Source organism: Leptodactylus fuscus, chromosome 8 (genome assembly GCF_031893055.1).
Source record: "Leptodactylus fuscus isolate aLepFus1 chromosome 8, aLepFus1.hap2, whole genome shotgun sequence".
Classification (NCBI taxonomy): domain Eukaryota; kingdom Metazoa; phylum Chordata; class Amphibia; order Anura; family Leptodactylidae; genus Leptodactylus; species Leptodactylus fuscus.
Window position 1 is genome coordinate 88,951,453 of NC_134272.1, and position 60,948 is coordinate 89,012,400.

Genomic DNA, 60,948 nt, shown 5'->3' on the forward strand with positions numbered 1-60,948 from the left:
AACTACTATAATACTACCTCCTATGTACAAGAATATAACTACTATAATACTACTCCTATGTACAAGAATATAACTACTATAATACTACCTCCTATGTACAAGAATATAACTACTATAATACTACCTCCTATGTACAAGAATATAACTACTATAATACTGCTCCTATGTACAAGACTATAACTACTATAATACTACTCCTATGTACAAGAATATAACTACTATAATACTACTCCTATGTACAAGAATATAACTACTATAATACTACTCCTATGTACAAGAATATAACTACTATAATACTACTCCTATGTACAAGAATATAACTACTATAATACTACTCCTATGTACAAGAATATAACTACTATAATATTCCCAATTGTTTAGCCATTTTGGATGTATTTTGGTCTCTTGGGTGATGGTATCAGGTCAGTTATGTGACCTCTGTGATATAGACGTTCCGGTATATATAATACACAGTAGTATTTGCCCATAGACCTCTGTATAACCTCATGCTCGGCCTGCTGGGGATTATGATGATTATTGCAGTGTCCTCCCTGGTTGGGGCTCCGCTGGGGTAGTGCGGTAGTTTTGATACTTCTGTGTTCAGCCGGACATGGTGAGTGTTTCAGCGTTTATATGAAGTCGTTTCCAAAGGGCCAATAGAAGTGGTTTTAGTGACTGGTGATAGATGTAGCAGAGCTGTCTTTGTCTCTCAGGTAGAGCTGGTTTTGCTGGGAGTTGTGGTTCTCCTACACAAAGCACCGCAGGCTACAAATCCTTGTCATTGTTCACTGACTAATCTGCTGATGATTCTCTTTTTTCAGCCTCTCCTGAGAAACCCCAATGAGTCCACGTGGCAGGGATTCTGGAAGAAGGTCCGTCTCCTGGTACCGTACATGTGGCCTCGAGGGAATGTTCTGCTGCAGCTTCTAGTTCTCCTCTGTATGGGACTGATGGGCATCGAACGAGCCATCAATGTCTTTGTTCCCATATACTATAAAACTATAGGTGAGGCTGATGAGGGATCTCTGCTTTACTCCTTAGTAACACATTTTAACCCTTTAACTTTTACTCTTTTAAGACTTTTTTTTTTTTTTCGTATTTGCCATCTCCAGCTTCGAAAAATCTTCAGTTTTTCTGTTGACTATACTTTTATTTATTTATTTATTTATTTTTAATACATTTTCTTTACTTTTTTATTGCCCCACAAGGGGATTATAACACTGGTTCAAACTAGCGTTCGGCACTCTGTATTAGGTTTCCGTCTTCTGCCGACAGAAGACAGAAACCTGTCATGCCGAGTCCGGCCGTGAGCACCGGTGAGCATTTTGAGCTCTCCGCGGCGAAACCGTTTTTTTAAATCCAGACACAGAGTACTGGATGACCGATCTCCTGTACAATATACTGCCATATGTCTATATTGTAGTATATAGTACATTATTGACTGTGTATTAGGCCAAGTCCTATTAGTTATCTGTACATGGCTGCTTGATGCCTGTTTAATGGCAATTCTTTGCCACCCCTCAATCTCACCTAGTGGGAGACAATGGGTTGAAAGAAAGGGCACCCCCGCCTTTATAATTCTGACTTCATTATGTAATTCTGTTCATTTTATCTCTTTAAACAGTGGACCAGCTGACGGAGGGGTCTACCTGGCACGCCCTGGCGCTCACTGTCTGCGTGTATGTTCTACTCAAGCTACTTCAAGGTGGAGGGGCAGGTAATGTCTGATACCTCTGGTCTGCTATACAGGTTCTACTTGCATAGGTACAGTTATATACAAGGGGGTTGGAGTAGCAATTATTGTTCTTAAGGAGGGTCCTGCACTTGTAGTATAAGTTCCCAGAGACAACTGAGTGGTGCCATAAAGTTTAAAGTACAGAACAACAGTAATACATTGTAACAGCCATACTGTCATGTATAATTGTAGAGAAGCTGATGAGATGCACGTACATTGAAACAGCTGTCCTTGGCTGAGAGACTGTATCTCGTACAATCCCAATATCATTGCAAACAAAGGCCTCTGAGAAGGTCGGCATGATGTTAAAGGGAGCGCCCTCTATAGGTTTGTTTGACTGAGACTCTGTCTTCCTTATTACATCATGGAAGATAGACTTGCACATTCTCAGTCAGCGCCCTCTATTGGTGTGCACACTTGAGGCACTGACATCCTAATTACATCATGGAAGTCAGATTTGTATATTCTTCCCATGTAGAGAAACAGTGATACATTGTAAAAGTTATACTATGAAGTACAATTGTAGAGAAGCTGATACATTGTAACAGCCACACTGTCATGTATAATTGTAGAGAAGCTGATACATTGTAACAGCCACACTGTCATGTATAATTGTAGAGAAGCTGATACATTGTAACAGCCACACTGTCATGTATAATTGTAGAGAAGCAGTGATACATTGTAACAGTTACACAGTCTTGTGATTACATGAAGCACATTAGCCAAACGCAGATCAATGTCAGGATCTTTGCCTCCCATATAAGCCATGTTTAACCCCTCGCCTTGTCCTAGGAGGGGTCCGCTCAGCTATTGTAGTTTTATCAGAGTCTGGGGTCTGGAGAACTTCCAAGCTGAACACCAAAGTAAAGATAATGTCTTGTTAGCATTTATTTACATCATTTATTATTTCTTAGGAAACCAGACATTACCCCAAATGAATTAGGACTCCGATCCCTAAACCTGATCAAACCCCTCAGCAGATTCCTAACCTCATTCAGACCCCAGATGCAGTTCCTAAAATGAATTCCGACCTCAAACTAGGCCTAAAATGAATTCTGACCTCAGACCAGATCCTAAAATGAATTCAGCTCATAGACTATACCCTAATCAGACCCCTAAAATGTTTTCACACACCCAGGACCTCGGTTGCATTGGGTAGACCTAAGATCTTTTTTACAACCCACTAGCTATGTAACTATGTCCAGACAACAATAAGAGGTATACACTTACCCATCCAGGGTCCTCTTCACTGATATGCTTTGGGGTAGATCCTGCCCTGCGTCGATGCATCCAGGATGGCAGGTCTGAGGATTCTTGCAGATCTGGGGCCCCGGACAGTTGGAATCTCTGGTCCACTCTGGATCCATGGTCCTTACCCCTGCTATAATCCTCCCCCACCTCTGCTGCAGCGCCTGGTGCACCCTTCACATACCTGTGTCTAAAGATTCCCATGTCCTTCTTTTTTTATTTTTCTAAACTTTCCTTCCACCCTCTTTTTTTTTTAAGGTGCGACTGGCTTTGTCAGTAACTTGCGCACCTTCCTATGGATCCGAGTGCAGCAGTTTACAAACCGCGAGGTGCAGATCCGCCTGTTCGCCCACCTGCACGCCCTCTCTCTGCGCTGGCATCTTGGCCGTAAGACAGGGGAAGTGCTACGCAGTGTAGACAGAGGAACCAGCAGCATCAACAGTCTCTTGAGGTGAGGACTTTGGGAGACTGGTGCATGGTGCCATAGGTCAGGGTGCTGGAGCCCGTATATGTGACCGGTGTGTTTGTCTCTTACAGTTACATTGTATTCAGTATCCTTCCAACCATCGCGGATATTATCATCGGCATCATCTATTTCACATCTTCCTTCAACGCCTGGTTTGGACTGATCATCTTCATCTGTATGACTTTATACCTGAGTAAGCATTTGGAGAGAGAAAAATTTTACAAAATGGGGTCCCTGAGTCAGAAATCTTATACAATAAGGTTAGAAATCTTCAAGGGGTTGACCCTGAGCGTCTTGGATTCCAAAACCTTAGGCTATAAGGGCTTAGAATCCCAGTTCCAGAAATCTTAGGCAGTAGCGGCCAAGAATCTTAGAATCCTATATCTTAGGGGATAGAGTTTGAGACTCTTAGGCCTAGGAGTCTTAGGTAGGAGGGTCTTGGCGTTTGAGGTTCTTACTCTTCTCATTCTTGGTTTTCAGCCCTGACCATCATCATCACTGAATGGAGGACTAAATACCGCCGGGACATGAACACCCGGGACAACGAGGCCAAATCTCGGGCTGTGGATTCATTGCTGAACTTTGAAACGGTGAGTCCTCTCTGCTGCGCCATCTGATTCTTTTACGGCTCTTCCCATTGAGAACACGTTCACATTGGTTAATCTGGGTGTGCATGTGAATGGTAGGTCGGGAGGAATAGCTATGGCCGTCTTTAGAATCGCTTCACGTTGTTACCTATTGTCTTCTTTGCCAGGTGAAGTATTACAATGCCGAGTCTTACGAAGTGAGCCGATTCAACGATGCCATAGTGAAGTATCAGGTAAGACCGAGCCCTTATTCCTTATACAGTAACATGTAAGGCAGTGTTCACATTCACTCCACAACGGTCCTGTTATTCTCTCCCTGGCAGGTGTCAGAGTGGAAGGTGAATGCTACGCTGGCCTTCCTAAACCAGACCCAGAACCTGATCATCGGGCTCGGGCTCCTGGCCGGCTCTCTGCTCTGCGCCTACTTTGTCACAGAGAACAAGTTCAAAGTAAGTGGACGTCCGATTTATCAGATTTGTCCGAGTTCTGGTTGATTCTGTACAGATGGGTTTTGCTGACATCTCCATCTTGGATTTACAGGTCGGGGACTATGTCTTGTTTGGGACCTACATTATCCAGCTCTATACTCCTCTTAACTGGTTCGGCACCTACTACAGGTAAGAGGGGTGACAAGTGTGAGAACTTACCATAGGGGACTGAGCTGCAGTATAAAGCATGGGGGAAGGGACTGAGCTGCAGTGTAAAGCATGGGGGAAGGGACTGAGCTGCAGTGTAAAGCATGGGGGAAGGGACTGAGCTGCAGTGTAAAGCATGGGGGAAGGGACTGAGCTGCAGTGTAAAGCATGGGGGAAGGGACTGAGCTGCAGTGTAAAGCATGGGGGAAGGGACTGAGCTGCAGTGTAAAGCATGGGGGAAGGGACTGAGCTGCAGGGTAAAGCATGGGGAAGGGACTGAGCTGCAGGGTAAAGCATGGGGGAAGAGACTGAGCTGCAGGGTAAAGCATGGGGGAAGGGACTGGGCTGCAGTGTAAAGCATGGGGGAAAGGACTGAGCTGCAGTATAAAGCATGGGGGAAAAGAACTGAGCTGCAGGGTAAAGCATGGGGGAAGGGACTGAGCTGCAGTGTAAAGCATGGGGGAAGGGACTAAGCTGCAGTATAAAACATAGGGGAAGGGACTGAGCTGCAGTGTAAAGCATGTAGGAACGGACTGGGCTGCCGTCTGAGCCTCTGATGAGACAGGAGATGAAGTCACTTTAATTGAACATGAGCTTTACCTAAGTTATTGAATTCTGCATTTCGTATATTTCAATAGGATGATTCAGAATTCCTTCATTGACATGGAAAACATGTTTGAACTCTTCAGTGAAGACCAGGAGGTGAGCGCAGCGACCAGCAAGACCAGAATCACTCTGCTGTCTATATAACGTGTAGCTGGATTTTCTTGTCCCTCTGGTTTTGGTCACATCTGTGTTATAGTTTGCATTGACCCCTTAAAGGGAGTGTGTTGTCAGACCCCAGCCCTGCAGATAGATAGGTTACTGTCACCAGAACCAGCATATCACCCCAGCCCTGCAGATAGATAGGTTACTGTCACCAGAACCAGCATATCACCCCAGCCCTGCAGATAGATAGGTTACTGTCACCAGTACCAGCATATCACCCCAGCCCTGCAGATAGATAGGTTACTGTCACCAGTACCAGCATATCACCCCAGCCCTGCAGATAGATAGGTTACTGTCACCAGAACAGTATATCACCCCAGCCCTGCAGATAGATAGGTTAGTGTCACCAGAACCAGTATATCACCCCAGCCCTGCAGATAGATAGGTTAGTGTCACCAGACCCAGCATATCACCCCAGCCCTGCAGATAGATAGGTTACTGTCACCAGAACCAGCATATCACCCCAGCCCTGCAGATAGATAGGTTAGTGTCACCAGAACCAGCATATCACCCCAGCCCTGCAGATAGATAGGTTACTGTCACCAGACCAGTATATCACCCCAGCACTGCAGATAGATAGGTTAGTGTCACCAGTACCAGCATATCACCCCAGTCCTGCAGATAGATAGGTTACTGTCACCAGACCCAGCATATCACCCCAGTCCTGCAGATAGATAGGTTACTGTCACCAGTACCAGCATATCACCCCAGCCCTGCAGATAGATAGGTTACTGTCACCAGACCCAGCATATCACCCCAGTCCTGCAGATAGATAGGTTACTGTCACCAGAACCAGCATATCACCCCAGCCCTGCAGATAGATAGGTTAGTGTCACCAGTACCAGCATATCACCCCAGCCCTGCAGATAGATAGGTTACTGTCACCAGACCCAGCATATCACCCCAGTCCTGCAGATAGATAGGTTACTGTCACCAGAACCAGCATATCACCCCAGCCCTGCAGATAGATAGGTTAGTGTCACCAGTACCAGCATATCACCCCAGCCCTGCAGATAGATAGGTTACTGTCACCAGACCCAGCATATCACCCCAGTCCTGCAGATAGATAGGTTACTGTCACCAGAACCAGCATATCACCCCAGCCCTGCAGATAGATAGGTTACTGTCACCAGAACCAGCATATCACCCCAGCCCTGCAGATAGATAGGTTACTGTCACCAGAACCAGCATATCACCCCAGCTCTGCAGATAGATAGGTTACTGTCACCAGAACCAGCATATCACCCCAGCCTTGCAGATAGATAGGTTACTGTCACCAGAACCAGCATATCACCCCAGCCCTGCAGATAGATAGGTTACTGTCACCAGAACCAGCATATCACCCCAGCCCTGCAGATAGATAGGTTACTGTCACCAGAACCAGCATATCACCCCAGCCCTGCAGATAGATAGGTTACTGTCACCAGACCCAGCATATCACCCCAGCCCTGCAGATAGATAGGTTACTGTCACCAGAACCAGCATATCACCCCAGCCCTGCAGATAGATAGGTTACTGTCACCAGAACCAGCATATCACCCCAGCCCTGCAGATAGATAGGTTACTGTCACCAGACCCAGCATATCACCCCAGCCCTGCAGATAGATAGGTTAGTGTCACCAGAACCAGCATATCACCCCAGCCCTGCAGATAGATAGGTTACTGTCACCAGAACCACCATATCACCCCAGTCCTGCAGATAGATAGGTTACTGTCACCAGAACCAGCATATCACCCCAGCCCTGCAGATAGATAGGTTACTGTCACCAAAACCAGCATATCACCCCAGCCCTACAGATAGATAGGTTACTGTCACCAGAACCAGCATATCACCCCAGTCCTGCAGATAGATAGGTTACTGTCACCAAAACCAGCATATCACCCCAGCCCTACAGATAGATAGGTTACTGTCACCAGAACCAGCATATCACCCCAGCCCTACAGATAGATAGGTTAGTATCATCTCAGCCCTGCAGATAGATAGGTTATGGTCACCAAAACCAGAATATCACCTGATCCTCGAGATTGGTCACTAATCTCAGATCTGTGAGGTCCAACAACTCTCAACAGCTGATACACAGAGAATAGAGTAGGAAGCAGACAGCACCATTCTCTGTGTAGTGGCTAAGAAGTGTCACTGCAGATCTCCTCCCATTTAAGTGATTGAGAACCGATGTGCAGTACCAAGTCTGACCACTACACAGAGAACAGCACTGTCTGCTTCCTGCTCCATTTTCTGTGTATCAGCTGATGAGAACAGATGATCAGTGCAGCCTCCAGGTGTTAGACCCCGACAGATCTGATATTAGTGACTTCTCTTTAGGATATGTAACTTTTCTTAATAAGTTCAATGTGTAATTCCGTACACAGTGAGCGCCCCCTAGTGGTAGCTGTGGGAAAACAGACTTTCACTGTTTTACTCTTTGTCTGTGCAGGGGATTTAGAGCTTCTGTTTTGGTGTTTGATCAACACACAGAATTTTGTTACCTATTTACATCAGATTGGAAACCGAATGTTTTTTCCTCTTCCTGATCATCTTCCTCTGTTTGCAGGTGAAGGATTTGGTGAATGCCCCCGCGCTGAGATTCCGCTCTGGAAAGATTGAGTTTGAGAATGTGCATTTCAGCTACACAGACGGGTACGAGGGTCATTTGGCCGCAGGTCTCTTGTATCTGCAGTTAATATACAGTAGAGTTCCTGGAATCTGTAAATCTCTGTATAGTGGAAACTGCTTTCCGATCCTGGACAATCCTATTGCTTATTCTCAGGACAGTCGATAAGAGTCTGATCTCTTGGGGTACAACCGCTGGGCCCAGCACTGATCAGAAGAACTGGGGACTGAAAGTCAGGACTGTAATCTCCAGGATCCTCTTCAGCCCCATGGAAGTGAATGCAGTGCCGATAGCCCAATCCCCGATCACTCTTGAACTGTAGGACTGGGTGGTCGCACCCCCAGCGATCAGACACTTAAAGGGGTGGTGCCATAAAATGCACATCCCTAATCCAAACTACAATGTAGAAGTGTCCTTAATGGCACAACCCCTTTAAGTCTGGATTGGGAAACTAATAATGACAGTCTGCTGTGTCCGAAGCAAGGTCTTGATGGACAGCCATAGCCTGTGACCCGCCAGCATGTGTTATTGGCTTGCTTCTTATCTCTTTATTATATCAAGTGTTCATCAGCTTAGGGGGCGCTATTGCATCCAGATTATGCCTTAAGCATTTCTTACAAATGAATCAGTTCTAGGGATTGATTTTCCTCTAAATCACACCGTAAAGCAAAATTTACAGGAGCAAATGAAGAGGCGTTCTCCTGAAATAGCGCCACTCAGTGGCAAGCTTCTGAAATGACAGCATTCAAATAAATGAGGCTGAGCTGCAGTACCACTAGCAGCCCGAGCAGAAGGGTGGTGCTGTGTCTAATGCAAAAGTGGACCCTTATAATCTCAAGCAAGCTCAAACTGTACATGTAAGGACATCGGCACACAAATACGTGCAGGTGCCAGATCCGTGGTAAAATGGCACATGGATGATATTTGTGTGCCACCTGTGCCCCCACGCAAACCTTCGTTTGGTAAATGGATAGGAATAGGAGCTGTCCTGAGTTTTGACCCATATACAGACCCATAATAATATACTGCGTGTATATGAGGCCATAGAACATAATGGGTCAGTGTGCTGTGAACGTGTGTGTGTGCACAGGGGCTTAATGCAGAATAATCCAGAGACTCCGTTCCGATTGTCCATCTGACGCACTTACCGCACTTCCTTCTATAATATTGTATCATTATTACATGGTCTCCTTTTCTTTCTTGAAGGAGGGAGATTCTCCGCGATATCTCGTTCACTGTGATGCCGGGGCAGACGGTCGCACTGGTGAGTTGTAGACTTTTCCCTGAGGGTCTATTTTATTGCATGGGTCTGGATAGCAATAGTCATGTACACAAACCATCCTGATCCTGTTTTCCGTATGTCGGACATGATAAGTATGTGAAACCATTGTCGCTCAGATTAACATAATGACCAGCATTCCTACACTGTAGAACTGAAACAGCGACACCCTCGTCTTTGTGGCTGTATTTGGTATTGCAGCTTTGCTCTGTGTCTGTCACACCAGACATGGCCATACATGCTTGGACTGGTGTGCTTTCTTCTCAGGGTGATACCCCCATCTATGGAAGGACCATCCTAAGGTTATGCCCTCAGTATAAAATCCCAGAAGATCCGTTTAATTTTAATGTCCCCTCTACTACTGTCTGTAAGGGGGCGTTCACACTAGCGTCGGTGTCCGATGCTAATGTCCGTGCAAAATCTTGCGTGGGCATTAGCATTGGACACTAGCTGTGTCTGTTACATTTTGCATTGATTTAAATGTGACACCATGCATTGTCCTTTATTGTCCAAGCCTGTCCTCAAGTGTCCGTTCACAAAGATGTCCGATACATGTAGGGTTTCTTGTAGTCTGCAATCATGGAAACACACAGGTCTACTTAGCTCTACAATCTCCCAGTGTGTAGATTGTGAGCCCTATATGGGACAGTGTCTGTCCATGTCTGTAAAGCGCTGCGGAATATGATGGCGCTATATAAGTAAGCATAGTAATAATACACACAACGGAAGGAGATTTTTAATCAAGGTAATTTACAAACTTGCTTTTATTTTGTGTGCAATAGAGAAAAACATTGTAACAATGCAGGAAAATACTGAGAACTATGTATTAAAAAAATGTGAAGATTGGCGCTTAACCCTCACATGTTGTATCGCTAGGTGGGACCTTCTGGCTCTGGAAAAAGCACCATCATACGACTGCTTTTCCGTTTCTATGATGTCAGAGGTGGCAGCGTCCGAATAGACGGGCAAGACATCTCCACAGTGAGTCTATCAGTCTGTACTTGTATCTATCTATCTATCTATCTATCTATCTATCTATCTATCTATCTATCTATCTCCTATCTATCTATCTATCTATCATCTATCTATCTATCTATCTATCTATCTATCTATCTATCTATCATCTCCTATCTATCTATCTATCTATCTATCTATCTATCTATCTATCTATCCATCTCCTATCTATCTATCTATCTATCTATCTATCTCCTATCTATCTATCTATCTATCTATCTATCTATCTATCTATCCATCTCCTATCTATCTATCTATCTATCTATCTATCTATCCATCTCCTATCTATCTATCTATCTATCTATCTATCTATCTATCTATCTATCTATCCATCTCCTATCTATCTATCTATCTATCTATCTATCTATCTATCTATCTATCCATCTCCTATCTATCTATCTATCTATCTATCTATCTATCTCCTATCTATCTATCTATCTATCTATCTATCTATCTATCTATCCATCTCCTATCTATCTATCTATCTATCTATCTATCTATCTATCTATCTATCCATCTCCTATCTATCTATCTATCTATCTATCTATCTATCTATCCATCTATCTATCTATCTATCTATCTATCTATCTATCTATCTATGTCCTATCTATCTATCTATCTATCTATCTATGTCCTATCTATCTATCTATCTATCTATCTATCTATCCATCTCCTATCTATCTATCTATCTATCTATCTATCTATCTCCTATCTATCTATCTATCTATCTATCTATCTATCTATCTATCTATCTCCTATCTATCTATCTATCTATCTATCTCCTATCTATCTATCTATCTATCTATCTATCTATCTATCTATCTCCTATCTATCTATCTATCTATCTATCTATCTATCTATCTATCCATCTCCTATCTATCTATCTATCTATCTATCTATCCATCTCCTATCTATCTATCTATCTATCTATCTATCTATCTATCTATCTCCTATCTATCTATCTATCTATCTATCTATCCATCTCCTATCTATCTATCTATCTATCTATCTATCTATCTCCTATCTATCTATCTATCTATCTATCTATCTATCTATCTATCTATGTCCTATCTATCTATCTATCTATCTATCTATCTATCTATCTATCTCCTATCTATCTGTCTCCTATCTATCTATCTATCTATCTCCTATCTATCTATCTATCTATCTATCTATCTATCTATCTATCTATCTATCTATCTATCTATCTCCTATCTATCTGTCTCCTATCTATCTATCTATCTCCTATCTATCTATCTATCTATCTATCTATCTATCTATCTATCTATCTATCTATCTGTCTCCTATCTATCTATCTGTCTCCTATCTATCTATCTATCTATCTATCTCATATCTATATGTCTATTTATCTCATATGTACCTATTAGGTCTTGCAGGCATCCCTGCGCTCCCATATTGGTGTAGTACCCCAGGACACTGTATTATTTAATGACACGATACGTAACAACATCCGCTACGGTCGAGTCACTGCTACAGATGAGGAGGTGGAGCAGGCAGCGATGGCGGCTGATATCCACGAGCGGATCCTTACTTTCCGTGATGGTGAGTTGTTGATTATAGAAAATACTCAGCGGACAGTAATATCATAAAATGGTCATAAACAATTTAATGGGGAGATGAGCGGCTCACAGACTTCTTAAGTTACTTATCTCCTGTCCAATATCTATTTCCTTTGTGGAGGAGTTGTTCCCAGGACAACACGGCAATCTCCCAGATTCTCTATAAAATGAGAAGAGAACAAGGAGGAGATAAGCATCTTAGAAGTATGGGAGCCGCTTATCACACCATTACAGGTTGAAATGATAAATTTATTCGGGAGTGGGGTCTTCTTGCTGTCCAGCCATTCAGACCAGATATTATACCAGTGTGCTGTATATTGTCTCTAGCTGGGCTGTATATTGTATCTGTGGGCTGTATATTGTATCTGGCTGGGCTGTATATTGTATCTGTGGGCTGTATATTGTATCTGTGGGCTGTATATTGTATCTAGCTGGGCTGTATATTGTATCTGTGGGCTGTATACTGTATCTAGCTGGGCTGTATATTGTATCTGCGTGCTGTATATTGTATCTGGCTGGGCTGCATATTATATCTGTGGGCTGTATATTGTATCTAGCTGGGCTGTATATTGTATCTGTGTGCTGTATATTGTCTCTAGCTGGGCTGTATATTGTCTCTAGCTGGGCTGTATATTGTATCTGTGGGCTGTATATTGTATCTGCGTGCTGTATATTGTATCTGGCTGGGCTGTATATTGTATCTGTGGGCTGTATATTGTATCTGTGTGCTGTATATTGTATCTGGCTGGGTTGTATATTGTATCTGCGGGCTGTATATTGTATCTGTGGGCTCTATACTGTAGCTGGGCTGTATATTGTATCTCTGGGCTTTACATTGCATCTGGATTGGCTGTATATTGTAACTATGAGATGTATATTGTATCTGTGGGCTTTATATTGCATCTAGATGGGCTGTATATTGTAACTACGAGATGTATATTGTATCTCTGGGCTTTATATTGCATCTAGATGGGCTGTATATTGTATCTCTTGGCTATATATTGTATCTGTGGGCTGTATATTGTATCTGTGGGCTGCATATTGTATTTAGATGGGCTATATCTTGTATCTGTGGGCTGTATATTGTAACTATGAGATGTATATTGTATCTCTGGGCTTTATATTGCATCTAGATGGGCTGTATATTGTATCTCTTGGCTATATATTGTATCTGTGGGCTGTATATTGTATCTGTGGGCTGCATTTTGTATTTAGATGGGCTATATCTTGTATCTGTGGGCTGTATATTGTAACTATGAGATGTATATTGTATCTCTGGGCTTTATATTGCATCTAGATGGGCTGTATATTGTATCTGTGGGCTGTATATTGTATCTCTGGGCTGTATATTGTATCTGTGGGCTGTATATTGTATCTCTGGGCTGTATATTGTATCTGTGGGCTGTATATTGTATCTGTGGGCTGTATATTGTATCTGTGGGCTGTATATTGTATCTGTGGGCTGTATCTAGTTATATACCTGCTATCATCATACGCACTACCAAATCTTTCCACATTTGCAGGTTATGAAACACAAGTCGGGGAACGAGGTCTAAAACTGAGCGGTGGAGAAAAGCAGCGAGTTGCCATTGCACGTACCATACTAAAGGCGCCACAGATCGTCCTGCTAGATGAGGTAACCCTAAATGGATTAGACCACGTCTGCGGTTTTGAGGAATTGTTTGCGGAGCGATTCCCTGATACACTCTTATTCTGGGAATCGCTTCCTTTACTAGCGGGTATTGGGGGCCTCTTGTTGGTAACCACTCCAATAATGACGTCATACTCTGGAATTGCTATTTATGCGATTCTCTACAAACTATAGGTTACTGTCAGGCGGCGTTTCCATGAAGTTTTTCATCTACATTTGGCCTATAGAATATATACTGGACACTGATTTCTCTGTCTTCTCTTCCTAGGCCACCTCCGCCCTGGACACAGAAACGGAGAGGAATATCCAAGCTTCTTTAGCCAAGGTCTGCGCAAACCGCACCACGATTGTGGTCGCCCATAGGTAAGGGGGCGTCCGTTTTTCCATTCTAAATGCAGAATTCCTGCTCCTTTAAAAAAATAATAATAATCCAGAGAGTATTAAAATTTTGATATTTCTAATTTTTCTAATCTGGATTGCAGACTCTCCACCGTCATCAGCGCAGACCAGATCCTTGTCCTGAAGGAAGGGCAGATCGTGGAAAGAGGAAGGTGAGTGCGCTCAGTCATGTCATCAGGGCAGAAATAAAAAATATGAGGCAACTTTGCAACTCGTCTTGAATAGGAATCTCCTACCGTTTTGAGTATACAGCTTCTGTGCAGATCTATGTGCCTTCATGGTTACGGGCTACAAACAAACCCTGTATGTGGTTTTCATCCTTTCAGCTGCTACCTATGAATTGCTTAACGCCAGACTACACACAAGATTTGTTTGTAGTCTGTTATGGCAATTTATAGCTTTATGTACAAAACGCTGGGTGGTTTTTTTATTTTTTGTTTTTTCAAGACTATTTACAAAGTTTCTTTGGGGTATATTAGATACATTGGAGCAGAAAAACATAGTTGCAAAAGTCTACACACCCCTCTCAGACGGCAACCCTCATGCCAGGAATTCCCTTGGTGTATACATAGGCTTCTACTATATTTGGCTTCCCGTCTAGCAACGTGCATGGTGGATACAGTACTTTACTGTATAGAAAAGACCCCCACCAAGCCTGAGAATTGGGTTCCATGTTCCCCCTCCTGATGGAACAGGGATTGCCGCAGCTAGCTAAGCACTCCCATAGGAATGAATGGGGCGGCAGGGCGCACACTCGGCATGGGATTCCATCAGAACAAGGGATATCGGATTCCATTCTCTGAATTGCTGTGGACACGTTATCGATAGGGGGTAACTTCTAAACTTGGTACAACTCCTTTAAATTTTTAATGATGACTGTCCACAATTTCTAAAAATTTCAATACACTGGTTGGTGTCTGGAGGAAACCAGAGCTTCATTGTCCGTCTCCTTCCTTTCTAGGCATGACGAGTTGCTCGCCAAGGGAGGCGTCTATGCAGGAATGTGGCAGAAACAGCAGAGCGGCAACGAGTCGTCGTCTGACTCCGAGTCTGAGAGAAAAGACCGTGCATCCGAAAAACTACAGCAGCCAAAACCAGCGCTGAGGAAACCTCACTGACCGCAGAGCAGGGACGTCCGTGCCCCCCGGGCAGGGCTGCAGCCATGGACAGCGCCGGCGGCTGCTCCTGAATAGTTCTCCCTCCTCAGCATTCTAGGCGGATTAAATCCTGCAATGACCTAATGGTCTGCAATAAGGGGAGGGGGCACAACATGGCCCCCCAGGAACAAAGCTTCCACAAGCACAATGTCAATGGGGGATTTTCCCAAATTAATTTTTGCTGTGCCATGTGTGAAGGGACACGCAACCTAAAGTCTATTTTCTGTATGTTACACAGTTGAATGTGATCTATTGTCCGCTGTTATCAGCCACTTGAGGCTGGCGGTAATGTCCTTCATGGGATAACTGACAGGCACTGTGGAAACCTCCCGGCCGCCATAATCACTACTAGATCTGCCGTTCTGACAACCTCCAGACACGTCTGCATCCTTGTGCCAGCTGCTCGTCTTATAATGCTCCATATAAGCTCTTTCTATCAGTGATTCGTATTCACACTTACACCCAAATCCTAAATGTTAAAGGGGTTGTCCAGGAATTAGAGGAAGCTCAGGGCCTGCCGGGTTGTTGTAAAACAAAAAAAAAGTGTCATCCTCGTTTATCCCTGGGCACTGTTGTAGAGTCCCGGTCCCCATTCCCTCCCATCCTCACCTATCCCTCAGCACTCTGTTGTACAGTTCCAGGCTCTTTTCTCTCCTATTCTCACTTATCTTTGGCACTCAGTTGCACAGTCCCGGTCCCCATTCCCTCCCATCCTCACCCATCCCTGCCGCTCTGTTGTACAGTCCCGGTCCCCATTCCCTCCCATCCTCGCCCATCCCTGCCGCTCTGTTGTACAGTCCCGGTCCCCATTTCCTCCCATCCTCACCTATCCCTGCCGCTCTGTTGTACAGTCCCGGTCCCCATTCCCTCCCATCCTCACCTATCCCTGCCGCTCTGTTGTACAGTCCCGGTCCCCATTCCCTCCCATCCTCACCCATCCCTGCCGCTCTGTTGTACAGTCCCGGTCCCCATTCCCTCCCATCCTCACCCATCCCTGCCGCTCTGTTGTACAGTCCCGGTCCCCATTCCCTCCCATCCTCACCCATCCCTGCCACATTGTTGTACAGTCCCGGTCCCCATCCCCTCCCATCCTCGCCTATCCCTGACGCTCTGTTGTACAGTCCTGGTCCCCATTCCCTCCCATCCTCGCCCATCCCTGCCGCTCTGTTGTACAGTCCCGGTCCCCATTCCCTCCCATCTTCACCTATCCCTTCCGCTCTGTTGTAGAGTCCCGGTCCCCATTGCCTCCTATGCCAGGACTTGCGGGGCCAGTAGCAGAGAGATTGACATGACCACTTAGACCAATCAGCAGCCTCAGCAGAAGGAACCGGTGACATATCTGAGTGACATCACCGTTCCCCTTCCAGTGATTGGGCTCGGCAGGCATGTGACTCTCCATGACCAGTCCAATGAGTGCCAGCTTTGGGGTATGAGGGACCACAACTCTACAACAGAGTGCCAGGGACAGGCGACGGTTACCTTTTGTTTTATTTTTTTACTTTTACACCCTCCCCCGCCACCCCTGAGGTTTTCTATTATTCTTGGACAACCCCTTTAAGGTATCTTCACACTGAGGAATTTGGAGCTGATTCTAAGGGCAGATTCCACCTCAAAATCTGTTCCACATTCCAGCCTATGATTGTTTTCCATGGGAGTGACTGATGCTGCTTTTTTCAGGATGCTAAAAAAAAAACAAAAAAAAACATCCTGGTTGATTTTGCCATGTGTGAACAGCCCCTTTAAGTTTTCACTGAGTGTAAGTTAATGTCTTCTAGGACGGCTCTCCAAACCTTACCCTGCAGCAGCGACCCTTGTAAAGTTGCCAGGGATTGGCTTTAATAGCACCGTCATGTGATCGGTGAGGGTCTGACCTCTGGAACCCCCCATTGATCCTGAGAATGAAGGGTCCCTAGGGCTGCATTTACCTGTTTACCTGCACGGTGGAGCCTGGCCTGCTGGAATCATTAAAGGGGTTGTCCAGGACCTGAAGGGAATTGATACTGATATCCCATCAGGTTTTTTGTATTTGCTCTGCTCCTATTTCCGGGGCCATCGCTGCAGTATACAGACCAGAAGCTGCAGTGTTCCTTCCTGCTGTAGATCCAATATGGCATTTGGTGGCCGAAGCAGCTGATCTGGACGGGTTGCAGGTGTCGGACCCTGACCGATCTGATACTGATGACCTGTCCTGTCTTTCTGGTCCTGGACATCCCCTTTAAGGGACTGTGCTCAAACTCTTTTAGCCGGTGACGCTACTGTACAGGGGTTGCCGCCTATGGCTCTTTAATCCTCAGGATCGCTTATCACCCGTATAATCCTGCTCAGATTGGCCACATAAGGACGGGATAAGCGGCGATCAGATCTCCCTTATCACATAAATATATTTACAACATGTCGCTTTCTCATTTCCCTTAACACAGGGGTAGGATAGGGAACCTTTGGCTCTCCAGCTGCTGTGAAACTACAACTCCCAGCATGCTCCTTTCACTTCCATGGGCGTTCCAAGAACAGCAAAGCAAGTATGCATGCTGGGAGTTGTAGTTCTGCAACTACCCCTGCCATAAGGTTGCAGAGACGTTTGTATCACTAATTAACTCTTCAAACACTGCTTTGGTACATTGCAGCCAATATACGGGGCCGCTCTGCGCCTACCTACGATACCTCGTACACACTGGTGATGTGTGTGTGTATATAGAGTAACCTCAGGTTTAGGGTTCATTATAACCCCGCCTCCGCTTTTTAGTTAATATTTTGTATAATTAAACGGGTCTTTTGATTACTCAGCGGAGGGGGGTAGATTGGTATTTATTCTACAGCGCCATCCGTGGGCCGAATAAAGTATTGTATGATGAGAAAAATAAAAATCTGAAACTTAAAGGGGTTTTCCGAGGTTTTTTATTTTATACATGGTCAAAAAATGTGGTGAAATGAATTTTTCTAATTGAGACGACATAAAAAAAAAAAAAAATTCCTCTCCTTTTGCATAATTGTGTGTCCTGATCATGGGCCGTTCATTGTGCACTTGACTTTAGTTGCAATGGATGTGAGAGTTTGATCATTGTGGGTCCTGCTCGGGCTGTGTTCACACAGTGGGTATTTGCTTCAAAATCAGAAAACCGCATGTATTTTTTTTTAAAAAAAGCACCATATGAACGCAGCCTTACTAGGAAGTGTATTGTGGGACTGTATTGTATGATTGTGCTTTGCAGACAGTCTCAGTCATTATATGTATGTGCTCGACTGTTGTCCAACGTCAGGGACCGTTAAGACCTGTGATTGGGCATCAGTGTCACGTAACGATATGACGCATTGGATAGGACAAGTTTCGCAAGGTCATGTGACCTAGGTGACGGCTGAGGCCCGATCACAGATTTCAGCAGTCCCTGACATTAGGCAGAAGCCCCAAAGAGAACAGGGAGCCACCCAGGAGAGCAGAGTAATGCCGAGGCCACATGCTGCGGAACTCACCCAAAAAACGCAACGGAAACAGAGTTTTTCTCTGCAATTTTTCTTTGCTTATTAAACCTATAGAGAAATGGCAAGCAATTTTTTTTTCCCCTCGCTGTGTGGATGGCATTAGCCGTGATCTCGTTCACTTTGTGGGTCCTGTAAATTGCAGCGTTTTTTCCTGCTGGGTATCCATAACATGGAGCCTTAGGCTGAGTTCAGATGGAGTTTTTTGGTCCAGAATTAGACACGGAGGCAAGAAAATGGTAGCCGCGACTGGATGCCGGTGCACTGCACTCCGGATCAGGCCCAAATGAATGTGCCTAGTCGGGAGGGAGTATCTTCAGGCAGATTCTGCGGCTACTTCAGTTTGCGGCACGACATTCCCTCCTGACTAGACCCATTCATTTGGGCCTAATCCGGAGCGGAGTGCCGCGACTCTATGCACTGCACCGGCATCCAGTCACGGCTTTCAGTTTTTTGGACAGGATTCTCACGCCGCCTCAAAATCTGCTCCATAAAACACCCGTGTGATCCCGGCTTTAGGGTTATGTTCACACAGTGTATTTTACACTGTGAAATTGCTTCAGGAATTACAAAAATTCTTTCTGCGGTTTTTGATGTTGTGATCTGTATGGACCTGGAAACTTTACACCATCGTGACACTTGCATCATAACAATGACACGTCCCATGTAACCGCCGTCCGCATCATGTCGTCGTCGCCGCACTCTGTGAGCCCCTCTTACATCACCCAAGGGGCTGGAAAATAAAATGGCGCAGCGGAGCCCCCGACAGGTAAGGAAAGTACGAGCTCTTTATTATATCCCAATTATTATACTCCGGGGGCTGAAGAATAACAATTTGTAGGCGGCGCAATCTGAAAATCTTGGAAAATTTTTGGGAAAACTCGTAACAAACTCCAGACGCTGTGTTGGAGCCCTGGAGGGGTGATGAAGGGTGCGTATTCGTGTGTATTCATTTTACAACCCCCCTCGGACCTCCGATTATTATACTCGCACCCCCGCACTATAATAAAATAGATTTTAGTTCAGTCTGAACCGAAACTTGTGATAAATATTGGGAATATGAATCTTGCAGTAAATATATATATATATATTTCCACCCTATGTCCACTTTATCAGACAGGTTACCATTCAGGGGTGTGGGAGAGCTGGGCTACCCCAGACAGAGCTGTGACAGTGTGATCATCCAGCTTTTCCAGGCACAGATGACATATAACAATGCTCTAGTCTCTCCCTAGGTTACTATAGCCCAGGCTTCGCAGTGTTTGTCCCAACAGTGATGACGTCATGTGAGCGAGGCGGGGCTTCTCGATCCTCCCTGTAAATACATGACGTCATCGCCGCTCGCCCCGCCCTTTCCTCAGGTCCCGGAAGCTCCGCAGCAGGCGCGGCCTAGATCGGGCGATAACCGTGAGGAGGACGCGGGCGGCGGAGAGGCCTCACAGCGGCTCACACACCGGCCTAGCCTAACTCTGACGCCGTCATGGAGCGCAGGATGTCCGGCCGCATGTGCGGTCATCACCCCCGGGAGGAGGGCGGCCGTAGCGGCTTCCAGCTGCCGTCACACGACTTCATGGAGTTCCCGGTCAGTCTCCGGTCTTGTCTTCAGTCAAATAAAGTTTTTGTTGTTGTTTATGGTTTTGGGAAAGCTGGGTGCTGGCCAGTATGGCCCCCGGCGCCTGGAAGGCTGGAAAGTGTTATAGCTAATCAGGTCTGCCTTTCAGGGGTGTGGAAAAGCTGGGTGCCCGCCAATATGGCTGCTCTCCTGGGCCTGTGGTTATAGATAAGCAGGTCTGACTTTCAGGGGTGTGGAAAAGCTGGGTGCCCGCCAATATGGCCGCTCTCCTGGGCCTGTGGTTATAGATAAGCAGGTCTGACTTTCAGGGGTGTGGAAGAGCTGGGTGCCCGCTAATATGGCCGCTGTCCTGGCTTGGTATAGTCAGCGCTGAATGTCCATAGTTCTGTGGTTATAGATAAGCAGGTCTGACTTTCAGGACCGTGGAAAAGCTGGGTGACGACCAATATGGCCTCTGTGGCGGGGTTGCCTTATCCTATACTTACAGGAGACAAATCTGCGTAATTCTGTGGTGCTGGAGGAATGTAGTATGTTGCCTATCAGAGTTGTGGGAAAGCTGGGTGACCACTGCCCTGGGGTTGTCGCATATCCTGCAGCTCTTAAGCAACAAGTCTCCCTAATTCTGTGTTGATAGAGGACAGAAATATGTCATCGCTAGGCAGATCTGCCTTTCAGGACTGTTGGAAAGCTGGGTGGCACTCCTTATGGCTGCTCACCTGGAATCTTTCACATCTGTTTTAAGATTTATTTTTTTTCTGGTTGCGACACTTACATCTCCCTTTCAGGGTTGAGGGAAAGCTGAGTTATATCCTCTATGACCGCTGTCCCTTGTGTCATTGTTTCCTAGGGTTCTGCCCAGCCCTTTAGTGATATAGGAATGTTCATAATGAAGCAGATCAGTCTTTCAGGGCTGTGGGAAAGCTGGGTGACCCTCAGTAGGGCCCTGGGGTTATCATGTGTGTCCTAGTTTTTAGTGACAAATCTGTAATTAGAGGATTTTATTATTAGGTAGACTTGTTCAGGGCTGCTGGAAAGTTGAGTTGCCGCTGGCCTGTGATTGTTTCATCTCTTGACACCCTCAAGAACAAATCTATTCAGGTCTGCAGTAATAGAGGAGATTCTACTGAAAGATAGTCAGATTTTACTTTCAGGGTTGTGGGAAAGCTGAGTGGTAACCCCAGGGCAGCAGCCAAATTGCTTATCACGTATCTTACCAATTCATGTAATGATAGAGAACTATACTGCTTAATAACTAGGCAGATCTCAGGGTTGTTGGAAAGCTGAGTGAAGACCCCGTTGCTCGCTTTAATGGTGGCTGCATCTGGGAAACATTGGCAACGACCTTTACGCCCGCTGTTATAGCTCTTGACTTTCCCAGACCCCTGAATGGTAAACCTGCCTACTATTAGAGCAGAAGGGAAATTTGAAGGCATGACACTGGGACTGTGCAGGCTCCTGGGAAAGCTGAGTGACTTGGTGTGAGAAGTTACCATCTTGGTTTTGATTTAAGAGATCTAATATTGTCCATATTGCTTGGAATCCATCTTTCTCAGGCTCGGATACCAGGCTTGGTTGGGAGATCTTAAAGGGGTCTTCAGAGACATTGGACTGAACTGTTATTGGGTCACGTGACATCACATGGCCTTCAAACAGCTAGTCCAGGGGGGTCTTGGGTTTGGGCCCCCAGGGATGTTCAAGTGATGGCCAACGCTAACGTCAGGTCATCAATGAAAAGTTCCCCCGAAAGCCCCTTTAACCCTTTCCCACCGGGACTTCCAGACCCCATAACTCTTATTTCTCCGCTCTGAGCCATATGAGGTCTTAATGTCAAATATTTCTTCATGATACAGCCATTAATAATTCTATATAATGTACTGGAAGCTGGAAACAATTCAGAATGGGGGGAGTAGTTTTGAATAGCACGCTCCCATAGGAATGAATGGGAGTGGGCGGTGCGCAGGGGGTTAAGCGGCAGGACACTGGCGCCGGCTGCGTCCATTCATTCCTATGGGAGCGTGCTTTCGGCTAGTATTCGCTCATCTCCGCTCCTTACGTCTTTGCTTCCTATTGAGGTGTATTGTCGTTACCTCCGCTTTCTGGCGCGCTCATTCTGAGTAATGACATTTTTCTTTTACAGTTTTTACCCGGACACCCCCAGCTGAGTGAGCGGGTGCGGAAGCGCCTGTATTATGGTTGGGAGGCGGAGTGCCCCATGGAGAACCTGTCCAGTCCAGTGGCCGGTGAGTGCAGCTCTTCTGCCTATACTGTGGATTTCAGGGGCTGAACCATTTGTCAACTCCATGACGACAGACTACAAGCAAGCCCTGGGTAGTCTGACCCTGCAGTCACCTTTTATTTTTGTGTCCCCTCTTAGATATCGCTGTGGAGCTGCTGCAGAAAGCCGCGCCCAGCCCCATCCGTCGCCTGCAGAAGAAATATGCAGCTCACGTGTCCAGGTGAGTGCAGGGGCTGCGTATAGCCAGATGGACATTACAATCCGTATATACGCAATAAAAGGAGACGAGAGCCCGGCCGGTGCTTACAATCTAGAGAACAGCCTGTACTGAGCCGCTCCCTGGTGTTAAAGGGATTCTACCATAAAACCTTTTTTTTTTTTTGTGGATAAGACGTTGAAATAGTCTTTAGAAAGTCTATTCGTCTCTTACCTCTAGACGTGGTCTCCGCTGCGCCGTTCCTTAGAAATACCGTTTTTTACCGGTATACAAATGAGTTCTCTTGCAGCGATGGGGGCGGGTCCAGCGCTCAAATAGCAATGGGGGCGTCCCCACCGCTGCCAGAGAATTGTCTCCGGCGCCGCCTCCTTCTTCATCCACCGCTTCAATGTCTTCTTCCAGCGCGGGCTCGTAACCTAGCAGAGCAGACTACGCAGGCGCACAGGCCACGGAAAAATATCCACTAACAATACTGTGCAAGCAGCCATTTTCCTGTGGCCTGTGCGCCTGCGCAGTCTGCTCTGCCCAAGGCCTAGAAGTTACGAGCCTGCGCTGGAAAAAGACATTGAAGATGACGCTGCGGACGAAGAAGGAACGGCGCAGTGGAGACCACGTCTGAAGGTAAGAGACGAATATCCTTTCTAAAGGCTATTCCGACGTCTTATCCACAAAAAAAGAGGTTATAATGGTAGATTCCCTTTAAACTACAAATCCCAGCATGCCTTAGTTTGTGTCCTGAAGACACTAATCAGAAATGTTCTCTAATAAAATTGTCCTGAGTGCAGGTGGAGAAGGTTGTGTTGTCGCATCAGGTGAGGACGTAACCCCAGATCACCAGTGAGCAAGAGATGAAGCAACCAGAAAAGCATTGTGTGCAGCAGTGTGCCCGGGGTGTTACATAATGTCTTCTATATGCTCCTCTATATACTGGCGCTGACTCACTAATAATTTATGTCGCCCCGTGACTCCCACAAATCATCATGACTTCAGCGCTCACTTGCACACACCGACAAGGCTCCTATCTCCTGTTCTGTTGATAGGGGGTGAGATTTTGCTGTGCTCATGTACGCCTATATATATATGCCCCGAAATCGTGTCCTTTACACTAAAGGGGTTTGGACTTCTCTTTCTCTGACTGTAGCTTGTAGCACAGATCTGTGACTTGCTGACGGCTGTGTCTGTCTTTAGGGAGGCCTGCATCTCCCCCTGCTCCATGATGCTGGCCTTGGTTTACATAGAGAGACTGCGGCACCGGAACCCCGAATACCTGCAGCAGATCTCGTCCTCCGATCTCTTCCTGATATCCATGGTAAGTGATAAGAGATTCAGTCGTGTGACTTCTCCTCCAGGTTACACTAGTCTCCGCTCTGCACTCCTGGGGCAGGTGATCTGTACATGTGACCTGGCGTGTGACACATCCGTGACGTGACTGAGTCATACAGGTTGGCAAATATTTCTCCTCGTTGATTCATTCTTTGTTTTTTTACATAACATTCTTGTGTCTAAAACAGTCTCCAACATGGCTGATAAAGTGAAGGGGAAGCCATTGCCAAAACTCCCAACACCCTGTCGACTTGCAGCTCCTCCACTAATGTAAGAGAATTGTGTTGCATTGTGACCCCTGATGGTGCTGCAACCACAACAAAAAATTGCAGCTGCAAAACCCTTGAAGCAACAATGCAACTCTATTCTCTTACCTTAGTGAAGGAGCTGCAGGACACGCTAAGCTTTGATCGCAAAATGAGTCGCAGCTAAGGTCATTGCTTATTATACAGCGTGCAACAGTGATGCTGCGGGAAGGAGTGACCTGAGCATCATTTCTTACTATGATGCAGGAAAGCCAGGTCTCCGGACCATGTTTGGACCAGGACTTGGCCCATGTTCCCCAGTGTGTAAAGAGGGGGTTCAGATAACTTATTTATAGCTAGTGCATAAAGTTTTTCTTCTTGTTGCACCCTAGATGGTGGCCAGTAAGTACCTATATGATGAGGGCGAGGAGGAGGAAGTGTTCAATGATGAGTGGGGAGCAGCCGGAAAACTGGATGTCCAGACGGTGAATAATTTGGAGATGAATTTCCTCCGAGCGATTGTGAGTCCATTGTGTTTTTGTTGTTTCATTTGCATTTGAAGTGTTCTGTACGAGACCGTAGCACCCGCCTTAAAGGGGACCTGATAAAATGTTACCTGCCCGGACCATCACAAATGTATACTGCGGACTATGAACCTGGTCGTACATCAGTCTGCAGTAACCTCCAAGGCTCCCCCTGGTGGTGGCTGCAGGCAGCTGGAACACTGTGACAATAAAGATTTCAATCAGTTTTTCTCTATTTTTTTTTCTTCCATACAGGACTGGAGTTTGTACACTCACCCGAGGGAGTTCTTTGAGGTGCTGCAATGGTTGGAAGGACGGTGAGTCGTGATCACATATATGTACTATGAATGATGAAACATATGAAAGGGGTTTTGACTGTTTTCTAATTGATGACTGGTGTATCTAGAAGGGGTGCTGAAGTAGCAGCTGCCACTGGACCTGGAGGGGGGCCCCAAAGGTCCCTCTACTCTTAAAATAAACCACTATTCTAAATGGCATGAGATAGATAGGGGCCCCTTCAGACTTTGCATTGTGGCTCAGGAGCTTCATGTTACATCTCTGGATCGTTGAACTATCCTTAAGATAGGACATCGCTGAAAGATCACAGGGGCCCAACACCTGGGACCTCTGCAGATCAGCTTCACTCCAGCACAGCTCTCTACATTTGTACAGCGGTTGTGCTTGGTGTCTCAGATCAAACCCTGTGATCGGTATCCTATCTCTTGGCCTCCAAACAGCTGATTTGCTGGGGCCTGTGGGGTCAGATCCTCATGGACCTGTCCTAAGGAAACCTGTAAAACCTCTCTTTAATACCTTGGTTCAGAGCTCTGTACATGTCCAGTACATTACCAAACCCCTAATTCTTGAGCGAGCTCTTCTTCCTTTTCACTGCTCACCAGGCCCAGCTCTGTACATTGCATAATGGCCATACTTGGTATTGCATCTCTGTCCCATTTACTTGAATAAGACTGAGCTGCACCAAATATCATGTGACTGACAGATATAAAGTAGTAGTTCCAGGAGTTGGCCCCCCAAAATTGATACGATATTGATGACCTATTCTGAGGGTCAGTCATCAATGCAAACGTCCTGGAACACCCCTTACAATACAAATTCTCTTCTTCCCTCAGAGTGGCCGGGCAGCAGGGCATGAAGCGCGGCTGGTTCACCTACACAGACCTGACGGTGCTGCTGGAGCAGGAGCTGTGGCAGAAAGCCTTCAGTGATTTCTGCCAGCAAGTAACCAAGGTAAGGAAAACTTCTGCAACCGATCTGTCTTCATGATTTGCAGTGCTCTGCATTTGTATCTTACACCTGCTGATTGTTCTCTTGTGCAGCTGGCCTGTCTCCTAGGTCTTGTGTACCTCACTGGTGTTGCGACCTTCTTTGCCTCCGTCACTGTACTCCACAAGGCTACCGGTGAGATTAACGGCACTACGCCTCTCCCCTCTGTCATGGAGCCAACTTCAGATACTTCCACGCCTCTCTTCGTTCCGGTTTCACCAGTGGAGGTCACCGGCGCCAAGCCGACCTTTCCTCCATGCTCCCTGGAAGAAGAGTCTGTGGAGAGGCGATCAAGTGTTACGGCGACAGCATTGTATCTATGGGGCTCGGTGCTGACTGCACTTACTTACAGTGATCCAGGAGGGGCTGCACATGAGGAACCACAACCACCTGACCAATACTGTCCTTATTGCTCTAAACCAAAATTGTCCTCCTGGCCTAAGACCTCCCATCAGAAGAACGCCACCCGCTGCCGTATCACTCAACCAGTCGTACGTGCCTTTTCTGGACTCCACCACTACAGCTTCCATGATGCGCTGCTTTGCTCCAACTGCCCGGACTCCGGCGTCCTCTCTCCAGGTGGCTCCACTAACACGGACTTGTCCAGGAATTTAGAGCTAAAGACCTATTTCTGCGGAGACAGCAGCCTTGACAGGTTAAAAACCCTGATTGTTCCAGGTTAGCCAATAGGCAAGGTGGTGCAGGCTCACCCTTCCGCCTCACCTCCCCCTTAGTCAGGCCTGTGCTCAATTTTTAGGACTTCCTTTGAGATTAGAACTTACTATATACAAATTTCAATAGCTTTTATTTTACTAGGATATTGCTAATATTGGTGTTTACGTGACGCTTCTCCTAGAACATAGGACTAGAGGTAATAAAGGGGTTTAGACAGGGCTCGTGGGATGTCTTCTATGCCAGGTCTCCTTCGCAGTCTTGTGCTGAGATGGGAAACCTAAGGAGACTTGATTATTCACTTAAAGGCTTTGTCCAGCCCCAAATTGCTTTTTCACACTGATGCTTTATCTACAGGATAGGTCCTCAATATATGATCTGTAGGGTCTGACGTCTGGACCCCGCATTGATCAGCGGTTTCAGCTTGGATGTGAGAGCGTTGTGCAGCTTCCAGTCCACTCTATAGTGGTCGTTCCAGGGAATTGCAGCTTCTTTCCTGCACGCGCTCCCCATCCACAAGCCACTTCTGGTTGATCCATGTGGGCTTCTGTCTTATCATATGGATAGGTCATCAGTTTGTCAAATCGAATTGGGTCTGACAATCCCTTTTAAGTTGCACCTCCTGATTCTACACAAGTCATTGCACAGTGAAATAGGAACAACCTTCTTTACATACAGAGGCTGAAAGCTTGTACAGACCTAATATTTTTCACGGGGTTTGTTAGAATAGTATAGTCAAGCGTCCTGTTACAATGTATCAGAATGGAGTCTAAACTAATTGATCCTAACCTCTACTGCACTGATACATTGTAACGTCTCTTTGGACAGAGCCCTGGTTTATGCCATTGATAGGCGTGGTTCTAGGCTGGATGCATCAGTGCCAGACTCTTGGTTGTGAGAAGATGGAGTTTGAGGCAGGTTTTTAGTTTCTGGCTGTGCACATGACTTATCGTTCTGACAGCAAGCAGAGATCTTAAATTAAATTGGAATTGAAATACAGTCTATTGGAAATCTGCAAAGCTTCCAGAAAACCTTTGAGTGTATTCAGGTGGTGCGCGCTTACCACAAATTGCAGTTTTGCAACTTAGTAGTAGACTGTACCGTACAGGGGTGAAGAACCCGTAGTCTTCAGGCTGTCCATAGAAGACCTGCCCATGGCAACAAAAAAATGCACAGCTGAAATTGTCTGGTTTTTGCAACCTCAGTTCCTGGACAGCAAGGTTGAAGTTCACTGTTAAACACACAGCAGTGATTGACATCAGTCTATCCCCAGCATTAGGCTACACGCACACCACTGAGCTATCTGTGGTTTTTCCAGCTAGCACACTGACCCATTCATACGTCCGTGTGTTATCACAGTATGTATGGAGGGCTATGAGCCTTGGGATGAGTCTATTCCTGTTCGTTTTGCAGTCAAGACCCATTCACTGAAGGCGCCAATGGACTGTGGTGTGCCTGTAGCCTTAGTGTCTTTCCAACGCGTGCAGCCAAATACTTGATTGCGACGATGTATAGATTTGCACTACCATGTAAGTAGACCCTAAGGCTTCAGTCAGATGGGCATAATGGAGGCAACAATCCTGTCCCTACCACGATGCTGCTAGTTCAGGTCATTAGGCCCTTACGTGGGCTGGAATCTGCAGTCCTGTACAGTCTCCTCCATGGCCTGGCCACCTGCATAGGCCCAAATCAGAGGCAACAACTTTGTCCCATCGAGTTGCCTTACAATAGCAGCGGAAGAAGAATCCAGAGTTGCAGTGCACTCACCTTAAAACTTCCAATACAACCTGCCCCATTGAGTTACAGGGTGCTCTTCCTTCCTTTATGTGTAGCTTTTGGGACACTTTGGATGTTGCATGTCCTATGTTAGTGTCTCTGTCCTGGATAATAAGGTCTCTGTTGTTAGATAAGAGAATCTATAAATGCAGAAGATAATGGAAAGGATGAGGGAAAAGACAAAAGCACTGAGATATCAGTCTGTAGCACCGGTCCAGTAATGGTGCAGGCGGGTCAGTACCAAGAAGGTGACTGTAAGTTCCCAGGTAATTGTATTGTCACAGCACGTGAAAGCTGCAATGGACGTATTCGTTCTAAGAAGGTGAAGTTGCACCACGTGCGTTGGATAAACTGAACCAAACTTCATTGAAGAGTGTCAGTCCAGCTGGGCTAGAGATGCATAGTGACTTTGGCTGTAGCCGTTGCCCAAAGAAAGATCGCAACTCTTTGGCTAATGTAAGTGAATGGTGTCTTAGGGTGCATTCACACTGAGTAAACGCTAGCTTATTTTGTAGAGTAAAATTACACTTGTAAATTTTGCTATCCCATTGACTTCAATGACATTTTACAGGCGTATTTTTACAGGCGTATTTTTTACAGGCGTATTTTTACACTTGTAAAAAAATATCATTGAAGTCAATGGGATAGCAAAATTTACAAGTGTAATTTTACTCTACAAAATAAGCTAGCGTTTACTCAGTGTGAATGCACCCTTACTTCGACTAGTCACAAATAAAAGTATCAGCACTCGATCTTTGTGTCACGTTGCAACATCATTCACTTACTTTCGTGAAGGTTAATCACATCATTGCAGCCCTAGATGTAAGCTCGCGCTTAAAGGGAACCTATCCGGGCATTATGGGATACTGAACTGCCCACGGGTCCTTAGAGAATGGAAATTTAGTGTCCTAAATAGTGCTGACATTTGAAGAGTACGTGTTCTCTAACATTGGCGGTGTTATATACCGCTGGGCAGCGGACTGTGCTGAACTGAGCAAAGAGAGCGATCAGGGCGAGGAGTTCCTCAGTGTCCTAAATGGCCGTGACAGGTTCCCTCCAAGACCCGAGATGGAACTTCAGTGGGTTCTAAATTATATCCAAAAACGGGTGCCCTGGTGAACCTCATTGACCTCACCCCATGGCTGTAGTTCCAGGATATCCCTCGCTATATGCTGCACTTATCACTTTTAATTTTGTAATGTTGGATATTAGACATTGTTTGATTGCTTTAGTCTGTTTATTTTATTACTTTACAAACATTATTTGCATGAGATGAAACTTACAACGTTCACATTAGTAACAACCTGCAAGGACTTGGTTCTTGTAACAGTACAAAAAAAAAATTCCAGTTATTTTTGTTCTGCACAAAATCTCAGATTTCATATTACACAATAAAAGCAGAACTTGTTCTCACAAAATGTCCTGTTATTATTTCACTAAAGATTTATTACAGCGCAGACTGCGAGAGAGAGGATCGGGATATGAAATACTATAATACTGCCCCTATGTATAAGAATATAACTACTATAATACTGCTCCTATGTACAAGAATATAACTACTATAATACTACTCCTATGTACAAGAATATAACTACTATAATACTACACCTATGTACAATAATATAACTACTATAATACTACCTCCTATGTACAAGAATATAACTACTATAATATTGCTCCTATGTACAAGAATATAGCTACTATAATACTGCTCCTATGTACAAGAATATAACTACTATAATATTGCTCCTATGTACAAGAATATAGCTACTATAATACTACTCCTATGTACAAGAATATAACTACTATAATACTACTCCTATGTACAAGAATATAACTACTATAATACTACTCCTATGTACAAGAATATAACTACTATAATACTACTCCTATGTACAAGAATATAACTACTATAATACTACTCCTATGTACAAGAATATAACTACTATAATACTACTCCTATGTACAAGAATATAACTACTATAATACTGCTCCTATGTACGAGAATATAACTACTATAATACTGCTCCTATGTACAAGAATATAATTACTATAATACTACTCCTATGTACAAGAATATAACTACTATAATACTACTATGTACAAGAATATAATTACTATAATACTGCTCCTATATACAAGAATATAACTACTATAATACTACCTCCTATGTACAAGAATATAACTACTATAATACTGCTCCTATGTACAAGAATATAACTACTATAATACTGCTCCTATGTACAAGAATATAACTACTATACAGGTAGTCCTCGACTTACGACGTTGATCCGTTCTTGCGCGGCGTCGTAAACCGAATTTCGACGTAAGTCGGAACCTACCATACCGACGCCGCGTTCAGGCCTCCTCTTTCTCCGATGTTCCGTCCTCCTCCGGCGCTCGCAAGCTGATAATGGCCTGGGCGCATGCGCAGTAGCCGTAATAGAAGCATCATGATACTGCGCATGTGCCCTGGCCATTATCAGCTTGCGAGCGCCGGAGGAGGACGGAACATCGGAGAAAGAGGAGGCCTGAATGCCCGCCCGCCCACCCTGCACCGTACGGTAAGTTTCACATTCTGTTTCAGGGTTTTATTTTACAAGCTCACTTGTAACAGCAAGCTGCCAGCATTGATTTTCCGCAGGCTAGTCCTTGCTAGCTGGGAGTGCTGGCAGTTTTCTGTTACAAGGGAGCTGTCGTAACCGCGAAACGTCGTAACCCGGGACCGTCGGAACCCGAGGACTACCTGTAATACTACTCCTATGTACAAGAATATAACTACTATAATACTACCTCTTATGTACAAGAATATAACTACTATAATACTGATCCTATGTACAAGAATATAACTACTATAATACTACATCCTATGTACAAGAATATAACTACTATAATACTACCTCCTATGTACAAGAATATAACTACTATAATACTGATCCTATGTACAAGAATATAACTACTATAATACTACTCCTATGTACAAGAATATAACTACTATAATACTACTCCTATGTACAAGACTATAACTACTATAATACTGCTCCTATGTACAAGACTATAACTACTATAATACTGCTCCTATGTACAAGAGTATAACTACTACAATACTACTCCTATGTACAAGAATATAACTACTATAATACTACTCCTATGTACAAGAATATAACTACTATAATACTACTCCTATGTACAAGAATATAACTACTATAATACTACCTCCTATGTACAAGACTATAACTACTATAATACTGCTCCTATGTACAAGACTATAACTACTATAATACTACTCCTATATACAAGAATATAACTACTATAATACTACCTCCTATGTACAAGAATATAACTACTATAATACTACCTCCTATGTACAAGAATATAACTACTATAATACTGCTCCTATGTACAGGAATATAACTACTATAATACTGCTCCTATGTACAAGAATATAACTACTATAATACTGCTCCTATGTACAAGAATATAACTACTATAATACTACCTCCTATGTACAAGAATATAACTACTATAATACTACTCCTATGTACAAGAATATAACTACTAGAATACTGCTCCTATGTACAAGAATATAACTACTAGAATACTGCTCCTATGTACAAGAATATAACTACTATAATACTACCTCCTATGTACAAGAATATAACTACTATAATACTACTCCTATGTACAAGAATATAACTACTATAATACTACCTCCTATGTACAAGAATATAACTACTATAATACTACTCCTATGTACAAGAATATAACTACTATAATACTGCTCCTATGTACAAGAATATAACTACTATAATACTGCTCCTATGTACAAGAATATAACTACTAGAATACTGCTCCTATGTACAAGAATATAACTACTATAATACTACCTCCTATGTGCAAGAATATACTACTATAATACTACTCCTATGTACAAGAATATAACTACTATAATACTGCTCCTATGTACAAGTATATAACTACTATAATACTACCTCCTATGTACAAGAATATACTACTATAATACTACTCCTATGTACAAGAATATAACTACTATAATACTACCTCCTATGTACAAGAATATAACTACTATAATACTGCTCCTATGTACAGGAATATAACTACTATAATACTGCTCCTATGTACAAGAATATAACTACTATAATACTACCTCCTATGTACAAGAATATAACTACTATAATACTACTCCTATGTACAAGAATATAACTACTATAATACTGCTCCTATGTACAAGAATATAACTACTATAATACTACCTCCTATGTGCAAGAATATACTACTATAATACTACTCCTATGTACAAGAATATAACTACTATAATACTGCTCCTATGTACAAGTATATAACTACTATAATACTACCTCCTATGTACAAGAATATACTACTATAATACTACTCCTATGTACAAGAATATAACTACTATAATACTACCTCCTATGTACAAGAATATAACTACTAGAATACTGCTCCTATGTACAAGAATATAACTACTATAATACTGCTCCTATGTACAAGAATATAACTACTATAATACTACTCCTATGTACAAGAATATAACTACTAGAATACTACCTCTTATGTACAAGAATATAACTACTAGAATACTACCTCCTATGTACAAGAATATAACTACTATAATACTACCTCCTATGTACAAGAATATAACTACTAGAATACTGCTCCTATGTACAAGAATATAACTACTATAATACTACTCCTATGTACAAGAATATAACTACTATAATACTACTCCTATGTACAAGAATATAACTACTATAATACTACTCCTATGTACAAGAATATAACTACTATAATACTGCTCCTATGTACAAGAATATAACTACTATAATACTACTCCTATGTACAAGAATATAACTACTATAATACTACTCCTATGTACAAGAATATAACTACTATAATACTGCTCCTATGTACAAGAATATAACTACTATAATACTACTCCTATGTACAAGAATATAACTACTAGAATACTACCTCTTATGTACAAGAATATAACTACTATAATACTACTCCTATGTACAAGAATATAACTACTATAATACTACTCCTATGTACAAGAATATAACTACTAGAATACTACCTCTTATGTACAAGAATATAACTACTAGAATACTGCTCCTATGTACAAGAATATAACTACTATAAGGGTCAGTTCACATGTGAACCGTCCGCGCGGGTTTTGACACAGAGAGAGACGCGGCGAGCCGCGTCTCTCTCTGGTCAAAACCCGCCTGCCGCGACCATCGCGGCTTTTCCCTCCTATGTTGGCTCAAATGAACGAGCTGATATAGTAGGGTGCTGCCGCCTGAAGATAGGACATGTTGCCTCTTTTCTCCGCTAGTAGCGGCCTGCCGCTAGCGGAAAAAAGAAGCCCGGCGGTCTGCATAGACCACCATTATAAAGGGGTGGATTTTGAAGCAAAATCCGCCCCTTTGGCCACATGTGAATTAGCCCTAATACTGCAATTCCTACTATATGGAAAACTGCACATGGCGTCTCCCAGCATGAGGACGGACTCCGAAGTTGTTCTTAATAAAACTTAGCTTTTATTATTTTTTAGCATACAGCTGGTTACAATGACATTAGTGGCGGTGGGGTCGGTAGACCAAGGCCTACGCGGTTCGGAGCATTGGCTCCTTATTCATGGCATACAAACCATCTACATGCACACCAATATAAAGGATAAAAACACTGCCCGACCCTCCCGACTGACAGGAAGGTCAGTAAGTTAATGATATGCATACAGGTGGGAAGACACCGAAACCATAAGTCAGCGTATTCAGAATTGCTGCAACATAAATAAATGAATATACACAGTAATCCGAACATGATATCAGAGCAAAATATGAAATATGTATTAAATGCCTATCTCCAGTATTTGAATTATTGATTTAATGAAATCCATAGATAAATAAATAATGTCTACTAAAAACATTTATGAAACCACTGCACAATTATAAAGGCTGACATCCTATGTCTATACATGTAACATCAATATGACAAAGGCTTGCTGGGAAAACGGGGGTGAGGATATAAAACATTCCGGTGCAATCCATATAATAACGCTTAGGGCACTAGTTTCCCTTAACAAAGATGGCGTTTGTGGGAATGCACGCATGCGTGCTGGATACATATCTTTCAGTATGATGAGTGCGCATGCGTACCAATGTGCTTTATACTGAAAGATATGTATCCAGAACGCATGCGTGCATTCCCACAAACGCCATCTAATACATATAATTTCATATTTTGCTCTGACATATCATGTTCGGATTACTTTGTATATTCATTATTTATGTTGCAGCGATTCTGAATACGCTGACTTATGGTTTCGGTGTCTTCCCACCTGTATGCATATCATTAATGACCTTCCTGTCAGTCGGGAGGGGTCGGGCAGTGTTTTTATCCTTTATATTGGTGCGCATGTAGATGGTTTGTATGCCATGAATAAGGAGCCAATGCTCCGAAACGCGTAGGCCTTGGTCTTCCGACCCCACCGTCACTAATGTCATTGTAACCAGCTGTATGCTAAAAAATAATAAACGCAAAGTTGTTTTTTTTAAGAACAACCTCGGAGTGTGTCCTCGTGCTGGGAGACGCCATGTGCAGTTCTCCATTGAGGACAAGTTATCTACGGAAATAACATTGTTGCATCAGCGATTCCTGGGCGCCGCTCACCGTTTCTAGATTGCAGGGCATGTAGTGTTATTTGTCTCATGTTGGATTGCAAGCACTGCTTTCATATATTTGGGGCTGTTTGTCCTTGTTTTGTATTGTGGATACTTCCTACTATAGCAGCACCTGATGGTTACATTGTATCCCCCACCCCCATATATATACATATACACCACTACGGCCCTGACTGGGCTCCTGGACGTGTCCTCCATGTGGCGGGCTCTGCCGTCGGCTTCAGCCCTCACATATGCTGTGTTATTATGGAGTAACAACATGGCCGCCAACAGTACAATCTACAGGAAACGCCCCCTGCTGGTGAGTGCACTAAGATGGCCTCCAGCCTGCGCCGCATAATGGACACGCCCGCCCCATGTCACATGACCCAGCTCGGATTCTATTGGTTAGAAAGCGGCTGGGACCGGAAGTGACGCGGCGCGCTTTCTCAGCTTAGCTGCGTGGTTGCTAGGAGAAGGGAGGCCGCCAAGCCCGGGAGCGGCGGACGTTGTGTGAGGCCGGGCGGCGCGGGGACTCGGTGTCCTGTGGAGTGGGTGAGTAGTAGACGGGAGGTGACCGGAGATATGGAGGGGGTTGTGTGTTTAGGGTTTCTGAGGGGTCACTGATTAATAATGGCGGCAATGGCCCCTGTGTATAGCGCCCCCTTTCTGTACTCAGTTGCTGTATCCTATCCAAGCTGTGTAGTGTTGTTTGAGTCAGGCTGGGACTTGTAGTACCTCAGTGTTGTGTGGTATAGATGCCGCACTATTGGGGGTGACGGCCTGCTGGGTTCTATCTTCATTATGGGCATATTAATATGCTGGGACTTGTAGTACCTGAGCGGGTGACATGCTTGGTGAGAGCGGCTAATGCCATGTGGGCTCAGGTGGACTACAACTCCCAGCATGTGCTTTGGTCACATGTCCTAAATCTGCCCCAGTCTATATTTAGGCACAGGCTGCAGTACCGCGCGGTATCCTGCAGGGGTCAGCAACTTTAGTCACACCAGCTGCTGTAAGACTACAACTCCCAGCATGGCTGATGGAAGGGAATGGAGCATGCTGGGGGTTGTAGTGTCACAGCTGCAGTACTGCGTGGTATCCTGCAGGGGTCAGCACTTAGGTGCACCAGCTGCTGTAAGACTACAACTCCCAGCATGGGCAATGGCTGATGGAAGGGAATGCAGCATGCTGGGGGTTGTAGTGTCACAGCTGCAGTACTGCGCACTATCCTGCAGGGGTCAGCACTTAGGTGCACCAGCTGCTGTAAGACTACAACTCCCAGCATGGGCAATGGCTGATGGAAGGGAATGGAGCATGCTGGGGGTTGTAGTGTCACAGCTGCAGTACTGCGCACTATCCTGCAGGGGTCAGCACTTAGGTGCACCAGCTGCTGTAAGACTACAACTCCCAGCATGGGCAATGGCTGATGGAAGGGAATGCAGCATGCTGGGGGTTGTAGTGTCACAGCTGCAGTACTGCGTGGTATCCTGCAGGGGTCAGCACTTAGGTGCACCAGCTGCTGTAAGACTACAACTCCCAGCATGGCTGATGGAAGGGAATGGAGCATGCTGGGGGTTGTAGTGTCACAGCTGCAGTACTGCGTGGTATCCTGCAGGGGTCAGCACTTAGGTGCACCAGCTGCTGTAAGAATACAACTCCCAGCATGGGCAATGGCTGATGGAAGGGAATGGAGCATGCTGGGGGTTGTAGTGTCACAGCTGCAGTACTGCGCACTATCCTGCAGGGGTCAGCACTTAGGTGCACCAGCTGCTGTAAGACTACAACTCCCAGCATGGGCAATGGCTGATGGAAGGGAATGGAGCATGCTGGGGGTTGTAGTGTCACAGCTGCAGTACTGCGCACTATCCTGCAGGGGTCAGCACTTAGGTGCACCAGCTGCTGTAAGACTACAACTCCCAGCATGGGCAATGGCTGATGGAAGGGAATGCAGCATGCTGGGGGTTGTAGTGTCACAGCTGCAGTACTGCGTGGTATCCTGCAGGGGTCAGCACTTAGGTGCACCAGCTGCTGTAAGACTACAACTCCCAGCATGGCTGATGGAAGGGAATGGAGCATGCTGGGGGTTGTAGTGTCACAGCTGCAGTACTGCGTGGTATCCTGCAGGGGTCAGCACTTAGGTGCACCAGCTGCTGTAAGACTACAACTCCCAACATGGGCAATGGCTGATGGAAGGGAATGGAGCATGCTGGGGGTTGTAGTGTCACAGCTGCAGTACTGCGCACTATCCTGCAGGGGTCAGCACTTAGGTGCACCAGCTGCTGTAAGACTACAACTCCCAACATGGGCAATGGCTGATGGAAGGGAATGGAGCATGCTGGGGGTTGTAGTGTCACAGCTGCAGTACTGCGTGGTATCCTGCAGGGGTCAGCACTTAGGTGCACCAGCTGCTGTAAGACTACAACTCCCAACATGGGCAATGGCTGATGGAAGGGAATGCAGCATGCTGGGGGTTGTAGTGTCCTCTGCAATCATTAGAAAGGCTGATGGTTTCTGTAGGGGAATCATTAATACCATTCAGGACTCTGGGAAAGCAGAGTGGTTCCTGCGGTATCCTCAGAGCTCACAAGTCCTAGGTTTATGTTGCTCTTATGTTGTATGTAGTGAGTGTGTTCTCTCAATATACATCAAGAGCGTTCTAGCAGAATGTGAACAAGGTGCGAGAGGTGTCGTCATAACTGCGGACACTCCAGCTTTTGAGTGTACATGGTGTATACAGCAGCGAGTATATCCCTGAGTGCCGTCCTGTGCTCCATACACTGCCGGTCCTCTGTTAGCTCTGGGCGAGCCATGGCTTAGGTGAATAAACCTTTGTGGTGATAGAACTGTGTTCCTTTGTTCAGGGTCATGTTATAAGGTGGCGCTCTGCTCTGCGTGTTCTGCCCACCTGATACCCAGTGCAAACACAGAACACAGACATGTTATTAGCCGGTCGTCAGGAACACAGAAGGCGGCTGTTACCGGAGACGACTTCTATCCACAGTGATCACAATGCAAGATTATCCCAAGGCTTGCCTGGAGATCGCAGATAGAAAATAATGTCCTGCCCAGTCATAGGTGTTCACTGTGGATATATGGACGGGTGTGAAGTTCTTATTTACAGTGATATTCCATTAGCCAAGACTGGGCGTCACTCAGGATCAGCACACAATAAATAATGTAATCTACAGTGCTGGCCAAAAGTATCGCCCCCCTGCAGTCCTGTCAGATAATCCTCGCTGTCCCCCAGATAATGATTACAAGCACAAACTCTTTGGTAATATCTTCAGTTATTTTTCTTGCAATGAAAAAACACAAAAGAGAATGGAAAAAAAAGTCAAATCATTGATCATTTTACACAAAACTCCAAAAATGGGCCGGACAGAAGTATTGGCGCCCTCAGCCTAATACTTGGTAGCACAAGTGGATGTTAGTCGAGGTTCTTTATCCACCATCCGCACAATCTTGCGGTGAGATCTCTGGTCAATGTTTCTTTTGCGTCCACATCTAGGGAGGTTAGCCACAGTGCCATGGGCTTTACACTTCTTGATGACACTGCGCACGGTAGACACAGGAACATTCAGGGCTTTGGAGATGGACTTGTAGCCTTGAGATTGCTCAGGCTTCCTCACAATTTTGCTTCTCAAGTCCTCAGACAGTTCTTTGGTTTTCTTTCTTTTCTCCATGCTCAATGTGGTCACACAAGGACACAGGACAGAGGTGGAGTCAACTTTAATCCATTTCAACTGGCTGCAAGTGTGATTTAGTTATTGCCACCACCTGTTAGGTGCCTCAGGTAAGTAACAGGTGCTGATAATTACACAAATTAGAGAAGCATCACATGATTATCAAACAGAGCCAATACTTTTGTCCACCACCTTTTTTTATGTTTGTTTGGAATTATATCCAATTTGACTTTTTGACAATTCTTTTTGTGGTTTTTCATTGAAGACAAATTAAATGAAGATAATAATACGAGAGTTTGTGATTGCAATCATTGTCTGGAAGAACATGAGTAGAGTTGAGCAAGTACTGTTCGGATCAGCCGATCCGAACAGCACGCACGCATTGAAATCAATGCACGCAGCCGACACGCGGCGGGTTAAGCTGCCGTCAAACCGGAAGCACCAGGTGCTTCCATTCATTTCAATGCGTGCGTGCTGTTCGGATCGGCTGATCCGATCAGTACTCGCTCAACTCTAAACATGAGTATTATCTGACAGAATTGCAGGGGTGCCAATATTTTTGGCCAACACTGTATGTATGCAGTGACTGCACCAGCATAATAGTGAGCGCAGCTCTGGAGTATAAGGTTCATTCTTATAAAAGAGATTTCTGATAAGATGGAAGTTGCTCAGTACTTGGATATATGTAGGACTATTGGACTATTCAGCTTTGATAAGTTTAGGCCGGAGCCTCAGTCAGGTTATAGCTATTCCTTCCGGCCCACCCTACCACATACACAATCACTTTGCACTTATCTGAATGTGGCGATGGGAATATCCTACTGACAGAAATTTCTACCAATGATTTCTCCTGAGAAAAAAATATTTAGCATTGAAATTCAACATGCCCGTCCTGAAATTCTTTCCCCTGACCTCATCTGTTGGGGCAGATATTAGAACAGGGTGACTGACATTACAGTCTGACGTTCCTCCTTGTGTGTTTTGGAGCCTTTAGACCTTATTATTAAGACTATGTAACATCTTATTCCCTTTTCTGCATTGAGAACACATGCATGCTCAGTCCAGCCCAGGGTGCCTATGTAAGGCGGTGTTGGGTGTAATAGGCCCCTATAGGCACATCCTTATCCTTTTGCTCCTAAGACCTAGTTCAGCGGTTCTCAACCTGTGGGTCGCAACCCCGGGCGACCAAAACACAGGTTTCACCTGTAATGGACGCGTGTTCCAAATTGAATGGGGTCACCGCAACATGAGGAACTGTATTGCGGGGTCACGGCATTAGAAAGGTTGAGGACCACTGACCTAGTTGGACCATTTTCTGGCTCCTGTCCCTTTAATAGTGCTGTGCTCTTTTCTTTCACCTTTTGCTTTCCCCAGTTGGCACATGACCTGGATTCCTATGTACATTTGTCAGCTGCTCCTTGTGTATGGGGGGGGGGGGGGGGCAGGGAGCGTTCCTGTTATAACACTGACGGTACTTAAGCTGTTGTAAAGCTTTAATCCACCAAGAATTTGGTTTTGCTACTTATAAAGCCGTGTTCTGCTGGCGGCCACGCTGCTGGAATCCCAATGAGGTCACGTCATGAGAATAAGAGCGGCCTCACAGCTGGATCTGAGCCTGTCGGCAGCCTGAATGTAATGCGCTGAGTCAGAGGAACAAGCGCCATTTACTGCAGCGTCTGCTCCTTCGGTTTCCATTACTTTGCTAAAAAACTGTCAGTAGGACATCGTAAATGAGTTCTCAGAAAGTCCCTAATGACATCTGTAGTATCGGCTAGTAATGTCTGATCGCCTCCATCTGATCGGTCTCTGGGGATCGCCTACATTGTAATACAGTAGGGATAGTCAATTGGCGGACCCATAGTCCAAAGCGGTGCCACCAGTTGTCTGGATCCCACTGATGCCGCCATACATTATACTATGTTATCTGGAACAATATGCCGTATGTGGGAGCTAATGGGGGCTTATACTGTGGGGCGGGGGTCCTAAGGAGTGTAATAATGTGAGGAGAAAACTATAGGTCACTATGAAATATGGAGAGCACAAATGGGATGGCCTATTGTGTAGGAGACTCTAAACTAGTGCCCCCCCTACTCAGTATAACACCTCGCTAGCGCCCCCTACACAGTATAATGCCTTGCTAGTGCCCCCTCCCACTCAGTATAACACCTCGCTAGTGCCCCCTACACAGTATAATGCCTTGCTAGTGCCCCCTCCCACTCAGTATAACACCTCGCTAGTGCCCCCCCTACTCAGTATAATGCCTTGCTAGTGCCCCCCCTACTCAGTATAACACCTCACTAGCGCCCCCTACACAGTATAATGCCTTGCTAGTGCCCCCTCCCACTCAGTATAACACCTCGCTAGTGCCCCCCCCCACTCAGTATAATGCCTTGCTAGTGCCCCCCCCTACTCAGTATAACACCTCACTAGCGCCCCCTACACAGTATAATGCCTTGCTAGTGCCCCCTCCCACTCAGTATAACACCTCGCTAGTGCCCCCTACACAGTATAATGACTTGCTAGTGCCCCCTCCCACTCAGTATAACACCTCGCTAGTGCCCTGCCACTCAGTATTATATTGTTAATTGGCCCCAATAAATTGTTGACGGAGCAGCGACCTCTGTACAGCCAGGCCCCCTGATCTGCGGGACTCCCAGTGATGAGACTCCTACCTATCAGTAAGTTGCCCCCTATTCTTTGGATAGGGGTAACCTCTTCTAACTGGAATACCCCTTTAGGGTAAGTTCACACTGAGTAAACGCTAGCTTATTTTGTAGAGTAAAATTACACTTGTAAAATGTCATTGAAGTCAATGGGAGTCTTATTTTTACACGTGTATTTTGTGAATGCACCCTTAATGTGTAACTACAGTTTAGGGACCTTTAAGTAGCAGCAGACACCTTGCTCTTGATATTATTGGAATCATTTCCATGAAGTCCATCTTCAGCCCGTATCCTAGCCGAGCTGATCTTCTGACGGCGTGAAGTGCGCTGCTTGATCCCTGACTTACCATTTGTCAGACATTTAATCCGCCTGCTGGAAATCCACCCTCATTAATATGTCAGGAGCGGCGGAAATAATGAATTAGTCTTGTCCTAAGCTCGGCTTTGTGTAAGTCTCGTCAATGCCGCACTAATTGACCTCCGCTCCGGTTTCCGTGTTTACTGTCTTGTGTGACTTTATTACCTATCAGATGTGAGGTTCGGCCATGTCTATGCATCACACAGGGCTGCACGTGTATATACATATTATACACACAATGTAGAGATCTGACATTTATTACACATTGCAGGGATGTTCTCTGGCATCGACATTATATACCGAGCACTGTCATCTTTGCCAGGATTCCCCCGGGTGCAGGAGATCTATCAGATCTGGTAGTTTCGGCACAGATATCCCTCCAATGTCTGAAGGGAAGGCCTTGCAGCTGACAGTACAAGGCTATGGAAGAATACTGTCAAGGGGGCGTACCTCATAGCTCTAAGGCCCACCTTTCTGACCGTAGAGGGATATTGGCGCCAAAGTAAACATCATTGATTATCTCTGGCACCTAGCCAAGCCGACAGTGCGCTGAATTTAGTTTGGTTAAACATCGAACAGCGTTAAAGCAAATCGCTTGTCAGTTGCACAGAAAACATTACCTCTGTCTAGTGGTTTTTAATGGTCCTAGACAGAATTAGTCAATCTACAAACCATGTCCGAATCCTTGTCATGGCCGATGCCGGATGAGCCGTATCACTGCACTACCTGGATGGAGTCATTGAACCCAGAATTTTGATGCATATTTGCTAATGTAAACCAGGCTCTCTTGTCAGACGTGGCAAAAAAGGATCTAAAATACTATTGCAGTGCAAAACATGTCGTCCAGTTCCTGCTATTTGCTCTCTCTATAGAAATCGCAGTCTTGTGATATTAACCTCTTCCTTGCTCGTTGCAGATGAAAGGTTCCACCAAAGAACAATGAAGCACTAAGGAGCGTGTTTGTCACACTGGACTACTATTCGGGGATGGCCATTCATGGCATCAGTAGAGGCGCAGTTGTATATTTCTGACTTTAAAGGAGACGGCCATCAGAAGCTGACTACTACTAATCCAGGCACTCTTAAAGAACCTAAAAGTAACAGCCCTGCTGCAAAACTCTCGCCCGGCTGGAAGTTGAAGAGGGAACATGCCCATTTGGCTCGTGATCACCAGAATGCTTACTACAAGTTCCCTTGCCCTTACTGTGTGTTCTCTGAGCCCAGCAGGCCAACAACACCTTTAACGCCTTCTCCACCGACTGGACGACACTCGCTGCATGACTCCCTTGAAAGAACACTGGTTTTCCATAGGACTTCCAAAAAACCCTCAACTCCTTCCATAGGTCCAAAGGTAGAAAGTCAGAGGAATATCTCCACCCGATTTAGGTATCCACCTATCAGGCCTTTCCTTAAATCTGCCAAATCAGAAAGTGCCATGACGTCGTCTTTGGTAGATCAGTTCCACCTGCCAAGTGCAGCCGGCGAGCTCCCGGACGTTGGCATCAGAAGACCTTCCAGTGTGGCGGCCAAGCTGACCTCAGATCCTTCCAGGCCGGCCTTAATCACCAACTCGTTCCTACGACCAAACAGTGCTAAAGTGCCTTTGCATCCACACATAGACAAAAAGAAGATGCCTGCCCCCCCTCAGGTTGGAGCAAAGTCTGTTTCTTGGTCTTCTGCTGAGAGAGGAGACTTCGGCCAACCTAATAGGGTGGTACCTTCACGTCATCACACTGGCATTCGTGTCGGGACCGCTCCTTCAGCCAACACCGTGGAGGGCACAGCCAATGTAGAGGAAACTACATGGCACCTACTTGAAAATAATAAAGGTGCCACCTCTCCCCATAAAGGTGTCCAACTCACTGAGGCCGTGAGACGTTTGACCGGAAGTCATTTGCCTGTAAGATGTGAAGCACAACTTGAAATTTCTACTAAAGCTGTCTGCCAAAATGAAGGGACGTGTGCCAGCAGCGCACCCGCACAATCATCCTTACATCCTGGCCACCAAATAGACCTTGCACCTCGCAGCCTGGCATCAGAGGGTCCAGACCATAAAGGTGATGCCACCATCTGCAGCCAACAATCCAGTGCCCACCTTGTTGCCATGGAGGGTGACGTGTGCCTCCTTGATACCTCTGATCATCTTCAAACCTTGAAATGCGAACCCCTAACCCCAATGGCTGGAGAGACAAATCATCAAGGGAAGATAACTGTGATGGCTTCTGAGATCTCGACAATACATTGTAACAAGTCTTGTGAAGTTGTAGCAAATCCCCTTGAGTAAGTCGCGCTCCATGAAAGGGTTATTAGAATAGCGGGTCAGGTTGGCATAAGGGGGTGAAGGGTTATCTGCCTTCCAACAAGTGGACTAGGGACCCTCCTTATCATGATTGGTGGTGGGGGACCATCAACAATCCTGTGGGGTAGATTAATGGGAACCAATCTGGTAGTTTGAAACCACTTCACCTCCAACATACTTATATACAGTTCAGGGTCCCAAACCTGAGTAAAGTGCAGCCTCCTGCCCTATAATATATAATGCAGCGGTAGGTGGTCTTGGAAGTCTGAACCAACCAATCTTTTCTCCAACTTAGTAATACTGTGCCAAACTGTGAGCAGGACGGTGCTGAGGAGGAGCTCCCTGAAGGCTTGTACGACAGCCAGGAGGAAGAGGAGGATGACGAAGGTTTGTGTTTTCACATTGACTTCTCTTTCATTCCCATAACTGAACCTGCCAGTGTTCCTGGAATGATGTTTGTCAGACATGTACATGTAACTCGTATGTATTCACTGTCTTCTAATCCAGATCCTGCCATTATCCAAGCGTCCTCCGCTACATCATTTACAGACGCATCCAGGTAGGTCTGTGTACTGCGGTGTAACTTACATGGCATGCCGGTCTCATATCAAGGGGTTTTCAGACCACCCAAGACCAACATAACTCAGCTACACCTATTTGGTACAAACTGGGCACCCAGTATATGGAATGGCTGTCGTGAATACTTGTATCCTGTACCCTGGTTATCCCTGCAGTGAAATCTTAGGCCAGCTCCTCTATATACTACACCACACAGGACAGGTCCTCTATATACTACACCACACAGGACAGCTCCTCTATATACTACACCACACAGGACAGCTCCTCTATATACTACACCACACAGGACAGGTCCTCTATATACTACACCACACAGGACAGATCCTCTATATACTACACCACACAGGACAGCTCCTCTATATACTACACCACACAGGACAGTTTCTGGTTCAGTGTTATTACCCATGTGTGTTTCAGTGCTCATACTTGTTCAGGAGTTGTAACCAGACGAATGGGATAAATGTTTGCACGTTTTTTCTTTTCACTTTCCTCTTGGCTGGTAAGCCATGTATTAGTACTGATGATAATGCAGATGTTTGTTTCTAGGCAGTGTACTCAGAGTATGGACCCAGTGCCCTCAGATGTGGATTTAATTGTGAGACCCGCCCTCACCCCGAGCCTGTTCCCCAACATGTCCCCAACTATTTATTTTGCCACTCAGGATGAGAAGGGTAAGATCCAACGTTCTGTGGCCAACGGTCCGTCCTGTGACATTTATATGGACCTCCGACATATCCATACACCTATATTTTGTCTAGTCAAGTATGATGGTTACGTATTTGAGCCCACCCTTAAAGGGGTTGTTCGGGCTTAAGCTTTTTACGGCCTATCCTTAGGATGATCGGTGAGGAGATGACAGCTGGAGCCATGTGATATGCTGTAGCTCACCGACCATTGAAGTCTGTGGTAGTTGAGCTAGTGCGACAGCACCTGTCAGCTATATAGGGATGGAGCTGATTTATTTGGCTTTAAACCCCCCCCACCGATCAGACATTTAGCAATCGGGATAGTTCAGACAACCCCTTTAGAGACAACGTGCACTTCAATGCATTCGATTAGCAATACACAAAAAGTTAAGTAACTTTCAAATCGTTTTATTGTACAAATCCTCATCCCGTTTTTGGTACACAGCTCCTCTGCACTGCATGATTTTTTTACCTCCATGTTCTGTAGGTTAATGCTTTTTATGCTTGTTTGTGTTTCTAGTGGATCTTTTGCCTTGGCCTGAAAGAAAACTGCTGAAATGGAAAATTAGCACCGTGACCCCAAATATAGTAAAACAGACCATTGCAAGGTCCCACTTCCGGGTCACCAAAAGTGAGTAAACTTTCTGACACATAGTGATTGGGAATTGTTGTCTATTTATACCCACGGTGTTCTTAGATCTTCAACACCTGTTGGCCAAGCTCTTTTTGTTAGCTATTCCTTCCAATCCCTGCTATACACATGCACACTTGGTTCAGTCAAGCTTCATTTGGGTGGGAACGGGTGCAGGAGAGTAAGCCAATGCCAGGGAATAAAAGATCAAGAATCAAGTATTACAATCCTCTGAACTGCCAGCGGGGAAATAGTATCACGCCTTGGCTATGGAAATCAGTTCATATTCCAGGTCCTCTAAATTTCCGTGTCGTGTACGTCGGTGTTTAAGATGGAATATTGTTCTGTAAGCCGCAGGGCCTTCTCCATTAGCCTGTCACTGTATTATATAACAGATGGCTCTTTCTTACAGAGAATCACGATTGGTTGGGTTGCTGGGGTCATCACATGAAGTCCACCGGCTTCAAAGCTATCCGAGGCTACCAGAAGGTGAATCTCCTACAGTAATGGGTCACTCCAGTTTTTTTTTTTTTTTTGTCCCCCCCCCCCCCCCCCCCCCTCTTGTCCTTTTCTGACCTTTGTTCTCTGGTGTCCGGCAGCTGAACCATTTCCCAGGATCCTTTCAGATCGGAAGAAAAGACCGCCTGTGGAGAAACCTGTCCAAAATGCAGGTTCGCCACGGAAGGAAAGAATTCAACTTCTTCCCCCAGTCCTTTGTTCTGCCTCAAGACTTCAAACTGCTTAGAAAAGCCTGGGAGGAGGGCGGAACGCGGCAGAAATGGATCATAAAGCCGGTACGGGATGACTCTATCCAGTCAACTTTTTGCTTTGCAATTTTATGAAACTCCTCTGCTATTGTTCAGATCTGTCTCCGATTTATGAACGCTGAGACAGGGTCCACGTGGGACATTCTCGTAGTGTATTAGCCATTGTAGACTTGCTGTCAGGTCAGCGACGTGCCTATATAGCAACCCATTCAGGAATATTGTGTGGTTAGGATTGGCGTCCATGTTGCTAGGGTTGTGTGTGTATCTCTCTCAGATAAATAGGTTTCATACGCTCCTTCCCATTTGACAAAAGGACTTGGTTCCAAGATGGCAGCTTTTAAAATGGTTGCGGAGTTGGACACCGCCACACACTGATTTGCTTCCTTTGCAACTCGCTACACACAGGATGGCGTTCCATCCACTTATTCCGGCGTCCTTATTACCTTTAGACCACCCTGTACATGATTTTCCATGACGCATGCTGTATTGTATAGGGCAAATCTAGATATACTGAATGAACCCTAAATGTTATTGTCTTTAATTCCCTTTTAGCCTGCATCAGCCAGAGGAATGGGGATCCAAGTGATCCATAAATGGAACCAGCTTCCGAAGAAGAGACCGCTGCTGGTACAGAGGTAATGCCCTTGTCTGAATCTAGTGGCGGCCTCATGGCTGGATTGATATCCTTGAATATCTTTCCATACAGAACGGTGCCCATATGGCCGCTGTTGTCTTTCTCCTTTTGTCGTTTCGCTATTTTGGTCTGACTATTCAGACTACGTTCATACGCAGCAGATTTGGTGCAAATAATTATTTTCCATTCAATGGTGCTTGCGTAAATCCATGCGCTTGCAACAGAAACAAACCTATTCGGATGCCTAAAACCGATTCTTTAACAGCACATGTTTTGCAATGAAGCCGGCGTGTGTGAACCCTCTATTTTTGTTCGGCTCTTTTACATGCACATGTCTCTTCCACCAGGTACCTGCACAAACCCTACCTCATCAGTGGCAGCAAGTTTGACTTGCGGATCTATGTTTACGTCACTTCGTATGACCCCCTCAGAGTGTACTTGTTTACCGATGGCCTGGTGCGCTTCGCCAGCTGCAAGTAAGTTCTTTATTGTGAGGTTTTGTGTTACAATTATTTCTTATACCCTCTAGAGCTCTGGTACCTAAATATCTGGCTGTCCGAGGAGGATGCTGCTGGGAGTTGTAGTTTTGCAACTAATTCAGAGTGTCAGGTTGGAAGTCCCTACTCTAGAATGAATTTCTGCACCCAATATTAGACAGTCCCTTAAAGGGGTCATCTACTTTCTAATATTGGTGGCTAGGCCATCAGTATTAGATCTGTAAGGGTCCAACAGCCGGGAACCCCTACGGATCATCAGTTCTGTGACGGTGTGCTGGGAGCCATGATTCTCACTCGCTGTACAAACTGGAGCAGCAGCTTTTTGTAGTTCATCGCTGCCCCATTAAACTCTATCGCGCTGTCCCAGATCTGTGGGGGTAATGAAAAGTGACTTTGACAAAAATCGTGCCCTACATTATAACATGAAGGTGGGCATTTGGGTGGGGGTTAAAAATTCTGATATGTTCAGCTTGACCTGTTTTCTAATAGTTTATGAAGTAGCTCCATTTCTTATCTAAACCTATGACATTATTAGAATATTTTACTGAAGTTAATGGGGCCCTCTACTGGTCAAAATGTGTAACTTTCTGCAAAGTCTCATAAATTATTATTTAGTGGAATGCCAAAGTAGAGCCTTCGCTTTCCACTGCGACTTTACTCACTGATTTGCCTCAGACACAATGGGCCCTATCGGCCTGGGCCTCGCACTGCGGATTCTTTGGTAGATTATAGGAATAGGAGGACGACGACTACCCCAGGAGGACACGACGCTCTGCCCTGTGAGCTCCATAGAATCACTTTGGGATTTTTCGCTTCTCTCTCCAGGTATTCATCATCCATGAAAAGCCTCAGCAACAAATTCATGCACTTGACAAACTACTCTGTGAATAAGAAGAATGTGGATTACAAGGCCAATACAGATGAGTCTGCCTGTCAGGGACATAAATGGTATGTGCATTGGGTTTTATAATGGGAGGTATAAGGGACGGGGGCTCCCCTCTCCCTTACTTATACCTATATCCTACTAGTCCTATCCTATCCTTCTTACTACTACTACTAATAATATATAATATAAATGTGAAAGTTTGTGGGTTTGGATGTTTGTTACTCAATCACGCAAAAACGGCTGAACGGATTTGCATGAAATTTGCCACATTCATAGATAGGAACCCCGATTAAAACATAGGCTACTTTTTATCCCGGTAAATGACATCACTACACAACCACAGTGAAGGAATTTAGGTTCGCACAACACTAAAGGACCTGTGATGACATCATCACAGGTCCTTGAGCCAGTCTAGGATAGGATCATGCTAGGTAGTGGGCGGAGCTATATAGGATGAAGCTAGACAGTGTGAAAGCTGATGAAAATGGAGTCTCATAGAAGATCCGGAGATTACAGAACATGCAGGCTGTGTGTGGGCAAGAGGAGTATATCGGGTGTAGAGTTTCAGTGAGTACGACAGGGAATGTGGTGTTTTGCCTCTGATGGGGGAGGGGGGAGAACTTTGGCACATTTCAGCAACATCCGTTTAGCCCTTTGTAACACAGAAATTGCTCAGACAGTCACATAACAAAACCCCTAAAATCACAATTGCCCGATGTAGTGGTGCTGTAGCACACCTCTGTAGACTCTCCATATGCAAGCATGTATATACAGCTGGGTATCCTACGCATATGTAGCAGAGTCGAGACACGGGAGCAGGCTGATCGAACTTTGGCACATTTCAGCAACATCCATTCAGCCCTTTGTAACACACACACTGACATAAGAACACCCCTCTAATCCAAATGGCCAGATGTAGCAGAGCTTGGGCAGCGCTGTAGCACAGCTGAGTACGCTCTCCATATGCAGAGATGTACATACAACTGAGTATGCTGCGCGTATGCAGCGATGTAGCCGAGATGCAGGAGCAGGTGGATCATCCACAACAGAAATTAGCTAAATATAAGCGGCTCAGCGCCAACACCAACTTGCAGATGAAGTTGCGGGCAGATGCTAGTCTTTCATAAAATCTATAGGGTCGATACGATTGAGATATGTCTGACCTCTCCCTACAGGGCACTTAAGGCGTTGTGGAGCTACCTCAACCAAAAAGGATTCAGTAGCGACAAAATCTGGGAGAAGATCAAAGAGATGGTGGTGAAGACAGTAATTGCGTAAGTCACCATGGGTAATAACTTTCTGCTTCGTGTCCTATCTTGGTATTAGACGGCAGGCAGGACCCTCCTCTCTACTGTCATTGAGTGGAATCATTAATGGGGTCCTCACGGCTCAGACGCTTTCTGCAGGATCTCCATAGAGGATCCCTCACAGAGCCCAGACGCAGCAAATACAGCTGAGAGAGTTTGGTTTGTGCCTCTTCCCCGTCCCTAGGTGCAAATCCACAACAGCCCTGGGTCAGCCAGTCATTAAAGCCACATATAGATTATAAATATGGAGCAGACGATGCCCCCCAGCCACTCTCTGGCCTCACCCGCTTTATGAGAAATGACAAGATCAGCACAGAGTGGCGTCAAATACTTGCACATCACCGATAACCTGCCGTTTTGGTGGCACTTTTTTTCACATAATAGATCTGACGAATCCTTACAGAGTATTTCCGGTTACACAGTGGATTAGTGGAACGCGCTGACCCTCCCTCCATCTTCACCTTCCCCTTGACCTGTCTATTCTCTCCTCTACTGACATTGGCCATTCTTCTTCTTCTCTTCACAAATTACATAGTTACATAGTAGATGAGGTTGGATAAAGACATGAGTCCATCAAGTCCAACCTATAACCCTACAGTCCCTACAGTGTTGATCCAGGGGAGGGCATAAAACCCCATGAGGCTCATGCCAATTGCCCTATTTCAGGGGAAAAAATTCCTTCCTGACTCCAAATCTGGCAGTCAGTATAAAAACCCAGGATCAAATTGCTGCAGATTTTCTTTTGTAAGGAACCAAAAACCCTTCTCTAGTCTTGTATAGAAGGGTTTGTGCGGCTGAGATTGCCATTGGCATTTTTAATGCTGTTTTTTTGTGTTTTATTCAGCTCTGAGCCTTATGTGAACAGCCTAATGAAGATGAATGTCCAGAACCCGTACAGCTGCCATGAACTCTTTGGATTCGACATCATGTTGGACGAGAACCTGAAGCCGTGGGTTCTAGAAGTAAACATCTCTCCAAGGTAACCTATGTGGCTAATACCAGTGGCATGTAAGGAATCTTCTTGGCTCCTCTGTCACATGTAGCAGGTCTTGGTTATTTCCAACAAATATGACTTTAATTGAATATGTAATGTCCAGTTTTGAAGTCAAGATGGTGGAGAGTTAGTGTATAAAGTGAAGCTCTCCATGGCCCAGCGCCTTGCTTATGCTGTCATGTACTATCCCAGCCCCTGTGACGTACCTGCTCCTGTCTGCTCAATGCTGAAGCCAGGCGTGGTAGTCAAGCTCGGTATTAAAGTCTTCTGGCTGAGATCTTCACCAATGAGCGCACACTCAATCTCAGCACTGACCATGGCAAACACTGCACACACTTGGCATTTCACTGGGGCAGAGTATTACAGCATAATGGAGGTGATGGGGCGTGGAGTGCGTGACGTTATATACACTAGAGCTCCACCCCCAGATTTACATATTTGATATGCAGATATGACATAAAGTAGAAATCATGGGACTGGGAGGGTTTGGGCTGTCAGAAATTGTATTCAACACTACAGTCTGCCTCTCCACCGCATCAAATGGCTGATAACAGGGATCTATAGATTGCATTTAGCTGCAACAAATGATATTAATGATAGTTCAGAGTAGGTTAACGCTGTTTCACGTGAACCTGTTGGTGCTATTTGGGACACTAAACCACCCAACAGGTCTTTATGGACTGAAGGTTTAATGTCCCAAATGGCCCTCTTTTAATGCCATCCGTGGCCAAGTATACTTCCTTGCATGTCCTGTGCAGTTCACTGAAGAGCTGCGGATATGCCGAAGGACCTGTTGGTGGTTTAGTGCCCTGGATCGACCTGACCGGTTCCCTTTAAGCCCATTTATACTCCCTTTTACTTGCTTTCTCTATCCAGAACAGCATTGGTTCTTCCATTTCTGATGTTGTCGGTTGTATTAAGTTGTTCTACTTGGCCAGGCCTCCTGTCGGTACATGGAAATGTTGTACTGCTGAGGTAATGAAAATATCTAGCAGCCTTTAACTACACGGCAACTTCCAGATGTCCTCTATATACTCTGAGGAACGTGGCAGCAATGCTAGTAATGCTGTATAGGATTTACAATTTAAGGGATAGGACTCCTCAGCTCCTGCACTGACCACTCTGTTTCTACAATCCATCCACACGTTCAGGGAAGTTACATTACATCTTTCCTCTATTTTTTTTTATGTATACCTACAATGGAATTTCCTGCATTGTAATCTTGTCAAAATAAGTCAAAACAAAAATGTCATGTGTGAGAATTACATTGTGTGTTCATGGCTCCCGGTCACGTTCATCTCTCTGTCTCACAGTCTGCATTCTAATTCCCCGCTGGATGTGAAGATCAAAGGTCAGATGATCCGAGACCTCCTGAATCTGGCCGGCTTCCTGCTCCCCAATAAAGATGGCACATGCTCCAGGTGAGTGCAAGGTGAAGCCTGTCAGAGGTATACGTCCGGGAGAGTTACATCAAAGAGCTTCAAATTTCCTGAAATAATTACAAGTCTAATTCTATTCGTTATGAAGTCGCCCAATAAAACTGGATGTCTATGTAAATGTATTGTGATGTTTTATTGTTCCATTGCACCTAATGTAAAATATCTTTTGTTTTCCATTTACTACTCCTGTTCAGATCCACATGTAACCCTGTGTAGTCTGATCCTGCAGACACATCCCTTTCATCTGTCCCCAGCTTCTTGCAAGGATACCGTGTACAACAAGTAAGGGACAAATGCAAGATAAGGATGACTGCCGGTATAGACTGCCATTGATTGTAGTCTGTAATCATGGAGACACATAGGTCTGCTTAGAAGTTCTATATACAAAGTGTTGGGAGCAAAAATATATGTATAGGGTGCAAATGTGGACACGGGCTTTCAATAGTTGTTACTTTTTGGGTTTTAAAGTGTCTTGGGGAAGGATGGCCGATCAGCAGAGACTGTGAATGAAGAGAAGACGAAGCGCGCACATTATCTCAGCCAGAAGCTTCCCGATAAGGTAATGCACGCTATCGGTAACCTCTATCCGCCATGTTATTGTACTGTGCGGTAACCTGTGAGTTAATACGGCAGCCTGTCTGTCCTGTAGGATCTCTATGCCACAGTCCTGGACCAGCTTACTCCAGAGGATGTGCGGGTCCTAGCGGAGACTGAAGATGAACTCTCGCGCTGTGGACAGTTCGAACGTGTCTTCCCTTCCCCCATCTCCTCGCGATATTTGCGCTTCTTTGAACAGCAACGTTATTTCAATATTCTAACCAACCAATGGGAGCAGAAATACTACGCCAATAGGGAGAAAGGTAAGCGGCTGGTCAGAAACACTCACCGAGCCTGGCAAGGTAGTAGTCTGGTGGTACACGGAGAGTTGGCCGCTCGGGTGGAAGGTCTCCTCCTTTCACACCTCTGGGGCTATGGAAGCGGACGAGCCCAAGGCCACCTCTTCATTTGTTCCACATCTGGGTACAGTGACTGCTTCCCCTATGCAGGTCAGGGATTGGGGGCCTCCATTCTGCAGAGAGGTGCAAGTTTTAAATTTGTGGAATCCTTAGATCATAAATGTCTACCCCTTTAATTTAAAGGGCATATCACTCTACATTAAAGGGGTTATCCTGGGAGCAATATAGCTTGCCGATGTCCTACAATGGTTAATCTTTTATAACTAATGTAGACCCCAGAGCCCCACTTATTTTTGTGGAGAAGGACAGAATTCCTGGTGTGAGTCACATGACCAACTCCATTTTACTCAATAGTCCTGCAGCCCGAGTAGAGGGGAGCTGGTAAGAATCGGGAGACAGAAGAACGAGTTCTGCCCTCCACAAAAGTAGACAGAGGTCCCGGGGACTGGGGTTTGTATTTGTAATAATGCCTATTCAGTGCCAGGAATGCAGTGTTGTCCTATATTACTCCCCAAGTATCATTTTTAAGCTGTGCCATTCCCTGAGCATGGCGTTCTCGCTACACCATTGAATCTGACAGCGGATTATTTGTTCATTAGGGCGAGAACTACTGACAAGCCTGTGCCTGATGAACTATCACACCGGGGCCGCCCCACACTCCTCACTGGTAAGTAGACTCTTGGCACTTATTTTACCTTCTACTTGGGATGGTACAAAGTGGGGTCCGCGTTGTGAATGATGATTGAAGGCTTCTGCTCTATCTCAGTGGTCACCGCAGAGATCTCCGGGTCACAGTGCGACGTGTCTCAATGGCTGCAATAAAGGGGATTCTACAAAACCCAGGTCAGTGGTTACTGCCTGTAATACGTGGAGACAGTCACATGACATGACTTTTATCCCTTGTTTACAGCATCGGGCATAAATGTGTTATTGCAGGGGTCAGACCACTGTCATTTCTGTGGGAACAATGGTGCTCATGCTTAAACACTGCCAGAGATCCATGGATGGTGACACATACATAAATATAAAATTTGTGGGGAAACCCTTTAAGGCTAAGGCCCCACCTAGCAGGTCGCAGCGGGAAAAACCCCAGCAAACACATTGCGCTTTTTCCTGAACTGTTTCTCACAGTCTGCAAAGTTTTCCTCTGCAGACTTTCCGCATTAAACCTTATGATCAATTTGGGACAATAAACAATGCACAAGGTCCTTATGGACCGAGGAGGGGGGTTTTGTGTCCCATATCGACCTGTAATAAATTCTGGCACAGGCACATCTGATTTAGGACCTCTTCACAGATCTCTTCCCCTTCGCCTGTCGGGCCCTTTATTAAGACTGGCATACGGTATACACATTTGGTTTACTGTCCCTTTTAAGATTTTTTTTTTTTTTATTTGCATAACTTTTTTTTTTTTTTTTTTTAATTTTTTTCTCCCCATATCTGCAGCAGATTGCCCCCTTCCACAGAGGAACAACCGAAACCATTCAGGCCGTCCCCGGTCCATCAGAGTCCTGCAGTCCATCAGCAGCAAGACCTCAGCACCAGCCCCCTCCTCGCTCATATTCTGTCTAACGTGCCAGAATCTGCCTTGGTCATGTGATGAGCGTTGCTCCGCCTTCTCCGCCCCGCTCAAAATCTACCTCAATGGATGATGAGTCTCGTGTGTACACTGACAAAGACCTCTGTGACAAGGGTGCAGGGCAGGTTGTGCTTCCACAAAATGCAATACAGCGAGGCGCCAGGGGACGGGATTTCCTACATATCCTCTATTTTTCTAAAGTGTTAGGACTCAGTAAGTGCCTGGGATGAAAGTGTCCGATGAGAGTTGTCATCCTTTTTGTGTAACGTTGCCCTATATTTTTGGTTATAGGGACTGTCTTTGACTTGTTTTGTTTCACATTCATCGGGAACCTTAGTCCTCTGCACAGTCAGGTCTGGAAGGGTTACAGGAAGGCATTTTGTTGTTTCGTCTGTTGTTGTGATTGAGTTTTTTAAAATGTTTTTTTTTGTTTTTTTGCCAAAATAATATATTAATAAAAAATGCACAAAATAGACAAGTGAGCTGACTATTGGCTGCATGATGCCGGGCGTCTCTGAAGTCTGTGCCGTCCTCCTGACCTGTATTGAAAGTGACCCCCATGTCTAAGTTACGTATAATAGGTTTGGGTTAAAGGGGTTATCTGAGACCCAGGCATAATGGATACTCATCTGCTATCCACATGATGGGGGCCAGTATCAGACTGATGGGGGTCGGACAAATAGGTGGCAAGGTACAGGGGAGGAATCGGCTCTGCTCCTATTCGAGTGAGTGGGAGAGCTACAGTATACAGAGCAGTTTGCTATATACAGTGTATGAAGTCCTAGCAAACCTTTTATATGACCTGATATAGAAGTATAAATCCAGAGCTGATAAGCGGCGCTCCGTCTGGTCAGGGCTAATGTGTTCGCACATCATTACAGCGAGCCGTCAGCTCACGGGCTCCTTACTACACCCCCATCTTCTCCTAAGTGGCACATAGCTGTTTGAAGTCGCTCTTAAGTGAATAGGGTTAAGCAACAGGTCTTTAGCTGACAATATTTAGCAAGTACCAAAATAAGCCAGAGCAGTGACACCCCACCCCCTCGCCCCGCACAGCTGGGGTGTCATGTAGTTGAGCCTTCAGGACGCCAAGTCCTCCCTGTGAAAACTGCAAACTAAACTCTGGAATCCTGCAGCTGTCGCAGAGCCAGGACTAGATGTGCGGCCTGTTCCACAGAGGTGAGCGCTCTTATAACTCTGGTGTAGTGGAGCGCTCACTCCGCACAGCCCAGAGGATTGGGACGTCTTACTCTATATTATCATTACTGGGTCATCTGTAAGGCCGTGTTCACATGCAGCACAGATTGGTTACAGAAATGTGCAACTGGGAATCTACCCCAGGCATCTGAACTGGAATCTGTAGTATGTGCATGGGTGATGCTAGAATGGAGAGAATAAAAATAGGTTCTTCCTGGCCTGGATCCAGTAGGTGGCGCCGCCTCTGCTTCAGCGTCCATTCCAGCCCTTGTCCGGGTGGAAAACTGGGCAGGTTAGGGCTGCATTAAGGAGATGTAGATTTACTTATATACTTGGCCCACCATGGAATGACAAATGCCAAAGCAGAGGGTGTACGAGCCATGACGGACTGGTGGGCGGAGCCTCCTAGACCGCAGATTGTCGAGGCAGCGCCACCTACTGGATCCACACCAGAGGGAACCTACTTCTAACTACTCCATCAACTGGAATTCAGAAAACTCCATTCAGAGAAATATTTGCAACATTGTTGCATGTGAATAAACCCAATGTATATATCACTCAGGGTATATAGAAAGCTGGGTGACGATAACAGATAAAGGGGTATTCTAGAGGTCTGCATACTACCGATCCTAAAAGTCAGGGCATATCCTAGTGAAATAACATCACCATATACATGGAATTCCCCTTTAAGGACTTAAAGGGACTTTGTTACTGGAACCCAGCAGCACACCCCAGCCCAACAGATAGGGTCACCTGGATCAGTGAGGGTGGGGGTTTTGTCAGTCATTGTCTCCAATGCTGAGACTTTTTTTTTTTTTTTTTTTGTCAATATGCAAATGAGCTCCTTGGCGCAATGAAGGTGTTGCTATTGCTCCCGAGTAGAGATGAGCGAACACTGTTCAGATCAGCCATTCTGAACAGCACGCTCCCATAGAAATGAATGGAAGCACCTGGCACGTACACTTTGCCGGCCGCCGTGCCAGGTGCTTCCATTCATTTCTATGGGAGCGTGCTGTTCGGAATGGCTGATCCGAACAGTGTTCACTCATCTCTACTCCCAAGCGGTTATCATCCCAGCATTCTGCTGTCCCTCCCTCTTTACTGATGGACAGGGTAGGTCACATGTGACGTTGGCCAGGTGGACATCAGCACACACAAAGCAGAGGAGAATCCGCTCCATGAATCTCATACAGGACCTTATAGAAAAGTGCTGCGCTGTATTGATGTAAGCACTTGGGGTAAGATAGCACACTTCCTCTTTAGCTCCAGTAGCCTCCTCTTCTGTGCCAATCACTGTGTCTGCTCATTCCTCCCTTTTCCATAGATACCTCTGTGAGCTGCAGTCAGTCTTGTTCTAGTAAGACAGATTCAGCAGAGTGTATGTCGGTTTAGGAAGATAGAAGAGAGCCTGATAAGTGGAGAAAGAAGCATCTTTTTGTAAGATAAACATTAATTTTCATATATTCGCTTGTACCATTCCCTTATGTCGTAAACCACCAGTATGTAATGCAGGTTGTCGTCCTTGTAGCCGGTGTCACTCATGATCCTCATCCTCTGACCTCCGCTCCAGGAATAGCTTGGCCAGGCGGCCGCTGTGGCTTACAGCTCCTTCCGCTTGGGAACTCTTGTGATTCGCAGCAGGTTAATACGGTAACGTCTTATCTTCTGACTTCCTTATTTTGATCAGAGAGGACTCAGATCGCAAGTGTTGCCGCTGTGTAAACTCCCATCTAGTGCTTATGGCTGCCGCTCAAGTCCTAGGCGGGAGCCTTGTTTAAAGATCCGTCCTCCAGGTCTTCTCTTCTATGGACAGGGGAGGTGTCTTATTAATAAGACAAACCCTTTAAGGCTGAGCTCACACACATGGGCCCTATTATCATTCTATGGGTACATATTGGGACACTCACCGATATACTGGATACCTCCCATGTGGGTTACTATATACAGTCGCTTATGGCCTCGGTGTTTACGTGGTAGCCTGCCATGTTGGTAAGTACAGATTGCGCTGTGTAAACAGAGCCCAAGCTGGATCTTATGTTAATTTCTCCTGAGCAGGCGATGAAAACTCCCATCATTTGTACAAATCATTAGACCTATCTCCTGGTCCGCTGCTTAGATAGATTTCACTGTATGTTCTAGCACTTAGCAGCCTCTCCTGGCCATCTGCACACCTCATCTAGTGCCCGGTGTCCACGGCTACTGCACACGTGTTGATAGCTGCACCTGTTGCGTGTGCGTCTCCATAACCTGTGTGTAAATCCTCATTCATGCACTTGACTATTGGGGAATAGGAAGCTGCTTAGACTGGGTGCAAACCCTCAGCTCTGTGACGTATAAGCTCGAGAGCAAGTTTTCAATCCGTTCACTGACGGCAAGCAGAGATCTTGAAAATGGTCAGGACTTATTTGACGACTTGACTTAAAACTTTTTTTTTTTTTTTTATCTTAAACATTTCTGGTAAAATTCTTAAAAATCCTGTAATAGTGACCACTAAACCGAATAATGTGGCAACACCTGTTTTCTGTAGGAGATTTCTTTGCAGCAGTCACCCCACTTACAGTACATTGATGATCACAGCAATCATGTATATGTAGATAAGACAGAATCCACCAGTTACAATGGGAGATGTCACATCTTATCTACTCCCCTCTGTACAGGTCACCGAAGTCTATAGGGTCCGCTCCAGATCATTGTGTCTACGACCCAGCTCCAGAAGACAGGAAGCCACAGAGACAGGTTTAGGTTTGGTGGCAAGAGTTGGAATTGTAAGATTTTTTTCGGATTCTTTTTCTTTAAATGGGGGGGGGGGGGGGAATCATCAAAAATTCTCTAGTCCCATTCCCAAAATCACAACCTATTAGGAAACTGGAATTCTAGTTAGGGCCCTGATAATCTATGTGCACAGTAAAATATATATATATATATATATATATATATATATATATATATATATATATATATATATATATATAATGTGCCCTATCACAGTGCTTATAGAGATGCCTGGAGCTCTCCTAGAATAAGAGGACGTGACCTGCTGGAATCCTAAGGCCCAGGGGCCGGTTCACAGGACAGTCATGTATTCCTGTGGGTGCAAGTGAGGGGCAATGGAAAATGTGAGCAATGCGGAGGCATGGAGGCTGCGTCACATGGTGACCTGTGCGGCAGGAAGACTTACAAGATCTTAATCTGGGTTTATGAGTTTTTGTTGTTGGGGAGAACATAACGACATGTTCATGGCAAATTCGTGAAGTTTTAAAGGACCCCTGAGCAAATCTATGTAAAGTATATTAGAAAGTTGTAGGAATTGATTGTTATAAAATCCCTTTTAAAAGAATATTCCAACAAAAATATCATTTCAGTAGACTGATCCTCAAAGATCTCCGAATATAAGGAGTCATTGAGCGGTGCAGGACAAATAACCCCTCTGCTATCCCTGGTACCAGGTCTGAATAATGCTATAATATATACCTGGTGTCAGGGCTCAGTAATGCTATGATATACCTGGTGCCAGGGCTCAGTAATGCTATGATATACCTGGTGCCAGGGCTCAGTAATGCTATGATATACCTGGTACCAGGGCTCAGTAATGCTATGATATACCTGGTACCAGGGCTCAGTAATGCTATGATATACCTGGTACCAGGGCTCAGTAATGCTATGATGTACCTGGTACCAGGGCTCAGTAATGCTATGATATACCTGGTACCAGGGCTCAGTAATGCTATGATATACCTGGTACCAGGGCTCAGTAATGCTATGATATACCTGGTACCAGGGCTCAGTAATGCTATGATATACCTGGTGCCAGGGCTCAGTAATGCTATGATGTACCTGGTGCCAGGTCTGAGTAATGCTATGATGTACCTGGTGCCAGGGCTCAGTAATGCTGTGATGTACCTGGTGCCAGGTCTGAGTAATGCTATGATGTACCTGGTGCCAGGGCTCAGTAATGATATGATGTACCTGGTGCCAGGGCTCAGTAATGCTATGATGTACCTGGTACCAGGGCTCAGTAATGCTATGATATACCTGGTGCCAGGGCTCAGTAATGCTATGATGTACCTGGTGCCAGGTCTGAGTAATGCTATGATATACCTGGTGCCAGGGCTCAGTAATGCTGTGATGTACCTGGTACCAGGTCTGAGTAATGCTATGATATACCTGGTGCCAGGGTTCAGTAATGCTATGATATACCTGGTGCCAGGTCTGAGTAATGCTATGATATACCTGGTGCCAGGGCTCAGTAATGCTGTGATGTACCTGGTACCAGGTCTGAGTAATGCTATGATATACCTGGTGCCAGGGCTCAGTAATGCTATGATATACCTGGTGCCAGGGCTCAGTAATGCTATGATATACCTGGTGCCAGGGCTCAGTAATGCTATGATGTACCTGGTGTCAGGGCTCAGTAATGCTATAACATACCTGGTGTCAGATCTGAGTAATGCTATGGTATACCTGGTGTCAGGTCTGAGTAATGCTATGATATATATCTGGTGTCAGGGCTCAGGTATATCATAGCATTACTCAGACCTGACAATAGGTATATTGTATAGGTATATTACTGAGCCCTGACACCAGGTATATCATAGCATTACGGAGACCTGACACCAGGTATATCATAGC

The 60,948-nt window shown here is 45.2% G+C and overlaps 3 protein-coding genes across 5 annotated transcripts in view; all 3 read left to right on the plus strand.

Moving 5' to 3' along the window:
- ABCB6 (ATP binding cassette subfamily B member 6 (LAN blood group)) overlaps positions 1-15,500 on the plus strand; it is a 22,571-nt gene extending 7,071 nt beyond the window's left edge. The window contains exons 4-20 of the mRNA XM_075284607.1: positions 822-1,005; positions 1,625-1,717; positions 3,242-3,434; positions 3,521-3,642; positions 3,930-4,039; positions 4,204-4,269; positions 4,360-4,485; positions 4,577-4,653; positions 5,310-5,373; positions 7,992-8,077; positions 9,258-9,315; positions 10,207-10,311; positions 11,733-11,907; positions 13,448-13,560; positions 13,844-13,938; positions 14,058-14,126; positions 14,936-15,500. Coding sequence (XP_075140708.1) covers positions 822-1,005; positions 1,625-1,717; positions 3,242-3,434; positions 3,521-3,642; positions 3,930-4,039; positions 4,204-4,269; positions 4,360-4,485; positions 4,577-4,653; positions 5,310-5,373; positions 7,992-8,077; positions 9,258-9,315; positions 10,207-10,311; positions 11,733-11,907; positions 13,448-13,560; positions 13,844-13,938; positions 14,058-14,126; positions 14,936-15,092 — 1,893 coding nt within the window. The 3' untranslated portion in view covers positions 15,093-15,500. The remainder of the gene's footprint in view (positions 1-821; positions 1,006-1,624; positions 1,718-3,241; positions 3,435-3,520; positions 3,643-3,929; positions 4,040-4,203; positions 4,270-4,359; positions 4,486-4,576; positions 4,654-5,309; positions 5,374-7,991; positions 8,078-9,257; positions 9,316-10,206; positions 10,312-11,732; positions 11,908-13,447; positions 13,561-13,843; positions 13,939-14,057; positions 14,127-14,935) is intronic.
- A 4,463-nt stretch (positions 15,501-19,963) lies between these two features.
- CNPPD1 (cyclin Pas1/PHO80 domain containing 1) lies at positions 19,964-29,851 on the plus strand. Its single transcript, XM_075284583.1, has 8 exons — positions 19,964-20,187; positions 22,316-22,418; positions 22,553-22,634; positions 23,820-23,940; positions 24,592-24,720; positions 24,979-25,040; positions 25,854-25,971; positions 26,061-29,851. Exons 1-8 carry the CDS (start codon positions 20,086-20,088, stop codon positions 26,688-26,690), a joined length of 1,347 nt encoding a protein of 448 aa, XP_075140684.1. The 5' UTR covers positions 19,964-20,085; the 3' UTR covers positions 26,691-29,851.
- Positions 29,852-35,613: 5,762 nt separating this feature from the next.
- TTLL4 (tubulin tyrosine ligase like 4) lies at positions 35,614-55,513 on the plus strand. Of its 3 annotated transcripts, none has more exons than XM_075284584.1 (19): positions 35,614-35,717; positions 42,786-44,148; positions 44,463-44,554; positions 44,675-44,726; positions 45,293-45,417; positions 45,953-46,063; positions 46,476-46,552; positions 46,663-46,857; positions 47,383-47,465; positions 47,812-47,940; positions 48,787-48,909; positions 50,023-50,121; positions 50,999-51,133; positions 52,462-52,569; positions 53,056-53,146; positions 53,237-53,447; positions 54,143-54,210; positions 54,310-54,386; positions 54,990-55,513. In XM_075284584.1, the coding sequence occupies exons 2-19, from the start codon at positions 42,866-42,868 to the stop codon at positions 55,141-55,143; spliced, it is 3,213 nt and encodes a 1,070-aa protein (XP_075140685.1). In that variant the 5' UTR covers positions 35,614-35,717; positions 42,786-42,865; the 3' UTR covers positions 55,144-55,513. The 3 variants fall into 3 exon arrangements, with proteins under 3 accessions (XP_075140685.1, XP_075140686.1, XP_075140687.1); XM_075284585.1 differs by having other exon boundaries at positions 54,993-55,513; XM_075284586.1 differs by lacking the exons at positions 53,237-53,447; positions 54,143-54,210; positions 54,310-54,386; positions 54,990-55,513 and having other exon boundaries at positions 52,462-52,580; positions 53,085-53,133.
- Positions 55,514-60,948: the final 5,435 nt, after the last annotated feature.

Coding starts and splice junctions, on each gene's coding strand:
- CNPPD1 (XM_075284583.1), top strand. CDS start 20,086: ATGGAGCGCAGGATGTCCGGCCGCATGTGCGGTCATCACCCCCGGGAG. Junction 24,721..24,978: donor TGAATTTCCTCCGAGCGATT/GTGAGTCCATTG, acceptor TCTTCCATACAG/GACTGGAGTTTGTACACTCA. Junction 25,041..25,853: donor CTGCAATGGTTGGAAGGACG/GTGAGTCGTGAT, acceptor TTCTTCCCTCAG/AGTGGCCGGGCAGCAGGGCA.
- TTLL4 (XM_075284584.1), top strand. CDS start 42,866: ATGGCATCAGTAGAGGCGCAGTTGTATATTTCTGACTTTAAAGGAGAC. Junction 45,418..45,952: donor TGCCACTCAGGATGAGAAGG/GTAAGATCCAAC, acceptor TTGTGTTTCTAG/TGGATCTTTTGCCTTGGCCT. Junction 46,858..47,382: donor AGAAATGGATCATAAAGCCG/GTACGGGATGAC, acceptor ATTCCCTTTTAG/CCTGCATCAGCCAGAGGAAT.